At 40.6% G+C, this 70,469-nt stretch overlaps 2 protein-coding genes across 2 annotated transcripts; both read right to left on the bottom strand.

Moving 5' to 3' along the window:
• Positions 1 to 11,998: 11,998 nt before the first annotated feature.
• Positions 11,999 to 14,347, bottom strand: LOC306925082 (cell adhesion molecule CEACAM6-like; the record flags this gene model as incomplete). The annotated part of the gene is made up of 4 exons (XM_079503763.1): positions 11,999 to 12,180; positions 12,555 to 12,803; positions 13,350 to 13,625; positions 14,023 to 14,347. The coding sequence occupies 4 exons, from the start codon at positions 14,345 to 14,347 to the stop codon at positions 12,101 to 12,103; spliced, it is 930 nt and encodes a 309-aa protein (XP_079359889.1). The 3' UTR covers positions 11,999 to 12,100.
• A 6,484-nt stretch (positions 14,348 to 20,831) lies between these two features.
• LOC306925081 (cell adhesion molecule CEACAM5-like) lies at positions 20,832 to 36,438 on the bottom strand (the record flags this gene model as incomplete). Its single annotated transcript, XM_079503762.1, has 12 exons — positions 20,832 to 20,965; positions 21,148 to 21,405; positions 21,758 to 22,039; positions 28,775 to 28,918; positions 29,313 to 29,359; positions 30,651 to 30,753; positions 31,729 to 31,983; positions 32,404 to 32,676; positions 33,989 to 34,213; positions 34,994 to 35,023; positions 35,166 to 35,441; positions 36,354 to 36,438. 12 exons carry the CDS (start codon positions 36,436 to 36,438, stop codon positions 20,832 to 20,834), a joined length of 2,112 nt encoding a protein of 703 aa, XP_079359888.1.
• Positions 36,439 to 70,469: the final 34,031 nt, after the last annotated feature.

Here is a 70,469-nt window from a genome sequence, read left to right as displayed (position 1 = left end):
AGAGAGAGAGAGAGAGAGAGAGAGAGAGAGAATAAGAGGTTATAATCAATACCATGATATACTAGTAAAACATATACACTGCTAAACAATGTCCTCATGTATCTTTTCCAATCTAGCTTTACAGATCTATAAAGGTGTGTGTGTGTGTGTGTGTGTGTGTGTGTGTGTGTGTGTGTGTGTGTGTGTGTGTGTGTGTGTGTGTGTGTGTGTGTGTGTGTGTGTGTGTGTGTGTGTGTGTGTGTGTGTGTGATTTTCACTACATTATAAATTATATGAATGCAATGTCACTATATAAGCATATATAGTGAAAGTGAAAAAAGGACTTACGGAATTGTTCTTGCATAAACGTTTGAATCATGGTGTACCTATACAAGTAAAAAGCTAGTTTTAACAAGTCATCTGTATCTGATATTTCTTTGTTAAACAGCACTATATTCCACACTCTATGGCAAAGTAGCCTTTGCTATAGAGTGTTCAGTAACAGTGTTCAGTAACAGTGTTCAGTAACAGTGTTCAGTAACAGGGGTCTACTTGTCTCTCCAACTCTTAAAACAGGTAAACAGGTCTCCAATTTCATCCAATCAGGCAAGAGAGTTCATACACATGATACAGGATATACAAGTGAAACTGGAATTTCTATAGCCATATATTTCCTTCTTGATAATGATCATTGGGTAATTTGGTTAAAAATGTTACATTTTACATACAAAAAAGCTTATTTTTTGTATGTGTTCACAGTAGCTTGTTAAAACACTTATCGCAAAAATAGAAATGCATTCTCAATCAGTGTTTCAGTTCTAAATTAACTTTCAGGATTCTACCGTGTATGACATAGACATACTCACTCTTGGGGGAAGTCTCGGTCCTTTCTTTTTTCTATCTTCTATTCTCGTGTTTTCATACTCAGGATCATCAACTTGTAAGTGTTTGAGGGACAGATGAGAGAGAGACACATGAGACAGACACAGACAGACAGACAGACAGACAGACAGACAGACAGACAGACAGACAGACAGACAGACAGACAGACAGACAGACAGACAGACAGACAGACAGACAGACAGACAGACAGACAGACAGACAGACAGACAGACAGAAATGCATTGTGTCAACAAGTATACCATCAAACATGTGTACAATCTTCATCTTGTACAGTAAGAACACTGTGATCTTAAATCATGACAGTTTAAACTAATATACATGTCCTAATCCAAACATAGTCACATAATGTTGGTTCTGACCTGGTTCAACTTCGATGTATATGTCTGAGGTATTATCAGGAGGTGGTGGTGGTGGTGATACAACGGGTATGGGATTCATTGCATGCCCTGTAGGCCTACTGTACGATGATGACCTGTGGGTCTGTGGTATGGGACCTGTGGACAGGACCAGAGATAGTGTTACTAATACTTACATATATAAGATTATATAATAATTAGGGGTGCACGATTATGAAATTATGACCGATATCCGATCTCCGATTCCGATGGAAATAAGCCTAGGCCCTAGTATAGGGGCTTGGCCCAACGCCTGTTAATAAAGTATTCAATCAATCAATATCATATTTGATTTGGCTTTTGTTCTAGACTAGAGGTACTAGAAACTTTAGATTCATATTGAACTCATTGATGCATTTTCACATTTTTCATTTAAATTTTAGTTTTGCTGGTGAAAACCGATTCAATAATCGGTATTATTTTGAGACCATTCCGATATCGATATGGCATTTTTATGGCCGATTCCGATTATGCTACCGATTATATCGTGCATCCTTAATAATAATTATAATGGTAAATGGTGCATTTATATACTGCCTTTATCCAAGGCGCTTTACATATATTGTGCATTTCATTAACCCATTCACACCAACCTGCACATCAGGAGCAATTAAGGGTTCAGAGTCTTGCTCAAGGACACTTCGACACTAACTCTGGGGGAGCCCGGGTTCGAACTGGGAACCTTGCGGTTTCCATCCGGTCACTCTACCCTGTGGCTCCGGCAGTAGGCCTACTCTACAAATTAATTATAACAAAAACAACACGTGATGCTGTTGTCTTTAGAAAAGCCATGATGACCGTGGAAATTCAATACACCCGTCGTCATCATCGCGTCATGTATAGGCTACAATAGTCATTGCTGTTTGTTTGCCATTGCAGGTCAGCTACAGCATGAACTAGAAAAAGTGCCCTTCTGGGCACAGGTCTCCACCAGGAGGATAGGACTGTGTGAGATGTTTGGCAAAATGTTTAGGATTAATATAAACATGTTTTTGAGGCATTTTGTTCCAAAAATGTGTTTTGCAAAAATCAACCTGTTGGTGGCGCTATAACAGGCCAATGTGAAAAGGGTGGGATATATTCCTCAGCCTAGTAAGAAAATGTGTGAAAGATTTCACGTAAATTGCATGCTGCGTTCATGATTTGAGGCTTTTGTTCAAAACGGGGCAATCTTGCAAACTGTGAAAGCCAATTATAGCCAATTAGGATGGAATATGAAATCTCTGACAGATCCGACTTGAGCACATGACCATAGAGATAGTGTGTAACGATTTGTGAGATTTTTGGACAGAATCTGGATGAGTAATATCAAAAAATGTGTTTTACAAAAGTCGGCCTCCTGGTGGCGCTATAAAAGGCAGATGCGGAAAATGAGGGTCAAAGGTTTGTCCTTGGACTCTAGGGAGTGTGCATGCAACATTTCACGCAGATCGGTGCAGTTTTAGGTAAAAAATGTGAAAAGCTGCCTCATGGTGGCGCTATAACAGGCCGTTCTGGAAAATGTGGGGCAGAGGTTCATCGTTGGCATCCAGGGAGTGTGTGTGCAAAGTTTGGCATCGACCGGGTTAACGGTGCCGGAGATTAGCTGGTAACGGACGGACGGAAGGACACACACACGGACGGACACACGGACGGACACACACACACACACACACGGACGGAGTGCAAAACATACTCTCTCCCCATGCCTTCGGCCTGGTGGAGACAAAAATGCTTGGAAGTGCCAGTCGGCCACCGGCCTACTTGAGAACGATGCAACTTGGGAACCTAATAATACCCGTTGTCAACTTGTCATAGCACCCGTTTTAACTATCTGTCTGTGTCCCTTTTGTGCCCATACTGTACAGTATATTGAGATCTCTGTATCTGTCTGTCTGCTTGTGCCCGAAGAGTGCAAACTGACTGTACTGTGAAAAGTGTAGTGGTTAAATAATACATTTGCAGGTTTGGGGTTGCCATGGCAATCAATTGGCTGAGGCAGAGGCTGGAAATTGCGCAGGTGAGGGGACTTTGGCTGATTAGGCCCACTCGCAGAGCCTGACCAGAGCCTTTTGTGGTGGTTCTGGAGAACCATGGGTCCGACCGACTCGAGGCCGGGCACTGCACTCCCTGCAGGGGTGTGGAACGCGTGTGTCGAATATGAAGTCGGTGGGGCAAACGGTTCTTGAGTTACATGCATTCCAAACCGTACACACACGCACGCATTTGACGCAGAGACGTGGCGCATTTATAGTAGCATTTGAAAAATGATTCTGTGTGACAACATCAGTGTGGGTGCTCATATAATTAGTTATTTTATTTGTTTTAGCCCTATAAGCCATCATACACTGTACTTTCATATATAGGGCTTTCAAAATGGATATGGTTGTTATCCATTCTTAGACCTCTTGGAGGTATTTACAGAAGTTAACAAAATACACCATTACATGGCTAATAGTGTTTAGAGATGTAACCATTTTTGTGTGGAGAAAATGAAAAAGTTACCATACTGTACCTGGCCGTTGTTGCTCTGTTGGTTGCTCCCCCCTGAACAATATAAAGCAAATACTTTAGTTGAAGCATTACTCATACTGTAATTATAAAGCCCTGTCTTTTATCAATATAGTTTTGTAAAAGATAGAAATAAAGCCAGATTTTAATCATAAACATTATGTGAACGTGAATGTCGCCACTATCTACAGCAAGAAGTCCTAATATACAGTATAACTTCAGTAACCCATAAGGTGATTTTCAATAATATTGTCAGCTTTAAATGGAATGATGGTTATCTTATTATATTCAAATTCAAAATGCAATTCGACACTTCATGTCATCGTATTATGAAACTCACTGTTGGCGGATCATGCCAAAGAATAGAATTAGGCCTACAAAGACCAGTGCCACCACAATCAATGTGACTGCAACCGCTATTCCTGCAGCTGCCCCTGGACTTAGTGATGGACCAGGGATGGGGTCTTTAGCTGTAAACACACACACACCCACGTACACACGCACGCACGCACGCACGCACGCACGCACGCACGCACACACGCACGCACGCACACACGCATACACAATACACACACACGCACGCACACGCACACGCACATCCACACGCAGTCGCGCACACATGCACGTACGCGCACGCACGCGCACACGCACGGAAGCACACACGCACGCACGCACGGAAGCACGCACGCACACACACACACACACACACACACACACACACACACACACACACACACACACACACACACACACACACACACACACACACACACACACACACACACACACTTTGTAACATGTGTACATCTTCCAGTTATGACACATTCATATTCATCCATCAGGTATTGTGGATCCTGCTTTCACAACTGCAACCAGTCTCTCTTTGTGCTTTCTGCTGGACAATACTGTTGGTCCCACTGTCATCTATATCAATACACCCACATGCACGTTACATTTACTATACATACATGCCACTCTGGTTCTTTTCAGGAATCAACTTCCTGTCCTCAGAATACCTTTTATCGTCAGGGAGTAGACATAGGTGCTTGCGTTATGCGTAACGTCATTGTAGGCTTTACAGGTGTAGTTCCCATTGTGGTCGTAGCTGGCCCTTTCTATGACGTATCCAGCTTCACGCACTCCTGTGCCCAGCCCGTTGAAGGACCAGAAGAAGGTAGCAGGTGGGACGGACATGACAGAGCAGTATAGGAGGATGGGGGAATCTATCACGGGTGCAGCTGGCTCCAACACACGCATGGTGTCAGGCCCGTCTGGAAGAACACAAAACGTTTCATAACAATAACAACAACCACAATGAAAAACAACAACAACAACAATGTCTGTTCTACAAATAGTTAATAAGATACCAGACCAGACAGAGGCCTGGATGGAAAGTCATGCCCAGATTAGCTACCATAGGTTTACCATTTTCTTTCTTTTTTTTTTAAATAATTTTCATCCCACGATTTTGTAACCCATTTTTCACCCCTGTGTCAATTATCTAATGTGATCCTGGGCTCTACACAACCTCCGCCAACCTAGTCCCCATATATGGGGGACATGGGGAGAGCAACGGACTTGAACTCATGCTTCCTGTATGCCTGAGTGTCCATGTTGCTCCTTTACACCTGACAGGGGGGAGTTTCCCTGGTTGGACGTAGCGCGTGGAAGGAACACGTTATTCCAACCAGTTCCTTTCCCCTCCATCAGGCGCCACGGCATTAATGCTGCCATACCATAGTATGGCAGCATTAATAATGAGTACTTATACTGAATTTTGTATATAAAGAAGTAGGAATAAAATGAACTCATAATGCAAAATGTAGAAACAATGCATTATGTTCATAATGAAAGGCCTATACAAGGCGCAGATGAACAATTAACACAAAATAGTGGCAGTATTTCATCCCCCACCAATCTCTGTTATCACAATAAATATAGAAGTAAATAGTCTTATTTGGGCCATGTAAATGCTGAAGAGATGGTCAAAGTACATATATTTTACCACATTATACACCTGTAGATTATTAATACATATACTAGCACCCTTCCCCATCTACGGTATGTGATTGATCTTTACTCACAGTTTACAACTAGTGGATAGGAGGCATTCGCAGAGCTGATAGGGTTGGATAGTTGACATAGATACTGCCCATTGTCACTTCTGTTGACGGGGTTAATGGAGACTGTGCCGTTGTTCATGAAAAAGGTAACTCTGTCACTGGTTTGGAGAGGCTGACCATCCTTCAGCCATTCTGTGGTGCTGATGTTGCCCGAGGCTGCACAGGTTATGTTGGTGGAGTTTTGTCCCTCTATGAGCGTGCTTGGAGGTCTGGTGATGTTGGCTTCACTCACAGGCTCTGCTCATTATGGCACATAGAAAACAAACACATGGGATTTAACAAAGAAATATCACTTAAAGCACATTTAGGGGGTCTGTAACTGTAGCTCTGTAACTGGATAGCCATACATACATGGAGAAGACATGGATCATCACCTAGATCTGCATATATGGAGCTGGCCATATATGGAACTCTACATCTGACCTCATGGACACCAGATTAATATTAAGTCCTACTTCTTAACTGTGCCGTATTAAGAAGCTCTGTTGTTTCAGCGCGAGGTCGATCTCGCCCTCAGAGCGTCTTACTGGTATGTATTTGGCCGCAGACCTCCAGAAGCAAAGATTTGAGTTAAAAATAATCTACAATCTACAATTGTTATCATACAGCACATCAGAAAAGATTATGTACAACGTTAAAGGGAAACCAATGGAATTTGACAGAATATGGGGGAACATTATTAATAATATAAGAAATATTGAGGGGAGACTACCATAACAAACTGACTATGATGAACTTGTAGATTGATGAACTGATAAACTCACTAAGAAAATAATAAAATAGGATCCTCTTGGCAGAGGGTGTCGATCTCCTCACTGAAGTCTATCGAAGTCTATCCTGAAACTGTCTTTCTCTTTATTCTTAATCTCCTTTTGCTGGTGTGTATATTTATATATGTACTCGTTATTTTTTGTTGTTGCAGTAATTATTGTTGCTATTATCCAATACCTTTCATGTGAGGAAATAGTATGAAGTGTACAGAGACGTGACAGAGAAAGAGGACAATGATGTATTTGTATTTATGCTGGGGGGGGGGAAGGTGTGGGGAAATTAAATGTATTTTTCTTTAAAAATATATTTAAAAAAAAATAATAATAATCTACATATTGAAAGAATTTAATAAATTACAAAGTATAAAGCATAAAATAATGGTTAGGCCTAAGTGTTTACAACACAGATGCTTTCCCGGTTTGAATGGGTTATAATATACAGTAAATAGTTACTAAAAAGGGTAATAATTCCTGATGAAGAACAGGACAGCTGTACAACTGGTGCTGATCCTTGTTTATTCACTCACCGTACAATAGCAATGTTGTTGTTCCTGTCATTCGATCTCCATCAGCTGTTGTCATGTTAACTCTGTATTCTCCTCCATCATTTGAAGTCAGATTTGTGAGCTCAAGAGACCCAGTAAAGATGTTGAGAGTGATCCGGTCTTCATATCCTGGTGCAGTTGTCGTAGAGTTTAATATGAAGGTATTTTTAAATGTCCAGGACACGGTTTGAAGTTTCTCGGTGGAGTTGAGTGTGGTGGTTAATGTCACGCTACCTCCCACAGCTGCGTGCTCAGTGTCTGCTGGGAGCACCCCTGTACTCAGACCTGAAACTGTAATACAGTACAGTTATAGTGTAATAGGTGGGGGAAAAAAATCGGCATTACACTTCAAGAATCAAGAAGTACAAATCAGGGTTCATGTTTACATAGTTAGGATGCGGTCACATCACACCAAACTTTATTTCGGCCTGTGCGATGGATTCTGCCAATGCTTTTCAATGGGAACGGAGCGTATTTTGCTTTTTGTTTTTGTTTTGAACAAACCACTCACCCACATAGGCAGAATCAAAGTTCGGTGTGACTGCACCATTAGGGCCCTATCTTGAATTCAAATAGACAATCTACAAGCTCACAACGTGTCGATAGATCGGCTAGATGAACTATTTTAAAATGTTTTTATGAATAGAAAAATATGGCTAATAAGTTTAGGGATAAGGGTAAGGGCAAGTTATGTAATCTATATCCAGCTTTAATAGAAAATATTCTATTGTACTGTAACTGAGTAGCATCACTGGTCCACGTATGGGGCATGGTAGGTTGCCTTCCTCATGGGCAGCTTGATGCTGGGCAGCTTGATACTGATGGGCAGGGCTGACTATTTAAAGCTGCAATACCTTACTTTCAGTTCAGGACCTGCTAGACGCATAATGGGATGTAGGGGCAGCCTGGGGCACCAAGCTTATAGCCTGGTGAACCATCACAGCCGCGTGAATTCACATGTCTCTGTCACTGTCTTTCTGGGTCTGGCACCAAAGAGTGGAATCAGCGTCTGCGCTCAGGGCCCTGTCTGTGATTGACTGATTGGCTCTTCCACTTTTGGATTTTTGCAATACACCCACCTCAGCGGTTGGGGCCAGAGCGGTCTGCAGAAGACACATGATAATGTATTCACGTGACTGGGATGGTTTACCAGGGTACCAAGTTCAAGGGGCACCCCCGAAAATACAATTTTAACCAATCATTTTACTTAAAATAAAAATAAAAAACTGAGTTCTGGATTGCAGCTTTACCTTCTTGGGTACTGTTGTCACAAAACAACAAGGTGATTCTGATACCGTAATCACTTTGCACTTTTCCACCAGCAGTAAAACATGCTCCAAGAAATCTCGAACCAGGAAGTACATTAACATGATTTACTGTAGGACTGTATTATTAGGGTGTCATTGACGGGAATGCACTAGTGCTCATCATAACATGTACATAAAAGTCCAGTTAATGATTTATTCAATGCCTGAACTACTAGAGCTCAAATTAATATTACATTAGTTATAAGGAAATACTACAGTATGACCTTAGTTAAAATTAAATCAAATGTTCATAGTGTTTCAAGTTCATGACATCTTCCATCTTCCATGAAAGGATTAACAGCTATTTTTGCAGGCACATAATTAATTGATTTTATGTTCAAATGTAAACTATTTTCATTATTAATTCGAAGATAACATAAGATACGATCATTCTTTATTGATCTCCAGAGAGAACAGCAGCAACAGCATAAATAATGAACACTAGAGAGGTACCGGTACAGTACAACTAAACCAAAAATAAATAAACTAACTAACTATAAATATGTAAATGTATACAGTACATACCACACACACTCGCGCACGCACACACGCACGCACGCACGCACACACACACACACACACACACACACACACACACACACGCACACACACACACACACACACACACACACACACACACACACACACACACACACACACACACACACACACACACACACACACACACACACACGTGTATGTTACGTATACAGTACATGTATACATACATACACATGTATGTGTATGTATACATACATACATACATACATACATATATACATACATACATACACACACACACACACACACACACACACACACACACACACACACACACACACACACACACACACACACACACACACACACACACACACACATACATACATACATACATACATACATACATACATACATACATACATACATACATACATACATACATACATACATACATACATACATACATACATACATACATACATACATACATACATACACATGGTGTATTTACAGTACCTGCTGTGAGTGTGGACAGAATGATATAAATGGCAAAAATGTCCATGTCTGTCACCTCTGGTCATCAGCGGACCTCTGCTTCCATCAGCATAGACCTACAGTAGGACAGATTTACGCTAGAACAACTTCCTCTTTACCGTAGGCCGTGTGAACTTTGGTTCAGGTGAATAATTAATGGTGTATGGCTGGAGTTGGAAAGGTTTTTATGGTCCACTATAAAGCAGCAAGTACACAGATACTGGAAACGACAAGTTGTGTACACACCTTTCTTTAAACAGACATGCATGTGCATACAAACAAAAGCAATGTGAATCTCCGTTCTTCATAACATTTCTGTTTATTTATTTTGTGTGACTACTATAACTCAGTCTCACTGTTGGATCCACTTTTATGATTATCTGTCATAAGCAAATTACATCCTGAATGAATAGGAAGAATCTGAGAGATAATATACAGTAGTGATATTTTATGTATTTACAGTATAGCCGTGAGAGATCAAAATACAAAAATGTAACCTCATTGTTCTTATTAAAATGACACGGGTCACAATATATGTGTACAGTATGTAAGTAAATGTAAGTAGTAACACTAATTATCAATTTAACTCTGATGGGTTAACTTGTATACTGTCATCTCTCTAGGTCGTCCTTGGAGGAGCCCTCCATCGTCGCTTCCAGTCATCCCATGGTTCTCCATATATCTGGCCAGCTCGTTGGTGCTTGCATGCCTTGTAGCGTAAACCAGATAGTATACAAGTCATACAGTATAACATGCAACCAGAGACCTTCATTTGATTGACTCGCCTGTTATTCTATACTTATCTACCCTCTATTTTCTTTTCTAACTAATACAATCGGGTGATGACTGGTTGGTGCTCTCTCTCCGGTGACCCCTCTATAGGTAAAACTTTTTCTACTCCTCCCATCTTTGCAAACAAAAGGTCTAAGAACCTAATAGACACAATTGTTAAAAATGATACTTATGTACAACCTCAACATTTCATGTCCTCACTACCCTCAGGTAACTTCCCCCGTAATAGCTGCCTTAATTGTAACGCCATGATTAAAGGAGAGGATTTTTTACATCCTCACACAGGTAAAACAAAATTAAGTAAAGGGGAGAATCACTTGTAGAACGAAAAATATTGTCTATCTCCTAAAATGTCCCTGTGGCTTTTGCTATGCAGGAAAAACTAAAAGGGAATTAAGAACCAGAATCACTGAACATAAAAGTAATATCAGAATAAAAGAGGAAAAATCTCCCATAGCCAGACACTTTAACAGTACTGGACATGATACTGTATGTACCCTGAGGTTTCAAGGCATATAATATACTGTATTAACCCCTTAAAGAGAGGTGGGGACAGAGACCGGAACATTATTGCAACGTGAAGCATTTTGGATCAATTTCTTAAACACTGTATAATTCCTAAAGGTCTAAATGAAGAATTGGTGTTAAACTGTTTTCTATGATCATCCTTTTTGTAATGTGGATTCTGTGAGTTGAAATGAGACAATAATGATTTCTTATAATAATATGTATGTTCACTACTATGTATGCCTTTTTAATAATGAGACACGGCTGTATTGTCCCTTTTAATTGAACAGAAATTCTATATAACCATGTCATTTCCGTTGCTATGCAAATTCTGACTGATGAAGGCCTGCGCGCCAAAACGCGTTTATCTGGTTTGACTGCTGCTGCGGATCAGCATCATTATTAAACAAGACTCTTACTAGGACTGAGAGTGCAGATTTAATTCTCTTTCTATATGTTCTCTTTGAATCTGCACCCAGCACACGCCTGAACCTTTAAAAGACTGTCTGAGTTGAGCGAGCCTTTTCCCTTGTGGTGCTCTCTCTGACCATGCTTACTGCAAAGTCTTTGGTTCAATTCCTGCCAGAGTCATGTCTTGTATCTCTCTCTCGACACTTCTGTCTAAAGAAAATAAAGCACCCCAATGATACTAATTAAGGGTCTGTTCCATTTAATGTCTTTCCAGTGAGCAAACTTGCACAATCAAGTCAAATGTATTCATTACATTTCATACGTGTGTCCTGTGTCCTGTGTAGACACATTGTGCGTCAAAAATAAAAAACAAAGACAGGCAATGATTAAACAAAACATACACGTTATTATATAAAACAAAATAAGACAAGAAATGCAGAATGTAATTGAAGTAGAGCATTCCAGAGGCCCATGATGACTGAAGGCATCATAACCTGATTTGATTTTGATTTGAGAGTTGATTCCAGGTGTAATCCTTTAGCTGATGGTCTGTTCGTTCGTTCAGTGAGCATGTCAACAATGTAGGAAGGAGCAAAGCCATTCACAGATTGAATCAAAAACAATAAGATAGTGTGTGTGTGTGTGTGTGTGTGTGTGTGTGTGTGTGTGTGTGTGTGTGTGTGTGTGTGTGTGTGTGTGTGTGTGTGTGTGTGTGTGTGTGTGTGTGTGCCACAGTTTGTTACTGTAAAACCACGGTACGGGAACAGGTAGTAGATCAAGCCTGGTGATTAAACTCACCAAGTTGTGTGTTTCTAACCATAATGATTGTTTGCCCAGCATCTACACTTGCAGCAGTCTGCCTACTGTCAGTGCATTGATCACCAGTACTGCAAAAGACCAGCAGGGGGCATCACAGGATGCTTCATGGGAAGGGAAAACAGAATAATTTGAATTAATAATAATAATACCGTAGTAATACTACTACTACTACTACTACTACTACTACTACTACTACTACTAATAATAATAATAATAATAATAAGGGTAGTAATAATAATAATAATAATAATAATAATAATAATAATAATAATAATAATAATAATAATAATAATAATAATAATAATAATAATACATTTTGAAGTTACAAAAAAGAAGAAGAAGAAGAAGAAGAAGAAGAAGAAGAAAAAGAAGGAAGTAATTAGTACCATCCCTTCAAACGTTTATCATGTAACAATGCAGAAGTATAAGGCAGTTTCAATGATAAAGTAGTGTATTTTAATACAAGTTGAATCACCTGTCAGACTCATGACTGTGGAGTTTTCCAGCTTGGTGACGTGGTTCCCTGCTGTGCAGGTATAGTTTCCAGTGTTTTTTTCTTCCATTCTCTCTATGACATACAAGGATCTATTAACGTGGGTCTCGTTTCCATTGAACATCCAGCTGAAGGTGGCAGCTGGGACAGAGTCTGCTCTGCAGTGCAGGGTTACTCTCTGGCCAGGTGGCGGTGCTCTCGGCCCAATAATTGACAGGTTGTGTGGTCCAACTGCACACAGCAAAGAGGAACTTGTTAGGAGGTGTTGGTATGAGAGTCCTTTCCTTATCAGGATTGAACTTTCAATTGTTTATTGCCATGTCAACATGATTGAGTGGGATATAATTTGGTGAGCTCACATTAAACTAACCAGAGACACCTCAGTACATAAACACACAATACACACACCAAGGATTCATATTGTTGCACTTATTGTCACTTGAGTAGTCTATTCCACTATTTAATTTCAAGCTGTAGCTATATGTGTGGATTTAGAAGCAAAGATGACGAAATTATCAAAACATTTTATTTACTCCACATTTAGAATAATAAGCCTAAGCCTAACAATGCATTTTCATTTAAGACTCCACTATGAGTATGACCATAAGTCAGGAAGCGTGCTACCGCTATGTGTGTGTGTGTGTGTGTGTGTGTGTGTGTGTGTGTGTGTGTGTGTGTGTGTGTGTGTGTGTGTGTGTGTGTGTGTGTGTGTGTGTGTGTGTGTGTGTGCGTGCGTGCGTGCGTGTTTCCGTTTCCCAGCAGGGCTCATATACTCACAGTTGACTGTGAGGTTATGGCCTGCAGTCATGGTGCTGACTGGGTTGCTGACTCGACACTGATAGTAGCCGTGGTTGGCACCGTGGACAGGGTTCATGAAGACTGTTCGTTTGTCCATGGAGAAGGTGAGTGTGTCAGTGGGCTGTAGAGGGTGGCCATCCTTCAGCCACTCTCTGGTGCTGACGGAGCCAGTGGCATCACAAGTTAGGTTGGTGGAGCTCCTGTCTTCTATGAGGGTGGCTGCAGGGCTGGTGATTGAGACACGTGATATCATGGCTGGAAGGAGATGCGCACTTAGTTTGACAACAACACAACATGATTCCAATACAAATATCTTATTGTACTGTATAGTTATCTGCTGTTGGGAATAAACCACCAAACTACAAAATGTTAATTTTTCAAGAAAATGAAAAATATATGTTTTCAGGAAATGAAGAAAACCTTATATTTTTAAAACAATGCAATACTGCCTCATCAAAGTTGGTATTCAAACATTTAAAAAATGTAAAAAATAATTGAAGATCTACAGGCTCATGACACGTCGCACTCTGAGTTTATAGATTGGATATTTTTTATACTTTTATGAAGTTGTGAAAAAACTTGAAACATAAAAAGATGAAATATGGAGAGAAGTTCTCTGCCCGAAATCGACAATATAATGTAGCAGACCCACCATAGAACACATTGAGAGTGATAGTTCCCTGTAAGATCTGCGCTGCACCGTCTGGTATGATGTGGACACTGTACTGTCCACTGTCCCTCACCGCCAGGTTCCTGAGCTCCAAAGAGCCAGTGGTTCGGTGCAGCGTGATCCTGCTGGCGTAGCCGGCTCCCGTTTCGTTGACACTGGTGGATTTAATGATGTTCACACCTGTGAAGTTCCAGCTGACAGAGAGGAAGGGCTTTGCTGGAGGGCTGAGGGTGGTGGTGAACGTCACCGTGCTTCCCACAGCCGCGCTCAGAGGTCCCACCGGTAGGATGCTCTGACCCACACACATACCTAAAGAGAGGAACGAGAGCAAAGAGAGTTTTGGACTTGTTTTACCGTTTGTTGGCTGGTGAACAGCACTATATATGTAACCTGCTTGAATCTTGACCATCAGGTCAAAATTTGTGTTAGATCATGATCATCCTGAGTCACCTATAGGTGAGAAATGTCCTTTGACACAATCAAAATGTCTCAATAGAAGAGCTAGGAGACAACATACAACCACCCCAGTTGTATACGTTTGATTGTATTAATATATCTACCATACAGATTGGACAAAATGACATTTTATTCATTAAAAAAGTTACACTGTGAGGCATTAACCACTTTCAACCTGGCCTCCTTAGTTTGACCGTTATTATTTTGATGAAAGAAACAAGCAAACAAACAAAGAAACAAAAATATATTGATAATTGTCCTGAAACTAATTAATATAAATTTTAATAACAATCTACTGTTATACTAATGAAAGCACATAATTATATTCGAGCAGAAGTAACTTCACTTAGCAAGTATTTCAGGGAATGACATTGGATGTTGTCTTCATACAATAAAAAATGAAAGAATGTGGGGAAAAAATAGTCCATTGACACCCTATTAAATGAATTATTTATATTCAAAAGAATTAGAAATATAATAAGCATACCTGACAAAATAAGAATTATAGCTGTTTTTATCATCTTGCAGTCTGGTAGTGATGCTTGGCGAGGTTGCTCGTGCTCTCTTGTGGACTTTTCAGGGATGAAAGATGACTTGTGGGTGACCCCTGTTCTTTTATTGTCCAAAACTCAGTGGAAGCCCAGGTCCAGCCCCTCTTCTCAATACTGAGGAGCCCAGACAATGTTTACGATACTACTATGTACATATAGTGAAATGCCCGCAGGTTTATCTACCACCAGAGAGTTGTTGAGGTTCAGGTTGAGGAACTCTGCTGGGATAATTGGTTTTGTAAAAATGCCCTGGGATCAAAGGAGGCGGTCATTCTTATGTAGAAGATGCAGACTGGTTGAAAGGGACAAATTCTCACTCACTTAAAGGGATAGTTCAGATTTTTTGAACTTAAGTTGTATGAAATACTTGCCATTAATATAGTGGTTGCAACTGTATTAATTGATTGCCCGAGTCCCATGGTGGGAGTTCTGCTCTTGTTTTGGTCAATATTAAGTAGTTCCGGTCATTTTGTGGGGGGCACTGGGGCCACGCAGTAAAAGTAAATTAATCCACAAAACGAACGTAATTTGTATTGTTGACCTATTTCTAAAATATTAGCGCGACTTTCGTTCAACTTTGACCCCACTATCACATGGAACTATTTTTTGGGTGTAGTGATATGGACACAAAAAACATAGTTCTGTGTGATAGAGGGGTAAAAAAATAACGAAAGTTGCACTAATATTTTAGAAATAGGTCAACAATACAAATTACGTTAGTTTTGTGGATTAATTTACTTTTACTGCGTGGCCCCAGTGCCCCCCACAAAATGACCGGAACTACTTGATATTTCACCAAAACCAGAGCAGAACTCCCACCATGGGACTCGGGCAATCAATTAATACAGTTGCAACCACTATATTAATGGCAAGTATCCTTATATACAATTGAAAACATGTCCCCAAAAGCACGCACAGGAACAAAAGGCACCAGCTACTACGTCACTGACACGCTGCAACACGCTGCAACACACACTGCAACAACACACTAACACGACACAGTCTTACCCTCCGCGTCGATCCACGGCTATCTCCTCATGTCGCGCCGCACGCCCACAGTCAACAACACCCGCGTAAAAACTGTCATTGCACTGCCACTACAGCCGCCTCCCGTCCACACTCACAAACAACATCAATATCAATAATAAACACAAACACGCCACAAGCACCGACACCCCCGCCTAATTTGTTGCCAGGTCTATGAAAACAAGCCCAGAAAAAATGCCATTCAACACGCTACTTACAACTCGCTTACAATTCGCGGACCTGGCAACACTGCATCCTGTTTTCCCATTGGCTACGGTTGCTACAACACGCATTTGCACTGCATCTTGGGAGCAACACAGCTTAATGTAGGGGTCACCGATTGCTGTGCTACATCCCCCTCATGTCCTCACCACCCCGTTCGGCTACACCACACACACTCACCTACACAATTCTCCACATGCAACACAGGGCCCTTATTGGCTAGCCCCCTCACATGGCGATCCCCACGCAACAAAACACAGCCAGCCACACACACACACACCCACCCACACACACACACACAACGCCCACGTTCGGAAATATCGCACTGAGCGCACTGTGCAAACCTGGCGTGGTACAAGCGGGACAAACCGACGCGCAAATATCGACACGAACAACAACAACAACACTACACGCACACGCGCGCGCTGCAACAACACACAGCTACGTCCAGTGTGTGTGTGTGTGTGTGTGTGCGTGCGTGCGTGCGCGGGGGGGAATTTGGATCGCCTCGCTGCTGGAGAAGTATAGCACTGTCGCAGGCAGCGCCACTAATCCCCCCCCCCCCCCCCCCCCACACACCCCAGAGACGGAGGAGAGAGAAGAGAGCGAGAGAGACAGAGAGCACACACGTGAGTCCTGCAAATTATATTGACCCAATATTAATTTGTACAACCTAGCAAAGCATAAGATATCATGCTTTGGAGAATAGGCTGGTCTCTCTTTTTACAAGACATAAGCCATTGCATACAGCTTCTCAACCCTTTTAAATTTCAAGGACCCCCATAACTCTGAGAGTAAAACCAAATGGACCCATAAGAGTCCCATTTGATTCCATTTGTACAGTATCACAGTTAAACGTTATAACAGAGTCCATTTGGTTCCATTTGTACACTCTCACAGTTACAGACCTGTAGGGTCCACTTGGTTCCATTTGTACACTCTCAGAGTTACAGACCTATAATGGGTCCATTTGGAACCCCCTCAAGGAACCATGAGGGTCCCTGGATCACACCTTTGACAGCCACTGCTTTAAATCTATACATAACTAATATAGAGCATATTTGATCCATTTATTGTTATGGATAAGAACAACAACACTACACGCGCGCGCGCGCACGCGCTGCAACACAAAACAGCTGCATACAACGCGTGTCACTGTGGACTTCTGTATCTGTGGACTTCTGTATCGCAACGCGGGGCAACGCAACTCTGGGATGAGCGGGCCGAAGGCCCGCGAAATTCTAGTTTCATACAACTTAAGTTCAAAAAATCTGAACCATCCCTTTAAAGGCATGTAAACATGAACATAAATTCTTGACTCGTAAATCCACATCCCTATGATAATCGAAAGTAAGAAATATATATAATTATAGAATGAAACCATAGACATTGTGACAATCAGCCCAATATGCAACTACAGTCTAGGGTTTGAGGATATGCTTTCTCCTCATTTCAGCACTCCACATGAATGCTTATTGACCATTACATCCAGGAAGGCCACCTCTGTTTACATTTCAAGCTTGAATTTGAACAGTAACAGTATAATCAAGTGTAACTCGCAATAATTGCATTAGCAGAATATCCTTACATTTATATATAGTCAACATCACAAGAAAATATTAGTGTGATAAACTCCCACACACTGTACAATAAATAGAGGGGTTGTGTCATTGTGTCTTACAAGGTTATTGTGCGTCATGTTTATGAGCTCTTAAGTGGGTGTGTATTGGGAAGAGGCAGTCACCCATAGCATTCCAAGAGCTGGATCAAAGCCATTACAGGTCAAGGTATGAACAGGTTGGAGACACACTGCCTCTGCCAGACACATCCTCAGAAACAGATGACTAATTTTAATATGTCTGAGTATCAAGACTTTGCTTTAAACATTACTACATACATCTGATGAATGCAAAGATACTGAAAAGAATATAATAAGTGAACATTTACTATATATTTTTTTTAATATGTAGTTATTTCTTTAAAATAAGCCTCTATCACTGTATGCATCATCATAGTATCTACAGTAAACACACAGACCTTTAGGAATGCTGTGATCTGATGTAATACTCACCATAGATAAGCCAAATACAATGTGGCATTGTTTAACACTGTGTTGCATTGGCCAACCATGACTCCATCCATGTGTTTGAACGTATAGGAGATTCAACTTAAGTCGCTGTGTGTCTAACCAATAAAGGTAGAGTGATTCATATCCTGAGGCCACTAGAAACAATGTCCTATTCAAAGACAAAGAACAAACAATTTATGTTTGTCTGTTTAGTCCCTGCCCTGATATAACATGAGTCCATAATCGGTGCAGACATTAACAGAGTACTGTAATTGAGTGCTTTATTCTAGTAGAAACCATAGGCTAAGTGATTTGTCAAAAGTATGTTTTTATTTAAAGTTTTAATCACAATATGGAAACAATACAATACAAATATCAAGTGCAATATATACTGTAGATACATTTGGATAGGTACTTAGTACAGTATATCCTTAGACATAAGAACTTTATTACACAAATCAAAATATAGCCAGGTCTGTTTTACACCAGCGTTCACAAACATTACCAACATAAACTATTGTAGCCACAACTATTCAGTTTAACACACGCACGCACGCACACACGCACGCACGCACGCACACACACACACACACACACACACACACACACACACACACACACACACACACACACACACACACACACACACACACACACACATCCATCCCTTAGAAAATAAAAACATGCATCCATTGCAGTTTTTAATAACATTTTGGTGGTGGGGTTAAACAAGATGACAGCATTCGGTATGTTCTAAAGCTTATTGAGCACATGCAGGTAAAGATAATAATTATAGGCTTGTGTGTATTTAAGTCACATTCTGTTTAAGTCGGTTATTCTGCAATATTTACATGCAGAAAATGCCATTCTAAAATGTGCATATCTAGACAGACACTGACAAATGCACAAGACCTTTGCACTAAAATGGCAAAAGGCTGCAGTTGTATAAATGCTGTATCATTATGGTTGTATTGGTGTTACATTAATGATTGTCCTCTCAGCCAGGCAACCAGGTATGAGTCCATATAATATCAAGGTACACGTACTGGAATTACCCCTTTTCTTTTTTTCTTAGCTGTTCTCAGATAAGGCACAAATGATAGAAAATCCCTTTGAACATTAATTATGTTATTAAATAAAATATACATTCTATTTCATTTTTTCTATTTATAATTTGGTTAGTGATCAGGCCATTCTCTTTATTTTGCTTGGCTTAATTATTTAAGGGAATATAAAGGGCAAATGCTCTAATTGATAACTGATTGTGAATCCTAGTTAAAGGTACAGTAACTATGGTTAAAAAGGGATTTATTTTTTCTTTCTCACAAGTCTTTCTTTTCTTTCTTTCTTTTTTTCAATTTTGATCCAGAAACCTTTTGGTCGTGTTACATTTTCCTGTAAGGGGAAAAGAATATATTTAATTATTAGAATAAAGATGGTGAATTTGATTGGCTTGATCCTACAACTAATGATGCATTCATGCAGCCTATAGGCCTATAATATATACCGGTATCTATTTCCCTCTCTCTCTCTCTCTCTCTATATAGTGTGTGTGTGTGTGTGTGTGTGTGTGTGTGTGTGTGTGTGTGTGTGTGTGTGTGTGTGTGTGTGTGTGTGTGTGTGTGTGTGTGTGTGTGTGTGTGTGTGTGTGTGTGTGTGTGTGTGTTTGAGATTGAGTGCATGGTGAGAGTGGTGGTAAGAAGTGACTGATTGAGGACCAGCTGGTGTGAATGCTGACTGAGTGGTGGCTGAGTGTGAATGGCTAACTTTTAGGAGGAACCAGGCTGGTGATTGGTTCCTGTGATGGGCTCAACTATAAAGCTGGGGGGTCTCATAGCCAGCCTTCTGTATTGCTTTCAGATTTGCCTTGGGTTTAAGACCCAGACACAGCCTGCATGTGTGTTGTAACAGCACTGACATATAATTCAATGCCCTGCAAGCAGACCATCCATGAACATGTTTGTTGGAGTGCCACAGTGGAGAAATTGAAACCTCCGCAGTGGTGGGCAAGAAATGTACCCCTGGCCTGAGCCACCCAGATGCTCTATAAATGCATGTAGTAACTGGGATTATACAAAGGGAAAAGTGTGAAAGAGGCAAACTAGAGAAAATAATTGAAACAAGTTGTGGAGAATAAACAAAAACACTGTAAAGCAATGTTTTGTTGAAAAGGTTATGTCTATTTGGTAATGATGCTAACTACATTTCTCTAGGGCACAGCACTCGTATCACGGTCAATCGGTCATGAATTTTCACCTGACCTTATAACCAAAAGAGCCTTACCAAAGAATATTGACAGTGTTTATTATCGTTGAGTCAACAAGGTCTGTGGACTGGGCACCATTTGTGGTTTGGGTGAATGTCAAATTGTGACAGGTGTGGCGTGAGGTATAGAGTAATATATTTTTTTTAGTCTGTACTCTTTTGCAGTGTACTCTCTCAGTACTTGATTGTCCTTAATTCTTACCTTAATTCACCAGGAACCTTTTTCTCTGCCTCCTCATGACGATGCAACCAATTGTTCCAAACAGAACAATCACAGCTATGAAACATCCAGCTGTTATGCCAACATATTTCACAATGACATCAGAGTAGTCATGATCTGAGAGACAAAATGACAAATAAGGGCAACATTTGTGAATAGTCTGAAACAGGGAAATAATTATAAAAACCTTTTAGACAAAACAAAATTCCTTTAAATGTTTCCATGCACCAAAGATTTCTACTGGATCTGTATTTATAAACAATTAAACACGTAGCACAGTAGTTGTTTTTGTCACATACCTGTAACAGTTAACACATGAGTGTGTGACATAGTGTGGAGTCCTGTGACATAATTCTTAGCAGTACAGCTGTACTTCCCGGAGTGAGCAGTGGTGCCAGATTGTATCACATACACAGCCTCTTGTACATTGGTCTGAGTTCCATTGAAGAACCAGGTGAAGCTTGCACATGGTGCAGACAGTGCAGAGCAATGGAGCAATATGAAAGCCTTGACATTTGGGGATGTTGGCCCTACAACGGTCACCCTCTCAGGTCCATCTGTAACAAAACACAGCAGTCACATCTGTGGTAATGAAAACTTATAAGACGAGATGTACGATATGTTGCCTTAAGGTGTTGGAATGAGCTAAATCATCACACAAGCTCTACATTCTGTATATTTATTGCTGGGTTTATAAGAGCCATACAATGGCTTATACAGATTTACACAGCGTAAATATTTTAAACCTCAGTATGACTTACTTCACCACTTAAACCCTTAGTAAAACAGACTTATCAGTTTCACTGCAATTTTTCATTATTATTATTGTTTAATCTATACATCAAATCTTTTCGCCAAATATAGTGATAGTGATGCTACAGGGGCTCAAGTGGTGAACCTGCTACTCACAGCTGATGAAGACGTGTACTGGTTCACTGATTTCATTACTGATGGGATTGAACGCACGACACCTGAACGGTCCCTGGTCATAGCGGGTCACACTGACGATGGTGAGAGTGGCGCCTCCCTCACCAAGCTGAACTCCCTCACTGGCTGTGACCTCAGAGCTGCCATTGAGCCAGAGGTAAGAGATGGAGGAACCAGAGGAGACAGAGCAGGACAGATGGACAGAGCTGCTTAACTCCAACACGTTGGTGTTGTTGGAAGATACTTTTACACTGGAGACAGGCACTGGGAATGGGACACAGGCACGCATGCGCACACACAAACACACAAACGCACGCACGCACGCACGCACGCACGCACGCACGCACGCACGCACGCAGGCACGCACGCACACACAACGCACGCACGCACGCACGCACACTCACACACACACACACACACACACACACACACACACACACACACACACACACACACACACACACATTGCATCGAGTCTCTTTGAGACTCGATGCGCTGTACTCGTATCTGAGGTTATTATTATAATTTCATGTCCTGTGTCATTAATAAAAGTCCAGTCTATTAGAATTGTTGTGTTTGGTGGATTGGTTGTTGGGCTGAACGTCACACTCCCTCCCAGTGCTCCATTCAGATGGTCTGGTAGAACTCCTGTTCCATGGCTTAAACCTGGAGGAGATCGTTGCAGGTTTAGGCAGGATTCAGGATGGATTCCATGTCATGGAATTTTGGGAGCATCAATCCAATTAGATTGCGTTGTTGTGCAGTAATCACATTCTGCTTAAATTATTATTATTATTATTTTAATAATAAGATGACCTCACCTGAGAGCAATGTCAGGATGAACAAAGGTGTCATGCATGTATCCATTACTGTAAAATCAGGCATGTATGACTACGAAGATGAATACAGCAATAATGATCTTTACAATTGAACTCTCAGGTGATTTAGATCTCATGGAAACAGTCAAATAATAAAGGAGTGGCCTGGGCCATGGCTCAATGGTCCAGGCACCTTGGCTGGTAATCCAGTCTGGCAGTGTGCCGCGGGCTCGACATCCCCGAACCCGACGGCCTTTACTGCATATCTTCCCCCCATCTCTCAAGTAGGTCAAGTTTCCCCTTATCTTACTCAATAAAGACCAACAAAGTCTACCATGATTGATCATTGTGGCCATATCTTTTTATAGCCATCATTTTACACACATTGATCAATCTGATACTAATTATCCAGCTCTATGCTTTAACTTGCTGCGTTATTGATATGATGAAAGATATAGCTGCCATCCCACTATACTGTAATTGTGGATTGGGTGTTTGTGTTCGTTTGGGTCTTTCCAGAAAAAGCACTCTTCCTACAATCGCCTCCAAATATATGCCAAAAGAAACAAGGTTCACGGGTCCTGCCTTTGTATAGGGATTTTTACATTTAATTTAATTGCAATTAATAGCAGCTACCTTTTATTTACTGTTTGTTGGTCACGTGGTCTGTCTGTCATTTCACCACTTTGGTCCCAAACTATCTTCTTTGCCCCTGACTGGATTAGCGTTGGATTTTCTGTGCACCTTTATGAACCCAAGAAAGAGAATCTAACTACTGATTTTGTTGAACCCATGGCCTTTCCTCTAGCGCCACCATTAGGTCAGGTTTCCACTTGCACACATAATTTACATATTTGCAAATTAGTTTTTGAACTAACCACAACCTTGTTTTACAATTGTTATGAACCTCAGTGTTTTATCAACCTTTATCTGTAATGATGAAACCAATTTCATTGGAGGACTTTAGAGATACCGGTATACAGTTGATTCTGTTATCATGATTACATTATTACTAGTTTAATTATTGATGCAATGATAAGCAGTTTTCTCAAGCAATTCTCTTTTGAACATGATCAGAAATTAAATAACAAAAATAAATGTTTTACTTGAAATAAATATATACTGTATATATTTATATACAGTATATATATATGTTTTAACAATATGCTTCTGTATCTCATTGGTATACCTCTCTGCATTGTATTGTTTAAAATAATATAACCTCACCCGAGAGCAAAAAAGTGCTACAAATAGTGCTCCTCTGAGCACAGGTCTCTGCCAGGTCAGGTAGGGTATTGTGGTCCAGCAATGTGGACTTCACAAATCACAATGGAATATGAAAAACCTTTGATCACTTGACTATAGGGATATTGTGTACTGATAGACGTGATATTTGGACACAAGTAGGAGTATTAAAAATGGTGTTGCAAAAATCAGCCTCCTCGTGGCTATAGTAGGGCAATGTTAAAAGGGTGCCATTAATGAAGTGTGAATGTGCGTGCAAAGTGCAAGATGCTGCGCTCATGATTTGCGGCAGACTAACATCTGCTGATGTTAGTCAATTGTGTTTTATCAAGTCCAGAGAGTCAACACAGCCATCTACATCTCACGGACATACACACCTACGCCCATCAAATTGTCCCTCTGACTGCATTACCCCCAAGCTTCTCAAAGAGGTTTTTGGTGTGGTCGGCCCCAGTGTCCTCCTCCTAATTAATTCCTCCATCACATCCGGCTCTGTCCCCCACTCTCTCAAACATGCCTCTGTTCGCCCTTTATTGAAAAAGCATAATCTTGATGCTTCCCTCCTTTCCAATTTCAGGCCCATTTCCCAGCTCCCCTTTTTGTCCAAAGTCTTGGAGAAAGTTGTCTACTCCCAACTGCAGTGTTTTTTACTATCCCACGGCCTGCATGAGAAGTATCAGTCTGGCTTCAAACCTGGCCACAGCACAGAGACTGCTCTTCTCAGAGTTTTTAATGACCTTATTTTAACAGCCGACTCTGGTACCCCCGCTGCCTTAGTCCTCCTAGATCTTTCTGACGCTTTTGATACAGTCGACCACACTATTTTATCATCCCGCTTAGAACATCATATTGGCATCTCTGGCACTGCCCTTACATGGTTCCATTCCTACCTTTCTGAGAGAACCTTCTCTGTCCACTTCGCGTCACCTGCAGCCCCCCTTTCCTGTGGAGTGCCCCAAGGCTCAATATTGGGTCCTATTTTATTTCTCCTTTATATTGTACCTCTAGGCCCTATACTAGAAAAGCATAACATGGCTTTTCATTGCTATGCCGACGACGTCCAAATTTATATACCGCTCAAATCCAACTCCAATAATGCATTCCAGCCATTCCTTAACTGTTAAGTTAAGGAAGTCCTGGATGAATGCCAACTTCCTCACTCTCAACGAAAATAAAACCGAAATCATAATCTTTGACCACCATTCCACCACATCCTCCTGCACCCTAGGTGCTTTAAATGCTAATATACATCCCTTTTTAAAAAACCTTGGTGTCATTTTTGATAAAGATTTTAAATTTAATAAACAAATAAGCTCAGTTGTAAAAACGAGTTTCTTCCAACTTAGAACTATTGCTAAGATCAAGTCGTACCTCCCCCCAAGCAGCTCGAGATGGTCATCCACGCCTTCATTTCCACACAAATTGATTACTGCAATTCTCTGTACACTGGTCGACCAGGCGTCACTTAGGCGCCTGCAGTTAGTGCAGAATGCAGCTGCCCGTCTTCTCACCGGAACAAAAAAACGAGACCACATCACCCCTGTTCTGGCCTCTCTCCATTGGCTCCCTGTTAAGTTCAGAATAGATTTTAAGGTGCTTTTATTTGTTTTTAAATCACTTCACGGTCTCTCTCCCTCCTACCTCTCTGACTTAATTGTGCCCTACGCCCCATCGAGAGCATTAAGGTCTGCGGACAAGCTGCTGCTGGTCGAGTTCACGACTAGTAAGAGGAGCAGGGGTGATCGTGCTTTTGCGGCTGCGGGCCCCAAACTCTGGAACATGTTGCCCCACCATATTAGATCTGCCGAGTCAATTGGGGTTTTTAAATCCCTCCTCAAAACTCATCTGTTCTCCCTCGCCTTTAATTGCACCTGATTTACCTGTATATTGATTTCCAGCTCTGTGCTATTGTATGCTCTGTTTTATATTTTATTGTCTCTTTTCATTGTTTTATATTGCTATGCTCTACTGTCTTGTTTCACTCTGTTCAGCACTTTGGTCAGCTTTGGCTGTTGTAAAGGTGGTATACAAATAAAGTTTTATTTTATTTTATTTGATCTACCGGGTGATTGTATCCATATGTTTCGAGTAGCTTTATGGAGATGTTGATTCCCATTTATACCAGCAGGACTTGGCACCTGCCAACAGTGCCAACACTAGTATGTGCTGATTACTGTGCTTGATTGGCGAGCCAACTCACCTTACCTGAACCCAGTAGAGAATCCATGGGGTATAAAATATAAATAAATTGAGGCTCAACAGTAACAGTACTGTGTTAGCTACAGTAGCTGTGTGGAGGGATATGTTGTATAGGGAAGTAGGCAGACTAATGATTCTGATTTATGTCAGGTTGTGTTCCCACATTATATTGACTGACATGGATGACAATAGGATGGAAATTCACGCAAGGGCTCAAGGGACACTTGAAAGTTTTGAATAGTGACTATACTCCAATGTGTGGGTATGAGACCTACTGTATGTCAGATTACTTTATGTTTACAGTCATCAGATGAATTACATTTTTTTGGCTGACATAGCTCACAGTGGGGAAAAGAGTCAATGATAAAGGCAAGGAACATTTATTTGTATAGCAAATTTCAACAAGGCTTTACATAAAACATAATTATAATTATATTATACTAATAATAATAATAATAATAATAGGCAGTGGCAAACAGAAAAACGTGTAGCTTTTATTTACAAGAACTGGAAGTAGATTTCAGTTTTCTGTGAGTTTGTTCCAAATACTGTATGTGGTTGGTGCAAAACAACTGAACGCTGTTTAATTCTGATTCTGGGAACATAAAGCAGACAACCTGAATGGTCTGGATGGTTCATGATGTAGTAGCAGACAAGATAAAGTGTATTCTGTTCCTGGACCATTCAATGCTTTATAAACAAACACATTTTGAACTGACAGGTAGCCAGTGTAACAATCTAAGAAATGAAGTGATATAGCCCACCTTCTTGGTGAGACTCGAGCAGCAGCGTTCTGAATCAACTGTAGTCGCCTAATTGATACTGAAGATGAATGCATAGAAAAATATTTTTCTGCTGAGACATTCTTTAATCATTGATGAATTCTTAAGGTGATAAAAGGCTGACTTTGATTCCATGACTACACCAATATTTCAAGTTTTAACAGCATTATGATTTCCAAAATGTGTCCCTTGAAGTTACAAATCAATAATTCCATACACAAGACAGAAACATCGTATTACTAATGCTTTGCAAAGAAACACAAATAAAAACATTTAATTTCTTTCTTTCTTTCTTTCTTTCTTTCTTTCTTTCTTTCTTTCTTTCTTTCTTTTAGATTAAAGCCTTTGAACAGGAAGAATACACATTAGCAAACATGTAGAAGTGTGATGCAGGTCTGTTAGCCTACAGTAAATCATATCAATATCTCTTAGCAACCAGTACATCGTCTTTTCTTTGGCTGTTTATCCGTCATGGCTATTGGGAAGTCAGGCGACCAGCCTTTTTGGGGGAGAAAATAGACCATTGCAGTTGTTATACCTTCTAAGATAATTAATATAATAATTAATACAATAATTCATAATTCAAGCACATTCATTGAAAAGCCTATTCCTTACTAGACTTGTTTGCCTAGAGATGGTCAGGTATTATTTTAGCCAGACTAGAGGTGAGATAGAAATGCTGTGAATTAATTACTTGTTTGCATTGATGTTTCTCCTATTACCTTTGAAAAGTTTGAGGCCAAACAAACAAACAAACAAACAAACAAACAAACAAACAAACAAACAAACAAACGATCCAACACCAGGTGACAACCTTGGCACCATTAATTGGTGTCCCTTATTACAGTGTTTAAAAAGTGGATAAGATTGTCATGCTAGAAATTGACCCTTTGACCTTTAGATTGCTCGTCAATTCCTTAATTCTTAGACCAAAAACTCACCTTGTGAACAGCCGGAGATTAGTTCTCATATATATGTGGAGATTCGTTCTTAATAGGTGGAGATTCGTTCTCATATATAGGTGGAGATTCGTTCTCATATACATGTAGGCCTACATCTTCAGATTCTATAGAAACAGGATACAACGACTTGTCTTAATCTTAATTGATCTTTTCTATATAATTGCCTCGTTGCTTTGGCTTGTGTAACCAAGCAAGGAACCAAAAATTAGCAGCTTTGCTGGTATTTATGAACTGTTGTCAGGCTTTCATGATCATCTCAAAATACAATAATAAATTATAAAATTATTATTTAATGTGCTGGAATTAATTTCGTATCACATATTATGTTAATGTACAGAACTGTTTTACAGACTTTTTCAAATGTAAAGGTTGCTGTAAGTTATATTTTGTATTGTCTTTTGTAACAAAAGTTGTTAAGTTAAAGCTATATTCCGATCATTACTTAATCATTGCTAGTGTTTGCTCAGTAACAGGGTCTCACATCTCTCCAGCTCCAGTAAACATAATTTACATTTTCCGGTGGGTTACACATTTCTTCCAATCAGTAGTGACAGAGTGACAACACTATGAAGATAAGTTGTCAGCTTGTGTTCCAGTTCCAATTTTGTCTGGACATTGTTTTATCACATGCAATTTCCCTTGTTTATGCTGTGAGTTCTCGCTCCTGATTTGCTGAAATCGGTATTCCGAGAGATCTCTGCGATTGAACAAACACTCGACAAACACCCAACGAACAAAAAATATACGGTATAACTTAAAACACCTTGGTGACACACCTTGGTGACAGACCAGCTACTAGTGCAATACACTAGTAGCTGCTGAATCACCACTAGTTTGTCTCTCTGTTCAGCTACAAATCAAAGACATTTTAAAAGGCACTTTCACACTCGATCACCTGACCCCAGGGCCACAAGTCCCTCTGGGGTTACACCAGGGTGAGTCACCTGACCCCAGGGCCACAAGTCCCTCTGGGGTTACACCAGGGTGAGTCACCTGACCCCAGGGCCACAAGTCCCTCTGGGGTTACACCAGGGTGAGTCACCCACAGGTCACCTGACCCCAGGGCCACAAGTCCCTCTGGGGTTACACCAGGGTGAGTCACCCACAGGTCACCTGACCCCAGGGCCACAAGTCCCTCTGGGGTTACACCAGGGTGAGTCACCCACAGGTTGAAAATGTGTACTGTATATTGTTTCAAATTTTGAATTGACTTACTAATAAATAGACACACAGAGATGTGGATGCATACTGGATATAATACAATAAAAAAGGGAGAGTGAGAGAGAGAGACTGATTGTTGAAGAAGTATGACAAGTCCTGAATCCTAAGGATAAAAGTACAGCTGTTATGTGTTGTCAACATTTGTCGGCACACTGTCAATACAAAACTATAGAAAGACTAAATTAAATTTGCCCCAGGTTGACATGATGTGAGTCTGAAAGCACCTAAAGATTACATGATTATTATTTTTTTAACTGATAATATATTATATGGCCTATATATTAACATGTTGGATCAGATGAATACTGACCTCTTGGATTTTGTGCATCACTGGTCCTGCTTGGGCCGCAGGTCTTGCTGTTAAGGTGGAAGATAGCAAAAATGGTGCTACTCATGAGTCATGAATGATCATAAGTCAATAGTACAGTATGTAGCATAGGTTCACACACCACAATTTGTAACACACACACACACACACACACACACACACACACACACACACACACACACACACACACACACACACACACACACACACACACACACACACACACACACACACACACACACACACACACACACACACTTAACTTGACATGGTTATAACGAGATGTGGTAACGAGATCGATGAGCAGCTTCCTCTCCAAATGTTTAACTAAGCATATACTGTGTGCACAGCACATAACCCAAATTCTGCAAATACTTTCCACATACATATACGTACCCGGGTATGGACTAGTTTTAAATCTGAAACTACACATTGTATAATCTATATCAGGAGTCTTCAATGTTTCAGGTCACGGATCCCGCTGAGAGATGAAGAAGGGACACCCACCCATTGCATATTGGAAAACATTGTGTTGCCTATTAAACTTTTTAATAGATTTCACAGATGGCTTCCTAGACCTGTTTGACAGTACTGTCGTTAAGTGTTGGATTCATGCTATTCAGACATCTAACCACTTAAACCCTCACCCTCAATACTGCTCTTTTTTGGAGCTCTTTTCTTGGCCTGCTCTTTTTTCCAAAAATAGCTGATCGGCCATTTTCGGCAAATGGTCCCCCCAGAATAGGGATGAGGTAAAATAATAATAATAATAATAATAATAACTGCAGGATTTGGTAGTTACTGCTCAACCCGGCTACTGGCTACAGTACAGTATACACACGTACACACAATGCCACATAGAGAAGAACGGCAGCAGTACAGTCAGTGCAAAAGGTATGAAGGAGTTTGATGTAGGCTCTTTTTTGGAGCTCTTTTCTTGGTCTGCTGTTTTTTCCCTCAAACCTCTTTGCCAAAAATTGCTGATGTAGATCGGCTATTTTCGGCAAATGGTCCCCCCAGAATAGGGATGAGGTCAATTAATAATAATAATAATTATTATTATTTAATAATAATAATAATAATGCAAATCTATTCCATCATTTGTAGTACCTACTGTACTAAGACACCACAACTGAACCTCACCTGAACCTCACCTTTTGTCATTTCATACTATGGACGCACTTCAAAGGATATCAAGGTTAACATTTTGTCACAGTATTAATTTTGATTCAGAATAAAGCAATGTGTTAAACTACAGTATTTGAAAATATTGATTTAAAAGGAATATTTCAACCTTACCCCTTTTTGTACAAATAGTACCCTCCCCCGCCAAATGTCCCTCCTATTACTAGAAGCACGACAATCACTATTGCAGCAATGGCACCACTCGATGGGCCTTCAGCCGGTTTTAGAGTTCCTTTCTCTGGACATAAAAAAACAAGCAAAGAACAGTAGAAAAGAGAATTGGTCTACACATTAGTAGAAAGAATCAATACTCTCAGAGCAACATGGTGTTCTATGTCTGACCAATAATGCTTATTCAGTTCAGGTTAGATGAGGTTAAATGCTCCTGGTTTGTTGAACCTAGTGGTGTAGTGCATCAGCTGATGCACAAGTGATTCTATTGTATGGTTGATTCCTGCTACTTTTAATTAGTGTGGCCAGATTATATAATTCTCCAACTATATTTATTTATTCTGTATAAACTTTTAAATTAGGGTCCCTGTGACATCATGTGGTTCAATACATCATCATCATACATCATCATCATACTTTAAGACTCAAAGCTTGAAATTGTCGGTCCAACCACACTCGCAATTACCTGTTCTGTTAGTAGGCCTACTCTGTGGTGGTTAATATAAACCATAAGGTCTCCATCCTACTATTAAGTGAGGGAATCTCACTATGTGTGAATACGTTTTTCTCCTCAGTGGTTTCACTAATCTTATTTGCACACGTGTATTGACCATTGCCATATAAGAGACAAGGCACCATTTATCACTTTCCCCAGAATATTTGTGAATACTGCAGGATTTGGTAGTTACTGCTCAACCCGGCTACTGGCTACAGTACAGTATGTATACACACGTACACACAATGCCACATAGAGAAGAACGGCAGCAGTGTAGTCAGTGCAAAAGGTATAAAGGAGTTTGATGTAGGCTCTTTTTTGGAGCTCTTGGTCTGCTGTTTTTTCACTCAAACCTCTTTGCCAAAAATAGCTGATGTAGATCGGCTATTTTCGGCAAATGGTCCCCCCAGAATAGGGATGAGGTAAAATAATAATAATAATAACAATAATAATGGTAATAATAATAACAACAACAATAATAATAATAATGCAAATCTATTCCATCATTTGCAGTACCTACTGTACTAAGATACAACTGAACCTCACCTTTGACGGATAGCTCGTGGACAGTAGATTGAGATGCAATTCCAGTAACAGAATTATTAGCTGTGCAGATGTAATCCCCACTGTCATTGAATCCCACGATCTTGTTGAGTACAGGAGAATACCCTTCCAACTGTTTTCCATTGAATGTCCAGTGGTAACTTGGAATTGGTACAGAGTCCGCAGAACAGGTTAATGTTAACTGCTCTCCCTCCTCTATTTCAGTTACACCCTCAATTTTAACATTGTGTGGTCCATCTGAAACACAGATAAGAAATATTATAAGCTAATACTGTAATATGACGTTATGGTCAAAGTTTTAGGACGAGAAATTACACAGATCTAGGCCTGTATAAATGATCTTTGCAAAAAAAGTTGGGTAACATGAGAATATAAAGAAATATTCCTATATGCAAAATGCCCGTCTGTCTGCCTGTGTGTGAGTGTGTGCGTCTGTAGGCCTAGTTCATGTATCTTGAGAACCGTCCGACTGACACACGCAGTAGCCTATAGTAGGATAACCCCAAATTTAAGTTTGACTACAGACGGAAGGACGGACGGACGGACACACGGACGGACGGACGGACGGAGTGCAAAACATACTCACTCCCCATGCCTTCGGCCTGGTGGAGACAATAATAATAATAAAAGAAGAATATATCACTGGATGATACTTACGGTTCACCGTCATGTAGTAGTTAGCATCCTGATGGTTGAAAGGGTTACTGACTCTGCACAAGTAGTTTCCGCTGTCTTTTTTCTTCACAGCACTGAAGGACAGCACTCTGTTATTGTCCTGAAGAGTGATGTCACTGGTAGGGATCAGAGGTTGGCCATCCTTCATCCAGACTCTGTTAGGGATAGATCCTTCAGCATCACAGGTTAATGTGATTGGTGTTCCCTCAACTGGTTTGTCTGTTGATGGCCTGATAACGACACCAGATATCTTCTCTGTTGATGAAACACAAATATTTTAATTTCAGTATTTTAGCACTCATTTTTGTTTGTATACTTTGGTAAACTATTCATTTACTATGCTTTTGGACAAATCATGTATTAAAAAACAAAACAAAGCAGTATTGTGAGTATTGTAATTAAGAAAGCAGGGTTATTTTATGTTCCCATGGTACAGTAGGAGTTTGTATGGAAATAATGTTGTGATGACCACCTTTCGGGCTGTTAGTCTAGTAGCCAGCCCATAGAGCCCCATTGTGAACCCGGACATGTTGAGTACACCAAGGTTTTATGTTAGAAATGTTGAGTATGGGTCCCCAGCATGTAGAAACTGCCGGATGCTAACTTTCATATGTTGAGCAATTTTCATAATTGGCACAATATGTGACCATACCATTAACAACCTATAGAAGGCAAAATATTCAAAATGTCATCATTCTTTAATCTTTATGTAGCATGTGATGTGTCAAACTAGGGGGTTTTCATGATGCATCCATTTAAAACATTAGTTTTGCAAAAAAACACTCATTGGGCCAATGCCGTCATCACAAATGTGATGATGTCAGCACATTTGGCTTATTTCTGTCACGACAGTTGCCACCACTGGCAACAACCCATAACATCCCATCGTCTGCACGGCATGGCTAGTCGAGCAGTTCTGATTGGCTAAAGCAAAGCAAAGCAAAGTTCTTTGTTTACCCAGGGTGAATGGACTAAGCTCGACGAACTTGTTTACAGCCAGACCTTGCTCATAGAACATTTCATGGTAGGGGTTCAATGCCTTGCTCAAGGGCACTTCAGCGGTGGTAATTTTAACGTGCCGGTCCGGGGATACGAACTGGCGACCTTCCGATAACAAGACCGCTCCGCAAACCGTTCGGCCACCGCTGCCCCGAGTGGCTGCCTCGTCTCCAGCCATGTTGCCTCAGAATTCTTTAGGGTCACTAATTTGAGCATAACAGCGGAGTGCAGCTAAAAAGTGGCATAACATCAGCAGCAGACCCACAGATAATAATAATGCAGCTGGTAATTAATTGATTTAATCAATTTGGGCTTGTTTTAAAGTATTTGTTTCTTAATTGCTTTGATTGAATACTAACAGAAATTTGGAACTTCAAACACTGAATAACTGAAATAGAACTAGTCGGCACAAAAGCTTTCAATGATCACTAATAGTGATCATTCACTAACAACAAAAGCAACATACCAAACATCCTCTCGTCTGGATACATGTATCTACTGTCCCTTTGTCTTATAGATGCCTAAATACCGGTTTCATATTTTTCCAATCCACTTTCTTTCCACTTACCCAGAACAGTGACAACTGCAAAGGCCTCGGACATGTGATATCTCAGAGTCTTGCTATTAAAGGCCTGACAGCTGTAGTTACCACTCTGATTAATCGTTATGTTCAGTATTTCTTCTGGTCCAGTATGAGCAAACTGAGTTCCATTCATAAACCAGTAAAACAGGGCAGTAGGCTTGGAGACAGCTGAGCAGTTCAGAGTGAGGTCTGACCATCCTTCATAGTAGTCTTTTGAAGGGGAAACCGTCATTGTAGTCTTTTCTGGGCCAACTGTAGATTATTTTCATAACAGACACCAGCAAAAAAAAGCCACCAGTACATATTAGTAGTTGTAGAGACAAACAAATGTAGATGTAGAAGAGCAAGTATTTAGCATGCAAGTGCGTTCCTTGCAGTGCAGGTCTCCACCAGGCCAGGTTGCCTATCCAGCAGGGCCCGTAAATTAGTGTTGCACGATATATCGTTCTTGTATCGTTATCTTGATATGAACATAGCGATATCTCATATCTGTATCGCAAAAGACAACAATATGGGCGATATGAATTCTCCCCACTCGTCCACTGCTAAAGCCAGCAACATTCCTTTGTTTTAGCCAGTGCCTATAGGAAAAAAAAACACCTCCATTTCTCTCTCTCTTTCATGCGTCTGTTGGTGTGTGTCAGTGTGTGTGTGTGTGTGTGTGTGTGTGTGCGTGCGTGCGTGCGTGCGTGGGTGCGTTGTTGAAAGCCAGTTCAACTCTGGCATGTGACATGTGTGTGTGTGACGAGCATACATGTGTGTGTGAGACTGCTCCTACCTGCTTCATAGAGCTAGACCAGCACTCACCTTTCATTGAAAATTAATTACCTAAAGCTAAGCTTCCTAAAGCCTTCTGTATTAAAAAAGTTTGACTGATCTATTTGTCAGTAGCCTACCAGAGATTAGCTCCTCACAGAATGACTAACTGACTGACTGACTGACTGACTGACTGACGGACAGACAGACAGGAGTAAAAACATACTCCCTGACCTTCAGTCGTCCAGCCTTTGGCCGCCTGGCCTGGCGGAGACAATAACAAAGCAACTGTTCAGCAAAGAGCACTAAAAAGCAGTGTGAGACATACAGTAAATTGTCTCCATCTAAATATGTTACACCAACTTAATCAAGATAGGAAGTTAAAACATGCAGGTTAATAACTCACAATTGATGTTGCGCTCTACTGGTTCACTGGTATCATTACTGATGGGATTGAACACATGACAACTGAACGGTCCCTGGTCATAGCGGGTCACACTGACTATGGTGAGAGTGGAGCCTCCATCACCAAGCTGAACTCCCTCACTGGCCTCAGAGCTGCCATTGTACCACCGGTAAGAGATTGAGGAACCAGAGGAGACAGAGCAGGTGAGGACTGCTGTGTCATTGAACTCCACATAGTCTGCTTTGTTGGGAGTTATGTCTGCATTGGCGACTTGTGCTATTGGTGAAAAAGATAATGGTTTTCACTTTGAAGCACTTCAATAAGGTAAAATGGTGCATGCAGAAATTGAAAATCAATTCAGCAATTATATTATTAGCCTATTACAAATGATTACACATTTGAAGGCTTGTTACTGTAGCTCCACAATTTCAGTCATTCAGTGTTTGAACTCCAAATTAAAAATATCTGCAAATTCAGAAAGAATCTACTGAATCCAACTCTGGCTGCAAATCCATTCGGAAGATGTTCAAAGTGTTTTAAGTGGCTTCACTGAAAAGAGTGTATGATCATTAGCCTGGCTTGGCCAGCCTCATAGCATGGATTCACTGGGAGGAAGCGTCAGTGAATCCACGTTATGAGTCTGGCCCCGCCAGGCTATATGATCATAGCCTAGTATATTGTACAACACACAAGATTTAGATTTTGTTTGGGTCTTTTCCTTTCACTGTTTGCAACTTGGCACAGTAAAACAACAGTTTCCAGTTTGCCCCATGTATCCCCTCGGAATAAAATTGTTGCCCATACTTCAACTTTCAAGAAAAACAATCAGACAGAATTGTCATTACAGTAATTGAACCATGAATTGCCAACAAGTTTGTGGTCGTGCCATGCAGTAAACTTTAGAAATATTATTTCTAAATGAAGCAGTATTTAAAGTAGGCCTATAAATTTTCCATTGAATACGATGTCAGTGATCCGACTGTTATGCCCATATGGTCATGTGCATATTGTTATAACTGACTTCAAATGAGGGGGTCCGTGGACTAATGCATTTGAAATTGAGGGTTCTTTAAATTAAAGGAGGTTCAGAATCATGGCTATATATAGTGCTATAATGAATTAGGCATACATTTGAAATGAAAATGAATTAGTTAATTTTAAAATGAAACTAAGTAATAATCTACTTACCGTAGATCATCATATGCGTAGATCCTTCCAACGTTGATCCAGTCGTATCAAAACTGACGGTGTATTCTCCACTGTCATTAAACATCAGATTTCTGAGCTCCAGTGATACAGGAGGAGTTGTGTTCAAGGTGATCCTGTCTTTATAATCTGGTGCAACATGAATTACTATACCTGTACTAGTTTGGGAAATTATTAAAGTCGTATTTACATCATTAATAAAACTCCATTTTACTGATATAATTGGTTGATTGACTGTTGTGATGAACATCACACTCCCTCCCAATGTTTCATTCAGTAGATTGTCTGGTAGAAATCCTGCTCCATGGCTTAAACCTGGAGGAGATAGTTTAAGCAATAACTCTCTGTTAAAAGTGTACATTAATATCACACTGCACACATGATATTAGGATAAGCTATCTTTGTTTATAAACTATTATAGATAATGAACATGTATTTCCGACATGGATAATATCTTAAATTAACGTCTCATTGTAGCCCATATAGGCCTACTATGATTATGATAAAAAATGGTAGACAGGATGAACTATTGCTTACAATTTAAATGTATAATTAAGCTAAATACACTCAGCTAGACCTGATTGAACCTGAATACAAATTTAAACTGCATAATGAAATGCAGGATTAATTAAATATGTCTGTGTTAAAACGATTGATTGCAAATTCTTAAAGTATAGGCCTAAAGGTTAGGTTTGTCTTTTCCCCCCACTAAAGTTAGAGCAGAAGTTTGAAAGATACAGTACACTACATTGCATTTTAGGGTGAGGATTTATTAAACCTTTTTCCCAGTTTTCTCAGTATTAAAGCATTTCAGTTTCCTTGCACCCAGTATTACATTATTACTAAAAGGTTACATGGTTATATAATGAAGGGAAATTTGGGCAATGTCATCAGACATGCATGGCTAATCGTAATACTCAGTTCAAGGTGCTTACCTGTAAAAGACAGAATTACTGGAAGCATACAAATCAAATGTAAGGAATTCATCGCTCAATCTTCTGTTCAGCTCGGGCGGTGAAAGATTAAAGTGACACAATCATGTTGTGTTGAGGAAATAAATAACTGTACCTAGCACTGCCCCTGCAGACCTCAATTGTGTGAAAATCTCACCATCTAGTGGTGTAATATATGTGAGCCCATTTCCAGGCTGGGGTTAGGGTTAGTGACATATGGCACCCATGACACCTTCAGGCAACTTGCAATTCATTTAGAAATCAAGGTCCCAGAGAATCTGGAGTAAGAGTGAGAGAAGCACTGAATCCAATTAAGTGGCTTGAAGTTCAGTGTGAAGATTACCCAGTCAGTGATTTGCATGTCATCTGCTGGTGTAAGTCAATACAACCGTCTACCAAGAGACTGTAGAACAATTTATGCTTCCATAGTTGACAAGCATTATGGAGATGCGAATTTCCTTTTTCAGTAGGACTTGGCGCTGGTGTGATGCTGATCATGTTATTACTGTGCTAGCTTGATTGGCCAGCCAACTCACTTCTGACCTGAAGATAATCTATGGGGTGGTATTGTCAAAAGGAAGATGAGAGACACCAGACGCAAAACAATGCAGACAAGCTGACCGGTATCAAACCTGGGTTTCAATTGACCTTATGCAGACCGCATCCATCTTGCCAGCAAGGTGCTAACTTCCCATTGACAGCCCATTCATCTAAACAGAAAAGCCCTGTCTAATTGTGTTAAACAACGTCAAACTCACCAACATTGCAGCTGTACGAAAAGCTTGAATTATCCACTTTCTATCTGCAAAGTGTTTGTTTCATAAAACTCCACTGTAGACATGTTATGAGCTACTTCCTGTCAAGAAATACCTTGCAGGTGATATTTTTCCTAAGTGTTGAAGTTTGGAAGTGCTCATTGAAGATCACTCAACGGCCCATGCGTATTGCGTACCACCTGTTTTGATTTGCACATAATGCAGGGATACATCACTGAGGATACGTCCCAGGTGCATCCAAGCAATGTATTTTCGTTCTGAGGTATTCTATTCATAGTGACTCATAGGAATAGACTATGTGACAACCAGGTATAGTCTGGTGACCACCGGAGAGACGGGTGACAGTCGGAATGTAGACGGCCCCCCCGGGAGAAGTATGGGTTGGCGCCCCAGCCTGCATCCTCCATGAGGAGGAAGCCCAAAAACCTTCGATGAGGCCTTTAGGAGGGCCATTCGAGCCGCAAGCGGAGCCTGCAGTACCACCGTTGCCCAGGTGGAGCCTGCAGAACCATTGCGGCTCAAGAAGGTCTGGTGGAACGCACAGGTCCTGGCGGTACTCCTGGTGAGAGCAGGAGTGGACCTGGTGAGACGTAGGAGGGGCTCGGACAGGAGTCAACCCACAGAGCCTAGTCCCTCCACATGCCAGAATTGTGCGTCCCAGTCCCGGCAGAGTAGTTCCGGAGTGGATCCAACGGATTGTGTGGCCCTGGTCTTTCCCTAGTGGGTCTGATCGAGGGTAACTACTGGGACGTAAGTCGGGACTTGATCACCCCGGCTGGGTCACCCGAGTGAGGAGTATGATGTTCACAAGACCCCAAACCCCGATGACCTTGGGATACATCATACATCACTGAGGATACGTCCCAGGTGCATCCAAGCGATGTATTTTCGTTCTCAGGAGGCAGCAGGAGGTTGCTTTTTACTGATAACGAGCGCTTCCAAACTCTGACACTTAGAAAGGTGGTTGCACACTGGTACGTCTGTTGGCTCAATCAAAGTGAAACTGTGCACACACTCCCTGGATGCCAGAGTAGAACATCTGCCCCAAATGTTTCACTTGGACCTGTCATAGAGCCACCAGGAGGCAGATTTTTTAACAAAATGCCTCGAATCATGAACGCAGTGTCCAATTGCGTTTTGTACAAAGACAATTTCTATAAATAACAATAGTTAAAGGGATATTTCACTTTCAAATTGTCTCTATCTAATCTATGTAATCTACTCAGGCCTCATGACATCACACCTCGTGACATGTCACGCCACCATAAGGCCGTCTCCATAAGATCACGACACTGATTTCATCAAACCCTGGATAGCCATACACGGAGAAGACTGGATCATCACCTAGATGCATTAGTGCAGCCACGCCCAGCAGTCGGCAAAAACTAGAGTTCTCAACAGGCCCGAAAATTAAGGCCCGGCCCTACCTGGGCTCTCACCCTGTACATTCAAGACACTACCCCCACTGCCACAGTGCCACCCTTAGATCTCCATAAGATAATTCATTCCATATGTTGATCTGATCCCCCATGCCAAAACGCCAGCGTTCACCCAGCAGTCTGCCGTCACCCAGGCGGATGCGTGCACGCAACCTTTTCATTTGAGGGACAGCGAGTGCGAGTGCATTTTCTGGCAGCGGCAGCAGCCATGGCGTTGCCAATTGCCGACAACACCCGCGGCGGTATTTCCTAATCCGCCACAAACCGGCGGCTGCCTGCTTCTGCCACTGTTGTGTCACTCATAATAATGCATGCTTACAAAACAACCTCAAAACTATAGGAATATGCTAAATAAATAAAATGAATGTATGCTTGCATAACAACCTCAGAAAAATAATAAAATAAATCATATTTATTTATCTATCTATCTATCTATCTATCTATCTATCTATCTATCTATCTATCTATCTATCTATCTATCTATCTATCTATCTATTTATTTATTTATGGATTTATTTATATTATTTCCCTCCTCCGTGCTGCCGGATGGCACTGGCCGAGACGCCAGCTGCCGTGCGGACCAGCAGATCTGCCGGTGGTGCTGGCCACCAGCGGCGATGCCGCCAGCTGCTGCCAGCTGCTGCCAGGTGCCGGCACATGCCGCCAGCTGCCGCTTGCCGCCGGCACATGCCGCCAGCTGCGTGCGGACTGGGAGGATCTGCCCTGGAAATCAACACAGACCAGTATAGCCTTACCGTGGCAGTGTGGGGTAGTGTCTTGAGTGTACAGGGTTTGATGAGGGCCCAGGTAGGGCTGGGCCTTAATTTTCGGGCCTGTTGAGAACTCTAGTTTTTGCTGGCTGCCGGGCGCGGCTGAACTAATTGCTTGACAGGAAGTAACTCATAACATGTCTACAGTGGAGTTTTATGAAACAAACACTTTCAGAAAGTGGATAACGATAGAAAGTGGATAATTCAAGCTTTTCGTACAGCTGCAATGTTTGACATTGTTTAACACAATTAGACAGGGCTTTTCTGTTTGGATGAATGGGCTGTCAATGGGAAGTTAGCACCTTGCTGGCAAGATGGATGCGGTCTGCATAAGGTCAATTGAAACCCAGGTTTGATACCGGTCAGCTTGTCTGCATTGTTTTGCGTCTGGTGTCTCTTATCTTCCTTTTGACAATACCACCCCATAGATTATCTTCAGGTCAGAGGTGAGTTGGCTGGCCAATCAAGCTAGCACAGTAATAACATGATCAGCAGCACACCAGTGCCAAGTCCTACTGAAAAAAGGAAATTAGCATATCCATAACGCTTGTCAACTATGGAAGCATGAATTGTTCTACAGTCTCTTGGCAGACGGTTGTATTGACTTGTAAAACACCAGCAGATGACATCCAATTCACACTGAACTTCAAGCAATTTAATTGGATTCAATGCTTCTCACTCTTACTCCAGATTCTCTGCGACCTTGATTTCCAAATTAATTCCATGTTGCTTGAGGGTGTCATGGGTGCCATATGTCTGTATGTCACTAACCCTAACCCTATAACCTGGCAATGGGCTCACATATATTACACCACTAGATGGTGAGATGGTGCAGATTTTCACACGATTGAGGTCTGCAGGGGCAGTGCTAGGTACAGTTATTTATTTACTCAACACAACATGATTGTGTCACTTTCATCTGTCACCACCCGAGCTGAACAGAAGATTGAGCGATGAATTCCTTACATTTGATTTGTATGCTTCCAGTATTTCTGTCTTTTACAGGTAAGCACCTTGAACTGAGTATTACGATTAGCCATGCATGTCTGATGAAATTGCCCAAATTTCCCTTCATTATATAACCATGTAACATTTTAGTAATGAAATGTAATACTGGGTGCAAGGAAACTGAAATGCTTTAATACTGAGAAAACTGAGAAAAAAGTTTAATAAATCATCACCCTAAAATGCAATGTAGTGTACTGTATCTTTCAAACTTCTGCTCTAACTTTAGTGGGGGAAAAGACAAACCTAACCTTTAGGCCTATACTTTAAGAATTTGCAATCTCATCACAATGTTTTAACACAGACATATTTAATTAATCCTGCATTTCATTATGCAGTTTAAATTTGTATTCAGGTTGAAGTAGGTCTAGCTGAGTGTATTTAGCTTAATTATACATTTAAATTGTAAGCAATAGTTCATCCTGTCTACCATTTTTTATCATAATCATAGTAGGCCTATATGGGCTACAATGAGACGTTAATTGTCTCCACCAGGCCGAAGGCATGGGGAGAGAGTATGTTTTGCACTCCGTCCGTCCGTCCGTGTGTCCGTGTGTCCGTGTGTCCGTCCGTCCGTGTGTCCGTCTGTGAACAGCTAATCTCTGGCACCGTTGGCTTGATCACAGCCATACTCTGCACACACACTCCCTGAATGCCAGAGCTGAACCTCTGCCCCAAAGTTTCCACATTGGCCTGTTATAGCGCCACCAGGAGGCCGCTTTGTGCAAAACAAATGTTTTGACAGTACACCTACAGATTTTGTCCAAACATTACGCAAATTGGTACACAGTCTCTCTAGAGCCATTCAACGAAACGGGTCTTTCAGATTTTTCAGACTCCATCCTGATTGGCTAAGATTGGCTTCCAAAATTCACAAGAGTGCTCCGTTTCAAACCAAATGCTGCAAATCATGAACACATTGTGTGATTTCAGTGAAATTGTGCACGCACATTCCCACTAGGCCGAGGAAGAAATGCCACTTGAATATTTTCAACTCAGCCTCATGGTGGCGCTATAACTGGCCCATTTGTGTTTTTACCTATAACTGCACCGATCTGTGTAAAACCATGTATGCACACTCCCTAGAGGCCAAGGAAAAACCTTTGCCTGGAATTTTTCACATCTGCTCTTTATAGCGCCACCAGGAGGCCGACATATGTAAAACACATTTTCTAATATTACTCCAAATTTCACGCAAATCGATACACATGCTCTCCATAGTAATGTGATCATGTGATTCGTTTGATTTCTCATAATTATCCATCCTGATTGGCTACGATTGGCTTCTAAAGTTTTCAGGAGTAGCCCGCTTTGTACAAATCGCCACAACTCCTCAACGCAGCGTCCGATTGCGATGAAACTGTGCATGCCTATTCCCACTACTAGGCTGAGGAAGAAATGCCACTTGACAGTTTTCAAATCAGCCTTATGGTGGCGCTACAACAGGCCAAGTCGCGTCACACACACACACACACACACACACACACACACACACACACACACACACACACACACACACACACACACACACACACACACACAAAACCCAAATAAACATGTTTATATTACTCCTAAACATTTTGCCAAACATCACACACACTCCTATCCTCCTGGTGGAGACCTGTGCCCAGAAGGGCACTTTTTCTAGTTTAAGATATTATCCATGTCGGAAATACATGTTCATTATCTATAATAGTTTATAAACAAAGATAGCTTATCCTAATATCATGTGTGCAGTGTGATATTAATGTACACTTTTAACAGAACGTTATTGCTTAAACTATCTCCTCCAGGTTTAAGCCATGGAGCAGGATTTCTACCAGACAATCTACTGAATGAAACATTGGGAGGGAGTGTGATGTTCATCACAACAGTCAATCAACCAATTGTATTAGTAAAATGGAGTTTTATTAATGTAACTACGACTTCAATAATTACCTCAACTAGTACAGGTGTAGTAATTTATGTTGCACCAGATTATGAAGACAGGATCACCTTGAACACAACTCCTCCTGTATCACTGGAGCTCAGAAATCTGATGTTTAATGACAGTGGAGAATACACCGTCAGTTTTGATACGACTGGACCAACGTTGGAAGGATCTACGCATATGATGATCTACGGTAAGTAGATTATTACTTAGTTTCATTTAAAAACGAACTAATTCATTTTCATTTCAAATGTATGCCTAATTCATTATAGCACTATATATAGCCATGATTCTGAACCTCCTTTAATTTAAAGAACCCTCAATTTCAAATGCATTAGTCCACGGACCCCCTCATTTGAAGTCAGTTATACCAATATGCACATGACCATATGGGCATAACAGTCGGATCACTGACATCGTATTCAATGGAAAATATATAGGCCTACTTTAAATACTGCTTCATTTAGAAATAATATTTCTAAAGTTTACTGCATGGCACGACCACAAACTTGTTGGCAATTCATGGTTCAAGTATGGGCAACAATTTTATTCCGAGGGGATACATGGGGCAAACTGGAAACTGTTGTTTTACTGTGCCAAGTTGCAAACAGTGAAAGGAAAAGACCCAAACAAAATCTAAATCTTGTGTGTTGTACAATATACTAGGCTATGATCATATAGCCTGGCGGGGCCAGACTCATAACGTGGATTCACTGACGCTTCCTCCCAGTGAATCCATGCTATGAGGCTGGCCAAGCCAGGCTAATGATCATACACTCTTTTCAGTGAAGCCACTTAAAACACTTTGAACATCTTCCGAATGGATTTGCAGCCAGAGTTGGATTCAGTAGATTCTTTCTGAATTTGCAGATATTTTTAATTTGGAGTTCAAACACTGAATGACTGAAATTGTGGAGCTACAGTAACAAGCCTTCAAATGTGTAATCATTTGTAAGAGGCTAATAATATAATTGCTGAATTGATTTTCAATTTCTGCATGCACCATTTTACCTTATTGAAGTGCTTCAAAGTGAAAACCATTATCTTTTTCACCAATAGCACAAGTCGCCAATGCAGACATAACTCCCAACAAAGCAGACTATGTGGAGTTCAATGACACAGCAGTCCTCACCTGCTCTGTCTCCTCTGGTTCCTCAATCTCTTACCGGTGGTACAATGGCATCTCTGAGGCCAGTGAGGGAGTTCAGCTTGGTGATGGAGGCTCCACTCTCACCATAGTCAATGTGACCCGCTATGACCAGGGACCATTCAGGTGTCATGTGTTCAATCCCATCAGTAATGATACCAGTGAACCAGTAGAGCTCAACATCAATTGTGAGTTATTAACCTGCATGTTTTAACTTCCTATCTTGATTAAGTTGGTGTAACATATTTAGATGGAGACAATTTACTGTATGTCTCACACTGCTTTTTAGTGCTTTTTTGCTGAACAGTTGCTTTGTTATTGTCTCCGCCAGGCCGGGGCGGCCAAAGGCTGGACGACCAAAGGTCGGAGAGTATGTTTTTACTCCTGTCTGTCTGTCTGTCTGTCCGTCCGTCAGTCAGTCAGTCAGTCAGTCAGTCAGTCAGTCAGTCAGTCAGTCAGTTAGTCATTCTGTGAGCAGCTAATCTCTGGTAGGCTACTGACAAATAGATCAGTCAAACTTTTTTAATACAGAAGGCTTTAGGAAGCTTAGCTTTAGGTAATTAATTTTCAATGAAAGGCGAGTGCTGGTCTAGCTCTATGAAGCAGGTAGGAGCAGTCTCACACACACATGTATGCTCGTCACACACACACGTCCCATGCCAGAGTTGAACTGGCTTTCAGCAACGCACGCACGCACGCATGCACGCACACACACACACACACACACACACACACACACACCAACAGACGCATGAAAGAGAGAGAGAAATGGAGGTGTTTTTTTTTCCTATAGACACTGGCTAAAACAAAGGGATGTTGCTGGCTTTAGCAGTGGACGAGCGGGGAGAATTCATGTCGCCCATATTGTTGTCTTTTGCGATACAGATATGAGATATCGATATGTTCATATCAAGATAACGATACGAGAACGATATATCGTGCAACACTAATTTACGGGCCCTGCTGGATAGGCAACCTGGCCTGGTGGAGACCTGCACTGCAAGGAACGCACTTGCATGCTAAATACTTGCTCTTCTACATCTACATTTGTTTGTCTCTACAACTACTAATATTATGTACTGGTGGCTTTTTTTTGCTGGTGTCTGTTATGAAAATAATCTACAGTTGGCCCAGAAAATACTACAATGAATGTGACTACAATGAATGTTTCCACTTCAAAAGACTACTATGAAGAAGGGTCAAACCTCACTCTGAACTGTACAACTGTCTCTAAGCCTACTGCCCTGTTTTACTGGTTTCTGAATGGAACTCAGTTTGCTCATACTGGACCAGAAGAAATACTGAACATAACGATTAATCAGAGTGGTAACTACAGCTGTCAGGCCTTTAATAACAATACTCTGAGATATCACATGTCTGAGGCCTCAGTTGTCACTGTTCTGGGTAAGTGGAAAGAAAGTGGATTGGAAAAATATGAAACCTGTATTTAGGCATCTATAAGACAACGGGACAGTAGATACATGTATCCAGACAAGAGGCTGTTTGGTATGTTGCTTTTGTTGTTAGTGAATGATCACTCACTATTAGTGATCATTGAAAGCTTTTGTGCCGACTAGTTCTATTTCAGTTATTCAGTGTTAAATTTCTGTTAGTATTCAATCAAAGCAATTAAGAAACAAATACTTTAAAACAAGCCCAAATTGATTAAGATCTGTGGGTCTGCTGCTGACGTTATGCCACTTTTTAGCTGCGCTCCGCTGTTATGCTCAAATTAGTGACCCTAAAGAATTCTGAGGCAACATGGCTGGAGACGAGGCAGCCAATCAGAACTGCTCGAAAACCCCCTATAGTTTGACACATCACATGCTACATAAAGATTAAAGAATGATGACATTTTGAATATTTTGCCTTCTATAGGTTGTTAATGGTATGGTCACATATTGTGCCAATTATGAAAATTGCTCAACATACGAAAGTTAGCATCCGGCAGTTTCTACATGCTGGGGACCCATACTCAACATTTCTAACATAAAACCTTGGTGTACTCAACATGTCCGGGTTCACAATGGGGCTCTATGGGCTGGCTACTAGACTAACAGCCCGAAAGGTGGTCATCACAACATTATTTCCATACAAACTCCTACTGTACCATGGGAACATAAAATAACCCTGCTTTCTTAATTACAATACTCACAATACTGCTTTGTTTTGTTTTTTAATACATGATTTGTCCAAAAGCATAGTAAATGAATAGTTTACCAAAGTATACAAACAAAAATCATATGCAATTTGAGAATGGAGTGCTAAAATACTGAAATTAAAATATTTGTGTTTCATCAACAGAGAAGATATCTGGTGCCGTTATCAGTCCATCAACAGACAAACCAGTTGAGGGAAATCCAATCACATTAACCTGTGATGCTGAAGGATCCATCCCTAACAGAGTCTGGATGAAGGATGGCCAACCTCTGATCCCTACCAGTGACATCACTCTTCAGGACAATAACGTGCTGTCCTTCAGTGCTGTGAAGAAAAACGACAGCGGAAACTACTTGTGCAGAGTCAGTAACCCTATCAACGATCAGGATGCTAACTACAACATGACTGTGAACCGTAAGTATCATCCAGTGATATATTCTTCTTTTATTATTATTATTATTATTATTATTATTATTATTATTATTATTATTATTATTATTATTATTATTATTATTAGTAGTATTATTAGTATTATTATTGTTATTATTATTTATTTTACTAAAGTAAATTTAACCCTCATTAAAATACTTTAAAAATACAACAGTTTAATTAAAAATGTAATTCTAATAAGGCCAGACCAAAATAGTTTTAGGCCAGTCCACGCCAATGCAACTCCTTGAAACTGCCATTTGGGATAATGGTTGCAAGTAGTTCCATGTTGGAAGGAGCTTGGTGTGTACCCTGGCCCAACGCATGTACCCTGGCCCAACGCATGTACCCTGGCCCAACGCATGACACTTTGTTACAATGTCCCGCAGCACACAACAGACTACTAAGGGGTGGGCCATACCCAGGTGAAACAATCGATATAGGAATCTTCTGTTTGATGTTTCTGCCATGTTCCTACCTGTGCGTGTGTGTGTGTGTGTGTGTGTGTGTGTGTGTGTGTGTGTGTGTGTGTGCGTGCGTGCGTGCGTGCGTGCAACGTATGTCAAATTCGCCGTGCACATTGCTGAGGACCTATAAAGGAGTGCAGAGCCCAGTGTCAAGACAGTCGGATAGACTTTCTAGTTTTAGTTTTAGTTAACTTAAGTAAAACTTAAATTTGGGGTTATCCTATAGGCTACTGCGTGTTTTAAGTCAGTCGGACGGTTCTCAAGATACGTGAACTACAGACGCACACACTCACACACAGGCAGACAGACGGGCATTTTGCATATAGGAATATTTCTTTATATTCTCATGTTACCAAAGATCATTTATACAGGCCTAGATCTGTGTAATTTCTCATATTACATAACGTCATATTACAGTATTAGCTTATAATATTTCTTATCTGTGTTTCAGATGGACCACACAATGTTAAAATTGAGGGTGTAACTGAAATAGAGAAGGGAGAGCAGTTAACATTAACCTGTTCTGCGGACTCTGTACCAATTCCAAGTTACCACTGGACATTCAATGGAAAACAGTTGGAAGGGTATTCTCCTGTACTCAACAAGATCGTGGGATTCAATGACAGTGGGGATTACATCTGCACAGCTAATAATTCTGTTACTGGAAATGCATCTAAATCTACTGTCCACGAGCTATCCGTCAAAGGTGAGGTTCAGTTGTATCTTAGTACAGTAGGTACTGCAAATGATGGAATAGATTTGCATTATTATTATTATTGTTGTTGTTATTGTTATTATTATTATTATTATTATTATTATTATTATTATTATTATTATTATTATTAGTAGTAGTAGTAGTAGTAGTAGTAGTAGTAGTAGTAGTAGTAGTAGTATTACTACGGTATTATTATTATTATTAATTCAAATTATTCTGTTCTCCCTTCCCATGAAGCATCCTGTGATGCCCCCTGCTGGTCTTTTGCAGTACTGGTGATCAATGCACTGACAGTAGGCAGACTGCTGCAAGTGTAGATGCTGGGAAATCAATCATTATGGTTAGAAACACACAACTTGGTGAGTTTAATCACCAGGCTTGATCTACTTCCTGTTCCCGTACCGTGGTTTTACAGTAACAAACTGTGGCACACACACACACACACACACACACACACACACACACACACACACACACACACACACACACACACACACACACACACACACACACACACACACGACTTACCGCTGCCAGATGTACTGCCATTGCTCCGAAACGTCCTGTGCAGAGAACTATTACTTAAAGGACCAGTTCATTCATTTTCAACCTATCTTCAAAATTGGTCCTCACTAATGCTCAGTATAAATGGCACCATTTCTGCCTACCAGTGACATGAAATGCCACAGACGAAAAACAGTCTAAGTCCACACTATTTATCCATAATGTATAAATGATAGAGGGGTCAGGACAACGAGGCCTTTTCGTGGAGGGGTCAGAATGAAATTTGCCATCTTATAATGAGCATACACTGTAGGACCAAGTGATATTACAACGCAGACCACAATTATGTCTGTACTTTTATCACATAAGTAAAGTGTGTTCTTTCAGCATTCATGTACTGCAGCCTAATGTCATTTCATACTATGGACGCACTTCAAAGGATATCAAGGTTAACATTTTGTCACAGTATTAATTTTGATTCAGAATAAAGCAATGTGTTGAACTACAGTACTTGAAAATATTGATTTAAAAGGAATATTTCAACCTTACCCCTTTTTGTACAAATAGTACCCTCCCCCGCCAAATGTCCCTCCTATTACTAGAAGCACGACAATCACTATTGCAGCAATGGCACCACTCGATGGGCCTTCAGCCGGTTTTAGAGTTCCTTTCTCTGGACATAAAAAAACAAGCAAAGAACAGAAGAAAAGAGAATTGGTCTACACATTAGTAGAAAGAATCAATACTCTCAGAGCAACATGGTGTTCTATGTCTGACCAATAATGCTTATTCAGTTCAGGTTAGATGAGGTTAAATGCTCCTGGTTTGTTGAACCTAGTGGTGTAGTGCATCAGCTGATGCACAAGTGATTCTATTGTATGGTTGATTCCTGCTACTTTTAATTAGTGTGGCCAGATTATATAATTCTCCAACTATATTTATTTATTCTGTATAAACTTTTAAATTAGGGTCCCTGTGACGTCATGTGGTTCAATACATCATCATCATCATACATCATCATCATACTTAAAGACTCAAAGCTTGAAATTGTCGGTCCAACCACACTCGCAATTAGCTGTTCTGTTAGTAGGCCTACTCTGTGGTGGTTAATATAAACCATAAGGTCTCCATCCTACTATTAAGTGAGGGAATCTCAATATGTGTGAATACGTTTTTCTCCTCAGTGGTTTCACTAATCTTATTTGCACACGGGTATTGACCATTGCCATATAAGAGACAAGGCACCATTTATCACTTTCCCCAGAATATTTGTGAATTCTGCAGGATTTAGTAGGCCTAGTTACTGCTCAACCCGGCTACTGGCTACAGTACAGTATGTATACACACGTACACACAATGCCACATAGAGAAGAACGGCAGCAGTACAGTAAAGGTATGAAGGAGTTTGATGTAGGCTCTTTTTTGGAGCTCTTTTCTTGGTCTGCTGTTTTTTCCCTCAAACCTCTTTTCCAAAAATAGCTGATGTAGATCGGCTATTTACAGCAAATGGTCCCCCCAGAATAGGGATGAGGTAAAATAATAATAATAATAATAACAATAATAATGGTAATAATAATAATAATAATAATAATAATAATAATAATAATAATAATAATAATAATAATAATAATAATAAGGGTAATAATAATAATAATAATAATACTAATAATACATTTTGAAGTTACAAAAAAGAAGAAGAAGAAATACTAATAATACATTTTGAAGTTACAAAAAAGAAGAAGAAGAAGAAGAAGAAGAAGAAAAAGAACAAGAAGAAGAAAAATAAGGAAGTAATTAGTACCATCCCTTCAAATGTTTATCATGTAACATGCAGAAGTATAAGGCGGTTTCAATTATAAAGTAGTTGAATCACCTGTCAGACTCATGACTGTGGAGTTTTCCAGCTTGGTGACGTGGTTCCCTGCTGTGCAGGTATAGTTTCCAGTGTTTTTTTCTTCCATTCTCTCTATGACATACAAGGATCTATTAACGTGGTTCTCGTTTCCATTGAACATCCAGCTGAAGGTGGCAGCTGGGACAGTCTGCTCTGCAGTGCAGGGTTACTCTCTGGCCAGGTGACGGTGCTCTCTGCCCAATAATTGACAGGTTGTGTGGTCCAACTGCACACAGCAAAGAGGAACTTGTTAGGAGGTGTTGGTATGAGAGTCCTTTCCTTATCAGGATTGAACTTTCAATTGTTTATTGCCATGTCAACATGATTGAGTGGGATATAATTTGGTGAGCTCACATTAAACTAACCAGAGACACCTCAGTACATAAACACACAATACACACACCAAGGATAGGCCTACTATTCATATTGTTGCACTTATTGTCACTTGAGTAGTATATTCCACTATTTAATTTCAAGCTGTAGCTATACACATAGGGAATGTGTGGATTTAGAAGCAAAGATGACGAAATTATCAAAACATTGTATTTACTCCACATTTAGAATAATAATAAGCCTAAACCTAACAATGCACTTTCATTTAAGACTCCACTATGACCATAAGTCAGGAAGCGTGCTACCGCTATGTGTGTGTGTGTGTGTGTGTGTGTGTGTGTGTGTGTGTGTGTGTGTGGGTGTGTGTGTGTGTGTGTGTGTGTGTGTGTGTGTGCGTGCGTGCGTGCGTGTGTGCGTGTTTGAGATTGAGTGCATGGTGAGAGTGGTGGTAAGAAGTGATTGAGGACCAGCTGTGACTGAGTGGTGGCTGAGTGTGAATGGCTAACTTTTAGGAGGAACCAGGCTGGTGATTGGTTCCTGTGATGGGCTCAACTATAAAGTCTCATAGCCAGCCTTCTGTATTGCTTTCAGATTTGCCTTGGGTTTAAGACCCAGACACAGCCTGCATGTGTGTTGTAACAGCACTGACATATATTCAATGCCCTGCAAGCAGACCATCCATGAACATGTTTGTTGGAGTGCCAAAGTGGAGAAATTGAAACCTCCACAGTGGTGGGCAAGAAATGTACCCCTGGCCTGAGCCACCCAGATGCTCTATAAATGCATGTAGTAACTGAGATTATACAAAGGGAAAAGTGTGAAAGAGGCAAACTAGAGAAAATAATTGAAACAAGTTGTGGAGAATAAACAAAAACACTGTAAAGCAATGTTTTGTTGAAAAGGTTATGTCTATTTGGTAATGATGCTAACTACATTCTCTAGGGCACAGCACTCGTATCACGGTCAATCGGTCATGAATTTTCACCTGACCTTATAACCAAAAGAGCCTTACCAAAGAATATTGACAGTGTTCATTATCGGTTGAGTCAACAAGGTCTGTGGACTGGGCACCATTTGTGGTTTGGGTGAATGTCAAATTGTGACAGGTGTGGCGTGAGGTATAGAGTAATATATTTTTTTAGTCTGTACTCTTTTGCAGTGTACTCTCTCAGTACTTGATTGTCCTTAATTCTTACCTTAATTCACCAGGAACTTTTTTCTCTGCCTCCTCATGACGATGCAACCAATTGTTCCAAACAGAACAATCACAGCTATGAAACATCCAGCTGTTATGCCAACATATTTCACAATGACATCAGAGTAGTCATGATCTGAGAGACACAAAATGACAAATAGGGGCAACATTTGTGAATAGTCTGAAACAGGGAAATAATTATAAAAACCTTTTAGACAAAACAAAATGCCTTTAAATGTTTCCATGCACCAAAGATTTCTACTGGATCTGTATTTATAAACAATTAAACACGTAGCACAGTAGTTGTTTTTGTCACATACCTGTAACAGTTAACACATGAGTGTGTGACATAGTGTGGAGTCCTGTGACATAATTCTTAGCAGTACAGCTGTACTTCCCGGAGTGAGCAGTGGTGCCAGATTGTATCACATACACAGCCTCTTGTACATTGGTCTGAGTTCCATTGAAGAACCAGGTGAAGCTTGCACATGGTGCAGACAGTGCAGAGCAATGGAGCAATATGAAAGCCTTGACATTTGGGGATGTTGGTCCTACAACGGTCACCCTCTCAGGTCCATCTGTAACAAAACACAGCAGTCACATCTGTGGTAATGAAAACTTATAAGACGAGATGTACGATATGTTGCCTTAAGGTGTTGGAATGAGCTAAATCATCACACAAGCTCTACATTCTGTATATTTATTGCTGGGTTTATAAGAGCCATACAATGGCTTATACAGATTTACACAGCGTAAATATTTTAAACCTCAGTATGACTTACTTCACCACTTAAACCCTTAGTAAAACAGACTTATCAGTTTCACTGCAATTTTTCATTATTATTATTGTTTAATCTATACATCAAATCTTTTCGCCAAATATAGTGATAGTGATTTTACAATTGTTATGAACCTCAGTGTTTTATCAACCTTTATCTGTAATGTTGAAACCAATTTCATTCGAGGACTTTAGATATACCGGTACTCCAATTAAGAGACGACAGTGATAGCCTTTCACATATTAAATTATTCAAGATAATCTGAGAGACCAGTTGATTCTGTTATCATGATTACATTATTACTAGATTAATTATTGATGCAATGATAAGCAGTTTTCTCAAGCAATTTTCTTTTGAACATGATCAGAAATTAAATAACAAAAATAAATGTTTTACTTGAAAGAAATATATACTGTATATATTTATATATACAGTATATATATAATATATATATTATATATATTATAAATATATATATATTTTTTTAACAATATGCTTCTGTATCTCATTGGTATACCTCTCTGCATTGTATTGTTGTCTCCACCAGGCCGAAGGCATGGGGAGAGAGTATGTTTTGCACTCCGTCCGTCCGTCCGTCCGCGTGTCCGTCCGTCCGTGTGTCCGTCCGTCCGTGTGTCCGTCCGTCTGTGAAGAGCTAATCTCTGGCACTGTTGGCTTGATCGCAGCCATACTCTGCACACACACTCCCTGAATGCCAGAGCTGAACCTCTGCCCCAAAGTTTTCACATTGGCCTGTTATAGCGCCACCAGGAGGCCGCTTTGTGCAAAACAAATGTTTTGACAGTACACCTACAGATTTTGTCCAAACATTACGCAAATTGGTACACAGTCTCTCTAGAGCCATTCAACGAAACGGGTCTTTCAGATTTTTCAGACTCCATCCTGATTGGCTAAGATTTGCTTCCAAAGTTCGCAGGAGTGCTCCGTTTCAAACAAAATGCTGCAAATCATGAACACATGGTGTGATTTCCGTGAAATTTTGCACGCACATTCCCACTAAGTCGAGGAAGAAATGCCACTTGAATATTTTCAACTCAGCCTCATGGTGGCGCTATAACTGGCCCATTTGTGTTTTTACCTATAACTGCACCGATCTGTGTGAAACCATGTATGCACACTCCCTAGAGGCCAAGGAAAAACCTTTGCCTGGAATTTTTCACATCTGCTCTTTATAGCGCCACCAGGAGGCCGACATATGTAAAACACATTTTCTAATATTACTCCTTAAATTTATCCAAATTTCACGCAAATCGGTACACATGCTCTCCATCGTCATGTGATCATGTGATTTGTTTGATTTCTCATAATTATCCATCCTGATTGGCTACGATTGGCTTCTAAAGTTTTCAGGAGAAACCCGTTTTGTACAAATCGCCACAACTTCAACGCAGCGTCCAATTGCGGTGAAACTGCATGCCTATTCCCACTACTAGGCTGAGGAAGAAATGCCACTTGACAGTTTTCAAATCAGCCTCATGGTGGCGCTACAACAGGCCAAGTCGTGTCACACACACACACACACACACACACACACACACACACACACACACACACACACACACACACACACACACACACACACACACACACACACACACAAAAACAAATAAACATGTTTATATTACTCCTAAACATTTTGCCAAACATCACCCACACTCCTATCCTCCTGGTGGAGACCTGTGCCCAGAAGGGCACTTTTTCTAGTTTAAAATACAATGCACCCGAGAGCAAAAAAGTGCTACAAATAGTGCTCCTCTGAGCACAGGTCTCTGCCAGGTCAGGTAGGGTATTGTGGTCCAGCAATGTGGACTTCACAAATCACGATGGAATATGAAAAACCTTTGATCACTTGACTATAGGGATATTGTGTACTGATAGACGTGATATTTGGACACAAGTAGGAGTATTAAAAATGGTGTTGCAAAAATCAGCCTCCTGGTGGCTATAGTAGGGCAATGTTAAAAGGGTGCCATTAATGAAGTGTGAATGTGCGTGCAAAGTGCAAGATGTTGCGCTCATGATTTGCGGCAGACTAACATCTGCTGATGTTAGTCAATTGTGTTTTATCAAGTCCAGAGAGTCAACACAGCCATCTACATCTCACGGACATAGTTACACACCTACGCCCATCAAATTGTCCCTCTGACTGCATTACCCCCAAGCTTCTCAAAGAGGTTTTTGGTGTGGTCGGCCCCAGTGTCCTCCTCCTAATTAATTCCTCCATCACATCCGGCTCTGTCCCCCACTCTCTCAAACATGCCTCTGTTCGCCCTTTATTTAAAAAGCATAATCTTGATGCTTCCCTCCTTTCCAATTTCAGGCCCATTTCCCAGCTCCCCTTTTTGTCCAAAGTCTTGGAGAAAGTTGTCTACTCCCAACTGCAGTGTTTTTTACTATCCCACGGCCTGCATGAGAAGTATCAGTCTGGCTTCAAACCTGGCCACAGCACAGAGACTGCTCTTCTCAGAGTTTTTAATGACCTTATTTTAACAGCCGACTCTGGTACCCCCGCTGCCTTAGTCCTCCTAGATCTTTCGGCCGCTTTTGATACAGTCGACCACACTATTTTATTATCCCGCTTAGAACATCATATTGGCATCTCTGGCACTGCCCTTACATGGTTCCATTCCTACCTTTCTGAGAGAACCTTCTCTGTCCACTTCGCATCACCTGCAGCCCCCCTTTCCTGTGGAGTGCCCCAAGGTTCAATATTGGGTCCTATTTTATTTCTCCTTTATATTGTACCTCTAGGCCCTATACTAGAAAAGCATAACATGGCTTTTCATTGCTATGCCGACGACGTCCAAATTTATATACCGCTCAAATGCCAACTTCCTCACTCTCAACAAAAATAAAACCGAAATTATAATCTTTGACCACCATTCCACCACATCCTCCTGCACCCTAGGTGCTTTAAATGCTAATATACATCCCTTTGTAAAAAACCTTGGTGTCATTTTTGATAAAGATTTTAAATTTAATAAACAAATAAGCTCCGTTGTAAAAACGAGTTTCTTCCAACTTAGAACTATTGCTAAGATCAAGTCGTACCTCCCCCCCAAGCAGCTCGAGATGGTCATCCACACCTTCATTTCCACACGAATTGATTACTGCAATTCTCTGTACACTGGTATCGACCAGGCGTCACTTAGGCGCCTGCAGTTAGTGCAGAATGCAGCTGCCCGTCTTCTCACCGGAACCAAAAAACGAGACCACATCACCCCTGTTCTGGCCTCTCTCCATTGGCTCCCTGTTAAGTTCAGAATAGATTTTACGGTGCTTTTATTTGTTTTTAAATCACTTCACGGTCTCTCTCCCTCCTACCTCTCTGACCTAATTGTGCCCTACGCCCCGTCGAGAGCATTAAGGTCTGCGGACAAGCTGCTGCTGGTCGAGTTCACGACTAGTAAGAGGAGCAGGGGTGATCGTGCTTTTGCGGCTGCGGGCCCCAAACTCTGGAACATATTGCCCCACCATATTAGATCTGCCGAGTCAATTGGGGTTTTTAAATTCCCCCTCAAAACTCATCTGTTCTCCCTCGCCTTTAATTGCACCTGATTTACCTGTATATTGATTTCCAGCTCTGTGCTATTGTATGCTCTGTTTTATATTTTATTGTCTCTTTTCATTGTTTTATATTGCTATGCTGGTCAGCTTTGGCTGTTGTAAAGGTGCTATACAAATAAAGTTTTATTTTATTTTATTTGATCTACCGGGTGATTGTATCCATATGTTTCGAGTAGCTTTATGGAGATGTTGATTCCCATTTATACCAGCAGGACTTGGCACCTGCCAACAGTGCCAACACTAGTATGTGCTGATTACTGTGCTTGATTGGCGAGCCAACTCACCTTACCTGAACCCAGTAGAGAATCCATGGGGTATAAAATATAAATAAATTGAGGCTCAACAGTAACAGTACTGTGTTAGCTACAGTAGCTGTGTGGAGGGATATGTTGTAGGGAAGTATAGGCAGACTAATGATTCTGATTTATGTCAGGTTGTGTTCCCACATTATATTGACTGACATGGATGACAACAGGATGGAAATTCACGCAAGGGCTCAAGGGACACTGGGACGTTTTGAATAGTGACTATACTCCAATGTGTGGGTATGAGATCTACTGTATGTCAGATTACTTTCTGTTTACAGTCATCAGATGAATTCATTTTTTTGGCTGACATAGCTCACAGTGGGGAAAAGAGTCAATGATAAAGGCAAGGAACATTTATTTGTATAGCAAATTTCAACAAGGCTTTACATAAAACATAATTATAATTATATAATAATAATAATAATAATAATAATAATAATAATAATAATAATAATAATAATAATAATAATAATAATAATAATAATAATAATAATAATAATAGGCAGTAGCAAACAGAAAAACGTGTAGCTTTTATTTACAAGAACTGGAAGTAGATTTCAGTTTTCTGTGAGTTTGTTCCAAATACTGTATGTGGTTGGTGCAAAACAACTGATACTGAAGATGAATGCATAGAAAAATATTTTTCCCTTTCTTTTTCAAATCCTGCTGAGACATTCTTTAATCATTGATGAATTCTTAAGGTGATAAAAGGCTGACTTTGATTCCATGACTACACCAATATTTCAAGTTTTAACAGTATTATGATTTCCAAAATGTGTCCCTTGAAGTTACAAATCAATAATTTCATACACAAGACAGAAACTTATTACTAATGCTTTGCAAAGAAACACAAATAAAAACATTTCATTTCTTTCTTTCTTTCTTTCTTTCTTTCTTTCTTTCTTGTAGATTAAAGCCTTTGAACAGGAAGAATACACATTAGCAAACATGCAGAAGTGTGATGCAGGTTTGTTAGCCTACAGTAAATCATATCAATATCTCTTAGCAACCAGTACATCCTCTTTTCTTGGCTGTTCATCCGTCATGGCTATTGGGAAGTCAGGCGAGAAAATAGTCCATTGCAGTTGTCTAACCTGACAAAAAGGCATGGATTTTGTGAGTCTTGTTTGCACATTAATCCGGCCTCTTATACCTTAATTATCTTCTAAGATAATTAATATAATAATTGTTGTGTGAAATGCTGTGAATTAATTACTTGTTTGCATTGATGTTAATAATGTTAGTGAAGCTTGGAAGTGAACCTTTCACTTCCAAGCTTTTGCTGTTAATGAGTATAACATTATAATCTATATCAGTTATTTAATTTGTGTCAACAAAACTCTCCTGTTCTCTTGCATTCTTAATAACATTGTACTGTTTCTCCTGTTAACTTTGAAAAGATTGAGGCCAAACAAACAAACAAACAAACAAACAAACAAACAAAAAAACAAACAAACAAACGATCCAACACCAGGTGACAACCTTGGCATTTAGTAATGATTAATTAACCATTCATTTGTGTCCCTTATTACAGTGTGTAAAAAGTGGATAAGATTGTCATGCTAGAAATTGACCATTTGACCTTTAGATTGCTCGTCAATTCCTTAATTCTTAGACCAAATACTCACCTTGTGAACAGCCGGAGATTAGTTCTCATATATATGTGTAGATTCGTTCTTAATAGGTGGAGATTCGTTCTCATATATAGGTGGAGATTCGTTCTCATATACATGTACATCTTCAGATTCTATAGACACAGGATACAATGACTTGTCTTAATTGATCTTTTCTATATAATTGCCTCGTTGCATTGGCTTGTGTAACCAAGCAAGGAACCAAAAATGAACAGCTTTGCTGGTATTTATGCAAACTCATTGGGAACTGTTCACAAATTATGTTAATGTACAGAATTGTTTCACAGACTTTTTCAAATTGAAAGGTGCTGTAAGTTATATGTATTGTTTTTTGTAACAAAAGTTGTTAAGTTAAAACTATTCCGATCATTACTTAATCATTGCTAGTGTTTGCTCAGTAACAGGGTCTCACATCTCTCCAGCTCTAGTAAACATAATTAACATTTTCCGGTGGGTTACACATTTCTTCCAATCAGTAGTGACAGAGTGACAACACTATAAAGATAAGTTGTCAGCTTGTGTTCCAGTTCCAATTTTGTTTAGACATTGTTTTATCACATGCAATTTCCCTTGTTTATGCTGTGAGTTCTCGCTCCTGATTTGCTGAAATCGGTATTCCGAGAGATCCCTGAGATTGAACACTCGAAAACACCCAACAAACAAAAAATATACGGTATAACTTAAAGATGGAGTGCCATGATTTTTTTCCACCCTAAAACAAGATCATCAGGTATTATTACAATATAAGGGGGAAGAACTTTTTCCAAAAAAGTGTACAGTATTTGTTAAAATCATGCTTTCATGTGGACACGCCCACCAGTTCATTAAGTATGCCTGGTTTGTCTGGTGGGTGGTGATCCACCTGAACTGAAGCCGCACCCACAGCTGTAGTTGTATGATAAAGGGGGAGGGGTTAAGGGGGTTCAGGGTTCAGCCTCTAGAAAGAAAACCTAACTACAAAGTTAATACACCATTGCACATAAAAACAACTCCAGGGTGTCTAATGAAGTACTGTCACCTCATAGACACATGAAAAACTGGAAAAATACAAAAATTATGGCACTCCATCTTTAAAGCACCTTGGTGACAGACCTGTCACCTGCAATGAATCACCACTATAGTTTGTCTCTCTGTTCAGCTATACAAATCAGAAGACATTTTAAAAGGTACTTTCACACTCGATCACCTGACCCCAGGGCCACAAGTCCCTCTGGAGTTACACCAGGGTGAGTCACCCACAGGTTGAAAATGTGTACTGTATATTGTTTAAAATTTTGAATTGCCTTCCTAATAAATACACACAGAGATGTGGATGCGTACTGGATATAATACAATAAAAAGGGGAGAGAGAGAGAGAGAGAGACTGATTGAAGTCCTGAATCCCAAGGATACAGCTGTTATGTGTTGTCAACATTTGTCGGCACACTGTCAATATAAAACTATAGAAAGACAAAGTTAAATTTGCTCCAGGTTGACATGATGTGAGTCTGAAAGCACCTAAAGATATACACGATTTTTTTAAACTGATAATATATTATATATGTTTAAGGAGAAAATTGATATGTTGGATCAGATTAACACTGACCTCTTGGCTTTTGTGCATCACTGGTCCTGCTTGGGCCGCAGGTCTTGCTGTTGGAAGATAGCAAAAATAATGCTACTCATGAGTCATGATCATAAGTCAATAGTATGTAGCATAGATTCACACACCACAATTTGTAACACACACACATGCACACGCACACGCGCGCACACGCACGCACGCACGCACGCACACATATCACCCCTCCCTCTCTCTGTCTGTCTATAATATTTATATTTACCGTACATACTTTGTCCTTACAATGAAGAACCCTGCTATCACAGCCATAAAACATGCAGCTGTTATACCAGCAGCCCCAGCAGCTGAAATGTCATCAGTTGGATGTGGACATGAAATACCTATAAGGAATCCATAAGGATGGAGATTAATTATTTAAACATAGAAATATAGTATCAGTATGTTGTTGTGACTCGACAACCAGGTGGAGCTCTCGCTCGCAATACTACAGCAATAAACACCAACATAGTAGTTTTCTGAACCTACCTATTGAAATAGGTAGGCCTACGCTCTGCAAGGCAAACATACAGTATACTATACTGAGATACATTACATACATTACTTTCTGTATTGTCTGAAATTGATGTTCAAGATCAATAATAGGACAGGAACCAGGATGCTACAGGCTGTGTTGTATTGTTTGTGTCGTTTTGTCTGTTACATAATGCTGTTCATGATAGCACATCACTCATAAACACAATCACCCATAAAACAAACACTGGAAAAAAACAAAACAATTAAATAAAATCACTGATACTTACATCTATTTTCTTTCCACTTACCCAGAACAGTGACAAATGAGGCCTCAGACATGTGATATCTCCGAGTCTTGCTATTAAAGGCCTGACAGCTGTAGTTACCACTCTGACCAATCTTTAAATTCCTTATTATTTCTGGTCCAGTATGAGGAATATTGAGCATATTTCCATTCAGAAACCAGTAAAACATGAGGGCAGTAGGTGTGGAGTCAGCTGAGCAGGTCAGATTGAGGGTTGACCCAGCTGGGCAGGTCAGATTGAGGGTTGACCCATCTTCATATAAGCAGTCTTTTGAAGGGGAAACCTTCATTGTAGTGTTTTCTGGGCCAACTGTAGATTATTTGCATAACACACACAAGCAAAAGAAACGCCAGCCACCAGTACATACTATTAGACAACCAACTGTAGCTGAAGAAGAGCAAGTATTTAGTATGAATATTTAAAAATTGAAACCTTGTTAAGTTGTTATACATTAACACAAGCTGCCAGACAAAGACAGAAACCTAGAAAAATGAGCTCCTTGCAGTGCAGGTCTCCGCCGGGCCAGGTTGCCTATCCAGGGCGTGCAAATTTGTGCTACACGATATATCTTTATCGTATCATGATCTTGATATGAACACGGGCGATATCAGTATCGTGAAAGGGATAAGGCCAAAAGGGATCTCAAACTCAAACGAGGAATAACAGGGACGCTGCGTTTCTCCGCATGTTGCGTTGTTGTTGACGGCCCTATGGCCTATGACAGGGTTTGTGTGTGTGACTGTGTGCCTTAAAGTGCATGCGTGCGTGTGCACACACGCATGTTCCTACCTGCTTCATAGACCTGCACTCACCTTTCATTGAAAATTAATTCCCTATGGCAAACTGCCTAAAGACTTCTGTATGAAAAGCTTGACTAATTATGTCCATTCGTCATTACCGGAGATGACTGACTGACTGACTGACCGACCGACCGACCGACAGACAGACAGGAGTAAAAACATACTCTCCGACCTTTGGTCGTCCAGCCTTTGGCCGCCTGGCCTGGCGGAGACAATAACAAAGCAACTGTTCAGCAAAGAGCACTAAAAAGCAGTGTGAGACATACAGTAAATTGTCTCCATCTAAATATGTTACACCAACTTAATCAAGATAGGAAGTTAAAATATGCAGGTTAATAACTCACAATTGATGTTGAGCTCTACTGGTTCACTGGTATCATTACTGATGGGATTGAACACATGACAAATGAACGGTCCCTGGTCATAGCGGGTCACACTGACTATGGTGAGAGTGGAGCCTCCATCACCAAGCTGAACTCCCTCACTGGCCTCAGAGCTGCCATTGTACCACCGGTAAGAGATGGAGGAACCAGAGGAGACAGAGCAGGTGAGGACTGCTGTGTCATTGAACTCCACATAGTCTGCTTTGTTGGGAGTTATGTCTGCATTGGCGACTTGTGCTATTGGTGAAAAAGATAATGGTTTTCACTTTGAAGCACTTCAATAAGGTAAAATGGTGCATGCAGAAATTGAAAATCAATTCAGCAATTATATTATTAGCCTATTACAAATGATTACACATTTGAAGGCTTAATTGTTACTGTAGCTCCACAATTTCAGTCATTCAGTGTTTGAACTCCAAATTAAAAATATCTGCAAATTCAGAAAGAATCTACTGAATCCAACTCTGGCTGCAAATCCATTCGGAAGATGTTCAAAGTGTTTTAAGTGGCTTCACTGAAAAGAGTGTATGATCATTAGCCTGGCTTGGCCAGCCTCATAGCATGGATTCACTGGGAGGAAGCGTCAGTGAATCCACGTTATGAGTCTGGCCCCGCCAGGCTATATGATCATAGCCTAGTATATTGTACTAAAATCTGCTAAAATTAAAAGAGCGATTTCGCTACTCAGCGATCCAAACATGGTTTTGTGATGAAAACAGTCTACTTTCCCTAGTGGACACAATCTGAGCCCACCACCAAACGTATAAAATGCACTTTTTGGCCAGAAAGGAAAATGTTTCACCAGAAGAAAAAACATGTTTTAGTTACTCCACTCCGCCCTCTACCGATATTGTCAAGAGAAAGACCCCATTCACTGGATTTTTTCTTCCAGTGAAATATTTTCCTTTCTGGCCAAAAAGTGCATTTCATGGTGGGGGGCTCAGAGTGCGTCCACTAGGGAAAGTAGACTTTTTTCATCACAAAACCGTCTTTGTATTGATGAGTAGCAAAATCGTTCTTTTAATTCCCATAGCCATAAGGGAAGTCCTTAATGCTATGGAACAGAGATAATTTTGGCCTATAAAACTCTGATGCTGGCATTCAGCAACCAAAGATATGGCACCCGCATATGTTGCAAGTCTGATCGAAATTTTTAAAGGAAACTAAGTAATAATCTACTTACCGTAGATCATCATATGTGTAGATCCTTCCAACGTTGATTCATTCGTATCAAAACTGACGGTGTATTCTCCACTGTCCTTAAACATCAGATTTCTGAGCTCCAGTGATACAGGAGGAGTTGTGTTCAAGGTGATCCTGTCTTCATAATCTGGTGCAACATAAATTACTACACCTGTACTAGTTGAGGAAATTATTAAAGTCTTCTGAAAACTCCATCTTACTGATACAATTGGTTGATTGACTGTTGTGATGAACATCACACTCCCTCCCAATGTTTCATTCAGTAGATTGTCTGGTAGAACTCCATGGCTTAAACCTGGAGGAGATAGTTTAAGCAATAACGTTCTGTTAAAAGTGTACATTAATATCACACTGCACACATGATATTAGGATAAGCTATCTTTGTTTATAAACTATTATAGATAATGAACATGTATTTCCGACATGGATAATATCTTAAATTAACGTCTCATTGTAGCCCATATAGGCCTACTATTATTATACTATTAGGCCTACTATTATTCCACCCCCTTTTAAGTTGTTTATTAATTATTTATGTGAACATATATAACCTTGTGATCCCTCTCTTCGTATCTTAGTTATGTACTCAATAGAGCACCGAAGTCCTGACGTCACTGTCAGTAGAGGGCGTCAGTCCTCAGGTTCGTGTACTTTTTATTTGCATTGTAATCTCCATAGGGGGATTTTAGATCGCCTCATATAAGAACTGTGTTTGAAAAATAAACCGATCACCCCGGCCTTTTCACTCATATGGATATGAAGCATCGACTGAAGGTGGACATTTACAAATATACCCAAAGAGTAACAAAATAAGCGTTAGAAACGAGCCAAACAACCCAGAGACTACTGTAGTATATTGATAACCCATATACACATAATACACTTAAAATGATGTAGTCTATATCCTGTAGAACTCAGCCTGAGCAAGGCTATGTGTTACCCCTTGTCTCCTTCCCTTTGTTGAGACAAATAGGCCTGATCTGATGTTATGTATAGGCAACATGCCATGGCACAAATATACATTCTTACTGCACACAGATGTATTGCACCCACAGCATAATGTTAAGTACAAGTATAAGTATAAGGTTAAGTATGGCTGCACCCAAGGTAATGCTTATGGTACATGCTATTGGAGAAAACACATGGACACAGTCCAGGCTGGACTTCTACTACTGATGTGCACCCACAGTTCTGCCGGCCTGAGGTCAAATAGGTCATAGGGTTCCCAGGCTATGTTGGAAAGCTTATCAATGGAGGTGACTACCATCATAATATATTCTATTATCTTGAGACCTTCCTTAGTTACAGCCTTGGTTACGTATTGGTAATGGACACACACACACACACACACACACACACACACACACACACACACACACACACACACACACACACACACACACACACACACACACACACACACACACACACACACACACACACACTCACATGTTCACATGCATTTAGTGCATGTGAATAGACACCCCGTATATAAGCACCTCATTTTCCTCCGTACTTTGCTTCTCAGAGAATATCTTCCTGTTTAGTCATGATTTGGAATGCTTATTGATGTCCTGTAATAAAACTCTAAATTGGAAAGAAAGGACATTGCCTGGACTGCCTCTCTTTTTTGTATAACCTGCCTGGTATATATATCCACCTATTATCAACACTCAATTTACTACACTACATTTACGGGTAGAAGGGTGGCTGCATCTGCCCGTCGCACAACATAAAATGAATGCTAATTACGTTTATTTTTATTTTTATTTTATTGATACTTAATGTTTCGTGGTTAGTATGAGTCGAGTCACCACCAGCTGAGCTTACGTCAACGAGGAATCTCAGGAACGCAATGGGTTGACAGCTGGACGTGACGTATATTAGCAGCGACATTGCCTTCATATGTAGTTTCAAGGCTTTTGCGGCCACATTAATTCCATTTTCTCCAGAAACTGGCTGTATCAAATACATCATTAACGACGCACAGCCTCCCCTGACAGAAAGGCCGGGGTGGTCGGTTTATTTTTCAAACACAGTTCTTATATGAAGCGACCTAAATTCCCCCTATGGAGATTACAATGCAAATTAAAAAATGAACATGAACCTGTGTATTGACGCCCTCTACTGAAAGTGACGTCAGACTTCGGTGCTCTATCTATTGGTTTTATACCTGTATATACTGTATGTTGTTTGTACTGTATGTCTGGCCTCGTGGGAAGAGATGGTGGGTGGATGGGGAGGATTGGGAAGGGAGTTCTTTTTGTGAAACTTAATTGCATATGATGTCATGCTCACACTCTTTGAATAAAGTTTATTTAAAACAAAAAAGAAAGACAATTTGGTACATATCCCTTAAGGCTATATGGGACTCTCCACTTCCTGCGCTCACTTGAAATACTCACAGCCTGGCGACTTCTGCTAAAATTAAAAGAACGATTTCGCTACTCACCGATCCAAACATGGTTTTGTGATGAAAACAGTCTACTTTCCCTAGTGGACACAATCTGAGCCCACCACCAAACGTATAAAATGCACTTTTTGGCCAGAAAGGAAAATGTTTCACCACAAGAAAAAATATGTTTTAGTTACTCCACTCCGCCCTCTACTGATATTGTCAAGAGAAAGACCCCATTCACTGGATTTATTCTTCCAGTGAAATATTTTCCTTTCTGGCCAAAAAGTGCATTTCATGGTGGGGGGCTCAGAGTGCGTCCACTAGGGAAAGTAGACTTTTTTCATCACAAAACCGTCTTTGTATTGATGAGTAGCAAAATCGTTCTTTTAATTCCCATAGCCATAAGGGAAGTCCTTAATGCTATGGAACAGAAATAATTTTGGCCTATAAAACTCTGATGCTGGCATTCAGCAACCAAAGATATGGCACCTGCATATGTTGCAAGTCTGATCGAACCCTACAAACCCTCCCGCACGCTCAGATCAGCCAACGCAGGGAAGCTGGAAGTACCTTAACTAAAAACACAGGGACAATTGCTCCACATGTCCCAAACATCTCCCTTCTGGCTCCAAAACTATGGAATGCACTTCCCATTGCAATCAGAACTGCAGACTCACTCCCAATCTGAAAAGTCTGAAAAGCCACCTCTTCAGACTCTTCTTTGCCCGTAGCACTTGCCGTAGCACTTGCCCTATCCCCTTACAGGCGTATGCAAAGGCTCAACTTATGTAACTTAGATAGGATTTTATGTAGATATAGCAAATATGCTTATATAGATATTCCACTGTTAGGTTCTTAGCTTACAGTATGTATGATTCATGATAACTATTTGTATGCCCAAATTGTAAATTGTAACTAGGTCATACAATATGTTTTTCCCCATGAAAACTCATGACACAACTCACACACATCTGCCTATACTAAATGTTACGCGGTTTTCTTCTAAACACTTTTACTCCTGAATTTGTCTAAAAGTCACACAATGTTCACATATTGTGGTTGTATCTCTCATGTTTTAGCTATGTTCTGCTATGTATTTCAGTATTTGTAAGCTGTAGGGTGAAAACAAGAACCAGCTGCTTTAATTTTTGCGGCGGTGGTACAACCTTAGCCTGGGTAAACCCCTCCCCCCTCGTCAGATTTGCATTCTGCCTGCGGAATGAAATGTTGTCCAGCAGGGGGAGTGGGTTTACCCAGGCTAGTACAACCTGGCCTGGCTGAAAACCTCCCAGTTAGATCAATGTTTAAATGATGAAGTTGTAGCATAGTATAGACGGACTGCTGCTGCTATATTATTATCACAACATGAAGTTATACCATGATGTCGACCTAAATGGCGTTATGAACAAGGATAGGATGATAAACATGAAGCGCTGTCTGTCCGTTGTGCATTTGTGCCCCCCCCCCCCCCCCCCCCCTTATGCCCCCCCTCCCACCACCACTCTCAGGTAGCACATTCTCAAAATCATTATATATCGCACCTCACGCACAGCTGTCGGTTGTAGTGTTGACATTGGCTTGGCAGTATTAAAGAACATCTCTTATATGTGTCAAAATCGCGGGGGTCTGCGGTAGTCTGTGTGGGGGGTCCGCGCATTAAATCAGCGGGTGTGCTCTCATGCAGGTATACGCTGTTTAGCTGCGCTGCACTGTTATGCTGAAATTAATTAGCCTAAAGAATTCTGAGGCATCATGGCGGCGGGGTTTGCGCGACCGTTTAGACGATGGCATTAAAAGTGTCTGGTTTCGTAGAGACAGAACTACTCGTCAGTATGACTAGCATGTCGGTCTGTCGTCTAGATTTCATGGGCATTGTATAACCAGCAGCTTTACAAGCAGCTGGTAAAAATTGTAGACTACAATGCAGAAACCAGTATACAAGAGAGAAAAACACGGGAGGCCGGGTCCCTTTGAGACTTTCACCGGCCGGCCTCCTCAGCTCCTCCCTTCCCGTTCGGCACAACGTCCAACCCCCCCACCCCCCACTCGTCTCACTTGTACTGGTTTTATTCTCACTTGTACTGTAACGTATATCCTACTATTACTATTAATTCCTCAGTATATATTTTCCATGCAATGACATAAATAATCTACTTACCATAGATCACCATATGCGTAGATCCTTCCAACGGTGATCCAACCGTATCAAAACTGACGGTGTATTCTCCACTGTCATTAAACATCAGATTTCTGAGCTCCAGTGATACAGGACTTGTGTTCAAGGTGATCCTGTCTTCATAATCTGGTGCAACATAAATTACTACACCTGTACTAGTTGAGGCAATTATTAAAGTCAGAGTATTTACATCATTAATAAAACTCCATCTTATTGATATAATTGGTTGATTGACTGTTGTGATGAACATCACACTCCCTCCCAATGTTTCATTCAGTAGATTGTCTGGTAGAACTCCTGCTCCATGGCTTAAACCTGGAGGAGATAGTTTAAGCAATAACGTTCTGTTAAAAGTGTACATTAATATCACACTGCACACATGATATTAGGATAAGCTATCTTTGTTTATAAACTATTATAGATAATGAACATGTATTTCCGACATGGATAATAGCTTAAATTAACGTCTCATTGTAGCCCATATAGGCCTACTATGATTATGATAAAAAATGATAGACAGGATGAACTATTGCTTACAATTTAAATGTATAATTAAGCTAAATACACTCAGCTAGACCTACTTCAACCGGTAACAAGACAACTCACCCCTTTTCTGTTTTCCTCCCGGAATTTTCCCCAGTGAGGGGTGGGAGAGGCTGGACAGCTAGACTTTGAATTTCTCTAACTATAAACTTTCACGACAGCAGACAGCCTAAGTACAAATATATTTATGAAAAGCTACTACAGTGAAGTCTGTTCACAGAAGTTGTTGTAGGCTATGTGGGGATTATATGACGAGGTACCATTTGAGTGGGAAAAACCTTACATATACTAAATAATACTACATTGTTTATAGGGTCAATATAAGTAAAATAATATAGCCTTTCCACAGGAGTATCTTTTTATATTTTTCCAAAAAGAATACAAACAGCCAATAGCATATTACAAAGTTATCCCCCTCACTGGGGAAAATTCCGGGAGGAAAAACGGGCAAGCACCGGGGTGAGTTGTCCAGTATTCCTTCAACCTGAATACAAATTTAAACTGCATAATGAAATGCAGGATTAATTAAATATGTCTGTGTTAAAACATTGTGATGAGATTGCGAATTCTTAAAGTATAGGCCTAAAGGTTAGGTTTGTCTTTTTCCCCCACTAAAGTTAGAGCAGAAGTTTGAAAGATACAGTACACTACATTGCATTTTAGGGTGATGATTTATTCAACTTTTTTCTCAGTTTTCTCAGTATTAAAGCATTTCAGTTTCCTTGCACCCAGTATTACATTTCATTACTAAAAGGTTACATGGTTATATAATGAAGGGAAATTTGGGCAATGTCATCAGACATGCATGGCTAATCATAATACTCAGTTCAAGGTGCTTACCTGTAAAAGACAGAAATACTGGAAGCATACAAATCAAATGTAAGGAATTCATCGCTCAATCTTCTGTTCAGCTCGGGCGGTGAAAGATTAAAGTGACACAATCATGTTGTGTTGAGTAAATAAATAACTGTACCTAGCACTGCCCCTGCAGACCTCAATTGTGTGAAAATCTGCACCATCTCACCATCTAGTGGTGTAATATATGTGAGCCCATTGCCAGTTTATAGGGTTAGGGTTAGTGACATACAGACATATGATACCCATGACACCCTCAAGCAACTTGGAATTAATTTGGAAATCAAGGTCGCAGAGAATCTGGAGTAAGAGTGAGAAGCATTGAATCCAATTAAGTTGCTTGAAGTTCAGTGTGAATTGGATGTCATCTGCTGGTGTTTTACAAGTCAATACAACCGTCTGCCAAGAGACTGTAGAACAATTCATGCTTCCATAGTTGACAAGCGTTATGGATATGCTAATTTCCTTTTTCAGTAGGACTTGGCACTGGTGTGCTGCTGATCATGTTATTACTGTGCTAGCTTGATTGGCCAGCCAACTCACCTCTGACCTGAAGATAATCTATGGGGTGGTATTGTCAAAAGGAAGATAAGAGACACCAGACGCAAAACAATGCAGACAAGCTGACCGGTATCAAACCTGGGTTTCAATTGACCTTATGCAGACCGCATCCATCTTGCCAGCAAGGTGCTAACTTCCCATTGACAGCCCATTCATCCAAACAGAAAAGCCCTGTCTAATTGTGTTAAACAATGTCAAACATTGCAGCTGTACGAAAAGCTTGAATTATCCACTTTCTATCGTTATCCACTTTCTGAAAGTGTTTGTTTCATAAAACTCCACTGTAGACATGTTATGAGTTACTTCCGTCAAGCAATTAGTTCAGCCGCGCCCGGCAGCCAGCAAAAACTAGAGTTCTCAACAGGCCCGAAAATTAAGGCCCAGCCCTACCTGGGCCCTCATCAAACCCTGTACACTCAAGACACTGCCCCACACTGCCACGGTAAGGCTATACTGGTCTGTGTTGATTTCCAGGGCAGATCCTCCCAGTCCGCACGCAGCTGGCGGCATGTGTCGGTCGGCAAGCGGCAGCTGGCGGCATGTGCCGGCGGCAGCTGGCGGCATGTGCCGGTCGGCAAGCGGCAGCTGGCGGCATGTGCCGGTCGGCAAGCGGCAGCTGGCGGCATGTGCCGGCGGCAGCTGGCGGCATGTGCCGGCACCTGGCAGCAGCTGGCGGCATCGCCGCTGGCGGCCAGCACCACCGGCAGATCTGCTGGTCCGCACGGCAGCTGGCGTCTCGGCCAGTGCCATCCGGCAGCACGGAGGAGGGAAATA

The sequence above is a fragment of the Electrona antarctica genome, assembly GCF_951216825.1.
Source record: "Electrona antarctica genome assembly, chromosome: 6".
NCBI lineage: Eukaryota > Metazoa > Chordata > Actinopteri > Myctophiformes > Myctophidae > Electrona > Electrona antarctica.
This window is presented reverse-complemented; position numbering and strand designations above follow the sequence as displayed.